General features: G+C 36.8%; 1 protein-coding gene and 2 long non-coding RNA genes across 4 annotated transcripts; all 3 read right to left on the bottom strand.

Moving 5' to 3' along the window:
• Positions 1–6,946: 6,946 nt before the first annotated feature.
• Positions 6,947–7,593, bottom strand: LOC147496668 (uncharacterized). The gene is made up of 3 exons (XR_015195030.1): positions 7,332–7,593; positions 7,092–7,250; positions 6,947–7,008 (listed from the first exon to the last, which is right to left on the bottom strand). It is a non-coding gene; the product is annotated as an uncharacterized LOC147496668 (long non-coding RNA).
• A 20,243-nt stretch (positions 7,594–27,836) lies between these two features.
• Positions 27,837–34,714, bottom strand: LOC147496666 (uncharacterized). Of its 2 annotated transcripts, none has more exons than XR_015195468.1 (3): positions 34,547–34,714; positions 34,352–34,431; positions 27,837–27,859 (listed from the first exon to the last, which is right to left on the bottom strand). It is a non-coding gene; the product is annotated as an uncharacterized LOC147496666 (long non-coding RNA). The 2 variants fall into 2 exon arrangements; XR_015195469.1 differs by having other exon boundaries at positions 27,837–27,854.
• On the bottom strand, positions 28,170–30,602 carry LOC147496667 (uncharacterized). The gene is made up of 6 exons (XM_086560780.1): positions 30,407–30,602; positions 29,474–30,233; positions 29,104–29,385; positions 28,910–29,015; positions 28,656–28,832; positions 28,170–28,625 (listed from the first exon to the last, which is right to left on the bottom strand). Exons 1-6 carry the CDS (start codon positions 30,600–30,602, stop codon positions 28,170–28,172), a joined length of 1,977 nt encoding a protein of 658 aa, XP_086416906.1.
• Positions 34,715–72,089: the final 37,375 nt, after the last annotated feature.

Genomic DNA, 72,089 nt, shown 5'->3' with positions numbered 1-72,089 from the left:
ACTAGAAAATCTGGCAGTTGAAGATGGTATTTTGGACAAATTTTCTCTCGCCGTCCAAAGGGCTACTCATAACAAAGACTTCAAACAACCAGAGTTTGATCAATATGATGATGTCGAGGGTTGCCCTATGCTTCATGTGATTAATTTCACAAACAAACTGGTTTTATCGGGAGGTGATGATGCTTTAAAATGCAAACTTTTCCCTTCTACATTAAAAGGGGAAGCGTTGGTATGGTTTAGCTTAATTACCTCCGCTTCTATCGTCGATTCAAGGACTTAACCGAAAAGTTTTCAAGGCGTTTTCATCATAATCTCAAACGTCCAAATGGAGTCCGAAGTTCTTTTCAACATCAAGCAACGTGAGGAAACTCTCCGTGGTTTTATCGCGCGTTTCCGCTAAGTGCGAAGCTGAGATTTCGAGCAATCCGATCTAATGGTGGTTTACGCTTTTAAAGAAGCTATCTTGTTTGATAAAGATGGGTTATACAACTCTCTTGTTCGGGATATTCCATTTTCCCGACGTGCATTATACCAGCGAGTTCAACAATTTATCAATGTTGAAGACGACACGGCTGCTCGAACTTCTCGTGACAAAGATAATAAAGGAAAGGATTTCAATGATCAGCGAAATAAATAAAAGAATCCGACTTTTGATCAACAGCAACCCAGTTAGAAGCCCCCGTATAAGAAAGAAGACTCCACGAGCAGGACCGGAAAGCCTTTTACTGATTTTGAATTAACTCTGCTTAATACCAAATATGCGATAGTTTACGACAAAATCAAGGATAAGAGCCTGCTCACTTCCCCGTTTCCCTTGCGCGACAACACTAAAACAACTCACGATAAATCGTTATGGTGCAAATTTCATAATGATTATGGTCATGAGACGGAGAATTGTCGGTCTTTGCAGGGAAGAATTGAAAAGCTTGTGCAGAATGGGAAACTTGATCAATATGTGCAGAAGAAAGTAACAACTCAAGCTTTAACTATCACTAATCACAATGTCATTAAGGTTGGACATGCCATCATTGATTCATTGTCCAATACTCAGTGGAAAACTGCTCGTCGTTCTAAAGTCAAATATCATCTAATTTGTGCGGTTAGCGGGATCAATTTTGTGGAAGGTTTTCGCACGGAGACTATTGAAGATGAACCATTATGTTTCACTGACCAAGATCTAATGGGCGTGCATGTTCCTCATTATGATGCTGTCGTGATAACTGGGTATATCAGCTGTATGCGTGTACAACATATAATGATCGACACTGGTAGTTCAGCTAGCGTCATGTTTTCTGGGTGTTATCGCAGTATTCCTTTTATTGATAACTTGGTCACCCCTGAAAATGCGCCTAGCGTTAGTTTTGATGGTACCGATACTCATTGCGTTGGAAAGGTGTCTCTCCGGTCACTCTTATGCAGAAGGAAGTCAATATTGATTTTTTATTGATGGATTGTAAATCCCCTTACAATGTCATCCTTGGTCGAGATTGGATTCATTATATGGAAGCTGTCGTCTCAACATATCATCAAGCCATCAAGTTCCCATTTAATAAAAAAGTATGTAAGGTGTGCAGTGATCAACTGGCATCTCTAATTTTCCATGACAATGTTCTCGATGATTATAAGAAGTCTGAAGTTGTTGGACGAACTATTCTGAGTTCCAATGTCGTCAAATAGCAATTACAGCATCCGGGACCTTCGGTTTACTCGCCAATAGAAATGTTGAAGGACCGACGATCGATCCACTTTTAGAAGTTCAAATTGGCCAACTCCCCTGAAGAGACTACTTTTATTTCAATTTGAACTTCCGTAAGAGGAGAGACAAGAGCTTATTTTGTTATTGCGGAAGAATAATCATGTGTTTGCTTGGCGAATAGAGCAAATGCCTGGTATAGATCCTTCGGTGGCTTGTCATAAACTCGACATTGATCCTAATGCAAAACCAGTTTGACAAAAGCCCCGAAGGATGGCCCCCGATAGAAAGATGAAAGTGAAAGACGAAATCGACCGTCTCTTGTCTGTTAACTTTATAAGGCCTGTGACTTATCCAACATGGATGTCAAATGTTGTCATAGTGCCTAAAAAGAACGGCAAATTACGTGTTTGTATCGATTTCACAAATCTCAATAAGGCTTGTCCGGTTTATCCGTATCCATTGCCTCGTATATCTGAAATGGTCGATGCAACATCTGGTTTTCAGCGTTTGTCTTTTTTGGATGATTATTCTGGTTATCATCAGATTCCGTTATTCATTGATGACCAAGAGTTCACTGCATTCATTACAGACCAAGGCATTTACTGTTACCAGGTAATGCCCTTCGGTCTGAAAAACGCTGGAGCTACATATCAAAAGCTAGTCAACACTATTTTTTCTGACCTACTTGGAAAGACAGTCGAAGCATACATCGACGACATGTTTGTCAAATCTACAGAAGCACCTGATCATCTTACTGATTTGCAAGCTATTTTTGATAGACTCTCCAATGTCAACATGCATTTGAATCCGGCTAAGTGTTCTTTCGGTTTATCATCTGGTAAATTCTTAAGATACATGATGACTAGACGCGGAATTGAAGCAAATCCAGATCAGATTCAAGCTGTCCTTGAAATGCCTTCTCCGACGTCAAAGAAAGAAATTCAACGACTTACAGGACGCTTGGCTGCCCTAAATCGCTTTATCTCTCGGTATTCTGATCGATGCCGTCCTTTTTTCCAAACATTGAAAGACGTATCAATTTGGATGGAGGACTGTGAACTTGCATTTCGTCATTTGAAAGCATACTTAGTCCAACCTCTAGTTCTTGCCACCAAAGCAACGGGGCATCCTATAGGTTCAGTATTTAGCCGCCATCGATCATGCCGTAAGTGCCGTCTTATTTGTCAGCGGTGGCGATGGTCGCCCTATATTCTTTGTTAGCAAGACTCTTACAACTGGCTGAAACAAGATATTCTCGAGTGGAGAAAATTGCATTGGCTTTGGTTCATCGCCCGACGCGTCTTAAACCTTATTTCCGAGGACGAAGTCGTCAAAGTTTATATGGAATATCCACTGCGAAAGCTTTTTCGCAATGCTCGTGAATCAAAGTAAGCCCGCGCAGAATGGGAAAGTTACCTTAGCACTTATAGCATTGTGTTTGAAACTCGCACAGCTGAGAAAGGACAAGCTTTGGCTTCGCTAATGGCTGATTTTCCAATTGAGGATATTCTTATGTCTGACGCATTACTAGACGAAGAGAATGTCGTCGACAACACGCCATTACCTCTCCGGGGGGCGATGATTTGCCAAACTTATCAGATGTATCTGCTGATTGTTGGATTGTTTACACTGATGGTTCGCATAATAAGTATGGCTCCGGTATTGGGTGTATAATCTTGCAACCGAATGGAGAAAAAATTGAGAAGTTAGTGCGTTTGGGTTTTGACGCTTCAAATAATGAGGCCGAGTACGAAGCTGTCATTTGCGGATTGCGTACTGTTATTCACTTGGGGGCGACTAAACTACAATTATTCACAAATTCTAAGTTAGTTGCTAGCTAGTTTGGTGGATCGTATGCAGCTCGTGACGATAGAATGACAGCTTATGTGGACTTAATTCATCGGATTGCTCGAAATTTTGATTATATCAGTATTGTGCAGCGTCCGCGTTATGACGTGCGACATGCGGATTCTCTCGCTTATTTATCCGCAACAGTTAAGTCAGATAAGCCTCGCCAGATTACCATTGAATTTCAAAAGGAACCGAGTATCGATCTGTCCATCGAGGATGTGCGCGATATGTACATCACTTTCGAGTTGTTTTTCATCAAGACATTTTCTCGAGGAATCACGTCATGCCAATTTGATATCTCCTGTGCTGACTTGGAAGCACAAGCGTGATCTTGATAATCAAGCTATCATTGCAGAGAAAACGCTTGATCCACAACTTATGCTATCAGATGACCACAATGATCCTGCCAATGATATTGTCACCGGTCCGTACCAACGCGATCGACATCATGAAGCTAACAATGCTCGAGAGGTTCCTGATATAGAGCTAAGTTTTCCACTTACACCTTGTGATGAAGATGATTGGCGTCTTCCTTATATCACATATTTACATGATCACATCTTGCCTCCAGATCATAAAGTGGGTGATCGTGTCAAACACGATGCTTGGAAATATTGTCTCATATCGACTTCGAACAGTCTGTTGCAACTTTATCGCAAAGGCACAAGTCTTAACCCTATGCTTCGTTGTCTCAGCAAAGCTGAAGGTTTGCTCGTCCTGGCGGAAATTCATTCAGGCCTATGTATGAACCACTCCCGGGGGCGAAGTCTCGCTCATAGAGCAATGACACAAGGATACTGGTGGCCGTACATGCAAAAGGATGCTAAGTGTTTATCTGAGAAGTGTGTTCCTTGTCATAAATATGCTAATATGGGAAATCTTCCAGCAACGGAACTTCATCCAATCTTGAGCCCTTGGCCGTTTGCAAAGTGGGGTCTTGACATCGTCGGTCCTCTTCCGAAATCTCTTGGCAGTGTTGTTTCTTTTACTCGTCATGAACCGATTATTTTACCAAGTGGGCTGAAGCTATGCCCTTAGCCCAGATCCATGCTTCAGATCTTAAAAAATTCTTATGGCGAGACATTGTTTGGCGTTTCGGTATTCCAACATCATTGACTTCCGACAATGGCAAACAATTTGATGCTGAAGAAATTCGATAATTTTGTTCTGACTTGAAGATTAATCACAATTTCTTGGCACCATACCATCCTCAAGCTAATGGACAAGCTGAAGCTACTAACAAATCCATTCTTGCAATGCTCAAGCGACCACTTCAACAGGCCAAAAGAAATTGGGTTAAGGAACTTTCTGCGGTTATGTGGGCTTATCGAACCACACCTAAGTATTCAACTGGATTTTCTCCGTTTAATCTTGCTTACGGTACGAAAGCGGTCTTGCCTACAGAGTTGATGACACCAACCACATGAACTTCTAACGTGGAATTGGAGTCGAATGATCAAGCACTTGCTCAAGCCAAAGCCTTGATAGATAAGACAAGAGATGTTGGTCTTCAACAGTTAATTCGTTATCAAGCTGATATGAAACGTAAATATGATAAGAAAGTTCGACTTAAAGTGTTTGAGAAAGATGACTGGGTACTCTGTCGAAAGATGAGGTGGATAGATTCCGGTAAATTTGGAGAAAATTGGACAGGTCCATACATCATAGATCGCTCTGCCACCAAAGGATCTTATTTTCTCCGAGATTTAGATGGGAATGTTCTCGTTAAGCCGTGGAATGCGTTTCATCTGCGCAAGTTCTATAAGTAGATTTTTGTTTTGTTTTTCCGTTATCCTGGAGAAATAAAATAATACAATATTTAGTTTGTTTCCAGTTCAGGCATGTATTTTCCGTTGTTATCTTTGTATTTTTTAAGACTCGGTAATCAATAAAGAAGCAGTTCTTTCACTTCAGTTCCAATGGTATAATTTTGGTTTTAGCGAACCTTATAATCGCTACAACAAAATCTGGCGAAATTACAACGTTTAATTTTGTCAGTCTAAGTTGAACGCTTTTACGCTCGCTTAGTCGTTAATATCGCTCCGACAAAAAATGGCAAAATTACCACGTTTACTTTTGTCAGTCTAAGTTGAACGCTTTTACGCTCGCTTAGTCGTTACTATCGCTACAACAAAATCTGGCGAAATTACCACGTTTAATTTCGTCAGTCTAAGTCGAACGCTTTTACGCTCGCTTAGTCATTAATATCGCTCCGACAAAAAATGGCGAAATTACCACGTTTAATTTTGTCAATCTAAGTTGAACGCTTTTATGCCCGCTTAGTCGTTACTATCGCTACAACAAAATCTGGCGAAATTACCACGTTTAATTTCGACAGTCTAAGTCGAACGCTTTTACGCTCGCTTAGTCGTTAATATCGCTCCGACAAAAAATGGCAAAATTACCACGTTTAATTTCGTCAATCTAAGTTGAACGCTTTTACGCTCGCTTAATCGTTACTATCGCTCCGATAAAATCTGGCAAAATTACCACGTTTAATTTCGAGAGTCTAAGTTGAACGCTGTTACGCTCGCTTAGTCGTATTATCGCTACGACAAAATCTGACGAACGTACCACATTTAATTTCGTTAGTCTAAATTGAACGATTTTATGCTCGCTTAGTCGGTTACTCACACTATGTTAACATCTGATGACGTTACCCCGTTTCGTTTCGGCAGTTCTGCATCGGAGCATTTTTTCGCTTCAATCTAATTTTGCAAGCTTAAAGTTAGCATTGGGGGCGTTTCATTCTATTTCCTGTCATCTATATAATTCAACAACATTGTCAGTTTTCCACAGGTATGGTATCTGACATCACAATGATATTCAATTGCCAACACATACTTTATTTATTCAAAAAGAATTTTTAGCTCTATGGTATTACAAACGCAAAATCACATGATCATTGGTTTGGGCAAATCCAATGGTTCCTTACAAACTTTTCGCATATACAACTCATACAAATCTTTGTAATTCATCTTCTCACGTTCTAGTTCATCTCCCATTTCTATTAAAGTCTCTGTCAATTGTCTTACGGACGATTCACAATGTGCCATTTGCACGTGATCTTGGCCGAGCCGCTCGTTTAAATCTGTCATTCGCTTGTTATTTTTCTCTGCCTCTTTTTGCGCACGTTTAAGTTCCTGATCTTTGGTCGCCACGAGTGCCTTTAATTCTATCACATATGCTTTTAAGTGTTTGTGTTCTTCCATTATCTCACAGGCTTTCCCAAAGTCTTCGTACGATCTCTGCTCGGCTTCTTCCGTCCGCTCGGTTAAGTTTTTGTTTTCGTTTTCTAACTCTCTGTTGGTTCCACTTAACGCTTTGTTTGCCTCTTCCAATTTTCGGTTGAGTATTTTCACATTCTCTATTTCTTCTATGGCATTGACTTCATTCGAGATGATACTTTTCTTCGCAACTTTTTCATGAATTTCTTTGGCCCGTACTACCGCCGTTTTAACCTGCGACGAAAAATATTTGTTTTCATCAATTTTTCAGACTTAAACACAAGTTTGCAATAACTGATAAAAAAATACTTTCATACCTGGTTCATAGTATCGAAAATCATTGACACTGCTCTGTCATATTCTCCGATGTTCTCCGTATTCTGGTCACAGTTTTGATATTTTTTGAGCCCCTCCATTGGCGTGGTCTCTGGCGATACCTTCGCTTCGTCGTCCAGACTTGAACATCTTTGCTTCATCTACCAATTTCATCGGTTTAGTGTTGGACATAAATTTCTTTACCATCCTAACGTAATAGTAAAAGTCAACGGTCCACTTACTGTTAACAGATTCTGTGGTTTTCCTCCATGAGTAGTATTACCCCGGACAGTACTTGCCAGTGATGGTTGGATTCTTTGCTCCTGCATTTTGTTTTGCCGTTTGTTTTCTTTCACCGACTTTGTGTTCTTCGCTGCACTATCTTTTGTAGGTATCACGGTTTCGTTCTTTTCCCCACCATTCTTTTCCTGTATATACCAAACCAGAGCGAGAGATTACATCTCCCCACACTTTTACATATATATGTTTTCTACGGTACATACCTTTTCCTCTTTGTGTTGAGAATGTACTTTATTTCATCTGGGCTGTTTTGTGCATTGTAGTCTCGTCCCTCAAGCCATCATACATTGTAACGTTGGTGGTCTCTCTTGGTCTCCGTTTGCCCGTTTTCTTGTGGAACATCTTCTTTTGTACAATTCGCTATTTGTGTTTGGCAAGCTCAGCACTAATTCTCGCTGTGTTAATTCCGTTCCATCTTCTTTTTCACTATCGCTATCACTGCCAAATATTGCATTTCTGAGAATCTTATTCTTCTTTGCCATTTCACTATGTGTCTCCTTGGACCTATCGAGCTGTTGCTCAATACCCCCATAGTGTTGGAAATCAACAATATCATCGAAATAGCTCAGATCTACCAATTTTTCGTCAGAACATTCATGAAAGAAGAAACGAAGGTTGTTCTCCACTTCCTTGTCCAATTCAATGTCTGGTAGTGTACTTGCATTTTCTGTTAGACACAAAATAACTCGTGTTAGTCAACAGTTTACTCGTAGTACAATTTTCAATACTTATGTTTTGGCTTACCTCGAAATTTGTTCGGCACTTTAAACTCTGTCGGATTCCACTTCCCTCGCAAGCGGTACATAAATCTATCCCATCCGGTGTATACTTTTGGGAACCCTTTAAAAGTTCTGTTTGAATCCTTGAATTCAACTTCAAATTTTATGTACCCTTTCGTCAGTATGGCTTTCGGTCGTATCAACGCAAAGATTTCTTGAGCCCCAAACCTTCTGTTAAATTCATTTTGCAAATGGTGCGCTCTCGTAAAGATTAACCAGAACGATATTGGTAGTTGTCCCGGTGCAATTTGCCACCACTCCAATAATTGCGAAATTTCTTTGTTCAACAGAATTGTATTCCTGCAATTTAATTGTGTGTAAGCCATTACTACTTCATCTTCTTCGACTTTCGTTTCAAATTCGTACACTTCTTCCATCTCGAATTTCTCGAGTCCTAGTATTTTCTGTATTTCCTTAAAGCGACCATCGACGCGGTTTCGTGTAGTCAGCCAGTATCATCACCTTCTTTCCACCTCACCAAGTCTGCGATCGTCATCGAGTTTTCTTCTCGAGTATTTTTCGCTTGTATAGTACGGTAGTTTCTACCTGAAAAAAAAAAAAAAAAAAAAAAAAAGGGTCAGATAGCTTAAAAACCGGGTTCACTAAGTCTACAATGGTGAACCAGGCCAAATAAATGGGACACAGGTATGGTGCCCCTCCTTAGAGGGCGCTGCACCATATCATGTTTTGTTACTATCGGTTTTAAATCTTTGTATACAGGCGCCTTCATCTCTACAGCAGCTCGTGAAGAGAGCCCGAACTAGCTTACCTTCATGACCGACAAAGAATGATAAGATATCACCAGCACCCTCCACAATGAAACTCCTAACAGAGCTTGTATGAAGTGTTGATCGAGATTCCTCTTCAGCCGCATTTGGATAGAAAACACCATCGTGAGAAACTGGCGTGCTATAAGATTTTACAAACTTGTGTCTTTTCTTGATATTAATCCGAAACCACCCTTCTTTTCACACAAAAACCAAACTGCCATACTTACTTCATCATATTCTTTTGCATAGTTGAAGAAAACGAGAAGAAGATGTTCACCAAACTATACGTGTCACTGAGATCAGGAAGTTGGATGTTTTCCTTAGTGATAGAAAGGTAATGATCAGCGATACACGTATACAACGATGACCAGGTACACACAGTTATTTTAGTTATTAATGGATTTCACAACGACAACATAGAACAACAGTAGTAGTCCAAAAGTAGTGTGAGCAGGAATCGCCAGATATTAATCCGAAATATCCACAGATGATAGACCAAAAAGCTTAACGTTATTGAATTTTTAATCAACTTTTGCGGTATTCGCGAGGGAAAAATCGATGCAGAAGAGCTGATGGTGAGAGAACATACTTGGCTAGTCAAAGCAAAGACGGAACAAGCTTCAAAACTTCTCTTGCCTACGTCTGTTCTGTTTGGATGAGAGTAAAGTGTTTTTTGTGGATTGGGATATGCGGCCCCAGCACTTATATAGGATTACGAGCGGGTTTTCCAGTGCTAGTGGGATCCTTCTCCAACTCCAACTTTATCTATACTCTCAATTCTTATCTCATCCGAACACTTTGAGTCCAATTCATATTTAACTACCTTTTATTATTATTATTACTAAAATGCCCCTACGTTTAATTTTTAACGGTATAATCCAAGTATCGCTATTCCGTTGGCACGCATCGTCGAATTCAAATTTCGTATTATTACGTGACGCGTTCGGTACAGTTTTCGCCAATCGATTTTTTTTTTGCAAGTTTATTTCTGTGCATATTTTATTTTATTTTTTTTTTCTGTGCATTTTCGGCCATATTTTATTTAACTACATTGCGTCCCGTATACGTTAGTTTGACATTATTTCGTTACCGCTAATTCACGATTTTTTTTTCGACAATCAATTTTCCAATTATTTCTTTTCGCACGACACTTCGTTATACATTCCGCTCATTTTTCTTTCTTCTTTGCCATATGAACTTTGTTCGCATGCCAAAAGAGGGTGATGTTCGACCCCCACCTACGCGGGCAAACGCCCATTGGTAGGAGTCTCCACTTTATTCGTTTAATCGACAGGGCTAAAGCCTAATTCGCAATATCATGGATCAATGTACAGGCCCATTAACTCATGTGGCTAAGGTTGAACCTTAGCCACATGGCTTGGCACTAATGTACGTTGATTTATGTCCAGATTCGTTTCTTATCAAAGAGATAATTATCAGTTGAAAGTTATAGTATATCACAATTACTCAAGCTACAAGATTACTTGAGCTACAAGGACTCTCTACTCTACCTATATAAATACCAAACTATTTTTCATTCAGAACTACGTTCTTGAGAATTGATCACACTGATAATTTGGGTACGTAGGCAACCGCAAGGTACAATCTCATCATTCCCCCGATCACCATCATTTTTCTAATTACTTTTCTACGTTCTTCGTCTTTTTCATCAACACTTGGTGTTTTGATCATATTTGGTCGAAACACTTACTAATTTAACTATTAATATTTTCAAACTAATGACCAGGCCACTTAAGAATTGAGGAAGGTTGTCCGTGTGTGCACATTCCTTAATTAGATAATCGTAATTCTTTAAGTTTTCTAACACCGTATAGTATGAAAAATTAATTTTGAATTACTGAAGTTGTTGGGCATACGAGTACTATACTGTACTTGTGAGGTAATATTGTACATACTATAAAAAAAAAAATATTCTAATTAAACTAGGGCGTAGACACACTACGAATTAGGCAAATGATGGCGCGGGTCACGCCTATGGTGTAGGGCGTGCGACACGTTCTATAAGGGCAAAATTGGAGCACGGGCGCGCTCAAGTAAAAACAGGAGGTTCAATTTTTTAGGGTCAGGTCACAGGGTTGTAAGGAGTTGGAATCTCAACTCGTATGCACTCAGATAGTAGCATAAATAATATTTTGAAAAACTACGAATAGTAAAACAAGTTAGGTTTTTTGTGAATAGTGAAAACATTTTTTCAATCTAATTAAGTGATATGTAAACAAACAAGTTGGCAAGCGGCGCCATTTGATAACTATGTTTTAATTAATGTAAAAATAGTGTTTCTACAATACTAAATCATACATATCAAGTTAATAATCATACTCTCTAAACATGTTGATATAGGAGAGTAATCGTATTCAATCCACTCTTGTTTGCACGTACTTGAATACTTATCTAGACTAACTAAACTACTTCACTAATGAGAGTAATATGATATGAAAATAGTAAATTTAAGGTATTAAAATAGTGATTTAAAGATGAGAGAAAGATATAGAGAGGGGTAATCCACCACACGATTCGATTGGCTATTAGTTTAGTCATCGAATCGCTTTTCTTGATCCTTAGTGAACACTAAGTCATCTCTGATCATGACTTCACTAGCATGAGAGATTAGTACCCCACAAATCTTTTTAATGGGGTTTCTAATCTCTAGTTCACCGTTATGAGTTCTATCTCTAGAATCTCACAACGAAGAACTTGAAACACTAATTACAAAATAATAACTATTCTAACTACCAATCATCCTCACGTGGCTTCATAAACCCAATCTATTGGAGGTTTAGCTTTGTGTCATCGGATTGAAACTAACTACACAATAGAATAAAGACATGAAAAGTAATGAGAATGATGGAATTTAACTAAAGCTTTTATTGAAGAAGATGGAGTTTAATGGAGGCTACAAGAATAAACCATAATTACTTAACCCTAAACTATTATATTCTAAACTATACTAAACTACTGAGGGAGTGAGAGAGACCTAATTAAAACTAAATTAATGAGGGAGTAGCCAAGTTAGGTTTAACCTTAATCCTCTTTATGTAGGAGATGATTAAGGTTATATTTTCGTGCATAGGCCTGGAGGCTAGACTTTGGGCCTCTAATGTGAGCCCAAAGTCCATTAAGTTAAGTCTAAAATGGCCAATTATGTTGGAAATTACTTTAGTACCCTTTTCATCTACTTCTATAGCTTTTATTGGGTCAAGGCTAGGTCCATTAGAAATCTTATTTTGAGCCGGTCGTTTTGACATAAAGTATGTCCAATTCTGAGGCCCGAGTCCAAAGATACACCATTTTGAAGTTATAATGGTTTTTTGTCCTTTTTCTACACGAAATAACTTTGACTTTCCCAGCTTTGACTAGGCTTGAAAAGGCTTTTTCTTCTGGATTCTTGGGCTTTAAACATAGAACTCTTCTAGCAATCATCTTGACTTGTTTTCCATGCAAAATGGCATCTTTAAGCACATAAACAACTTCAAGACCTGAAATATACAAAAACATGTAAATAATACTGACTCTTATTTATTATAAATATAATTGGCCTAAGTAGAATACTATTAAGGAGTTTAAACTAAATTTTTGGATTCTTATCACATACCCAGACCCAATTTGGGGTCTGTACTTATGTTGAGCACTATGCAAAGTCCCGTACACCCCCACCCAATATAATTCACCAAGAACCGAGAAACCAGTACTAACCAGTTTCAGCTTTCGTGTCTTTCTTCTCTTTTTAACAACTCTCTAGCTGCATTCACCAAATTATCACCGAATTTTGTATTGATATTTGTAAAAAAATTCGAATATTTGTAGAATTTTGAATAAAATTTAAAATTAAGATAGCTAGTGAGAACAATTTACATGAGACTTTGGTATGAAATTTGTTAACCCTAAACCCTAAACTAGTTGTTGATTCACAATTACACAAAATAAAATGGAAAATAACAAATTTAGATTTAAAACTAAATATTATTTGAAATTCGCAAATGTTTGATTATAATAATTTTTATTCATTTTGTTTATGTAAACCATAACTTTGAGTTTTAAATGTGGGGAGAGAAGGATTATAAGAGGTTGCCAACAGATTAACTTGATGTATCCACAAAACATGTTTTTTAGGTCAATGACAAACTTGTAATAAAAATAAAAAAAATTAGTCTGCCCAACATGAAATGGAAGGTGGCCGTAGCGGAAACCTTAGATAATATGCACTTCAGTAGTGAAACTTAGAAAAAGTTAATATTTGTCAGTCCAACGGATTGAAGCACAACAATAATGTTGCAGAACTCCGATGCATGAAAATTATATGGACATTGACTGCTACGGCACTGGTAAAAATGAGCTCCAAAGTCGCAATTGAGAATTGACCATGTTCATCGATACCGCATATATTGTATATAGCAAATCTATTGGTGATACATCTTTAATTTTTTGGGTTTTTTTTTTAAACAAAACTAGCTAGTCTTTTTGCACGTGTGATCGCCATTATTAGTATGATGGGTAAGAAGTATTGTTTTATTGTTTTTGGTGGGATTTACTATGGGGCATATCTATTAAAGATGTGATCAAATGGAAAGAATTAAAATAGGTATAAAGAAAAAAAGCGAAAAAAGTGATGAAGGGCACAAACGGCTTAATCGGTGGCTCCTCACGCCTCTTTAAGAAGTAGAATAGATATATGTAGCATACACCATTGCAGATCAGTTATTTAGACTCCAACACTGGGAAAATAAGTTGTCGATTGAGAATCGACATGTTCATTTAAATAAAAGATTGGGCTTGAAACAAATGGTTCTGTATTAATTATTGATAAAAGACATAGACTTTTGTAATTATGTCAAAAGCCCACCCGATTAACTTTTTGGTAATATTAGAAATTTGTCTCTCATCCCATCTTCCCCAAATAGAAATCTAAATAGATCGGAAAAAAAAAACCCCTAGTTCCCCCAAATTGAACTAAAAAGCCCAATATGGAAATTTGAAATGGAGAAATTAATTAATGATGATTTAGCTAATTTTGTGCAATAAAAATTAAGATATACTCAAAACAAAAGACAACCAACTACTACAAAAGTGAGAAACTAAATTTAAAATCTTTATATATATGTTTAATTTCAGTTTTATTTTGTGCTTTGGTTGAATGAACATGTTTCTTGCTTATATGAACATAAAGCTTAGCTGATGATGCTTGTTGTTTGATTTTACATGTTGTTTTCAACTGTCAATTCCCACTACAACATGGATGTTGCACTGTCAATTATCAATGTAAAAACCACTGTCACATCTACCGCAACATGGATGCTCGTTGCACTATTAATTACATTGATATCAAATAATTGAGATTACATGTACTCATATTCGAATATTAAAGAACTTAATGGATATACACAATAGAAAATTCACTTATTACTTTTGATTCAAATGTACTCTAAGTATATATTGTCGTTATGAAGTTAACATAAAAAAAATAGATCTTCATCTCAAAAGGGTTGAGTGCTTGGGAGAAGAATCCCAAGAGGATGGTGGTTCAAATCCACCAAGATTCTTTTATATATATAATATAACATTATTTTTGTAATATCATTTATCAGGTGTACACTGGATGCTAAATGTTAAATTAATTATTTTTGTGTTTGGTGAAATTTATATATGGTTAGAATATCAGTCCAAATATGGAGAAGTGTTCTCTCAAAGAGATGGGTCCTGAAAAGGTAAGTCTCATGCATAGTTCTTATCTAATATCCCAATGCAGTATAGATGTTGCAATGTCAGCTCCCACTACAACATGGATGTTACACTCCGAACTCCCACTGCAACATCAACATTGCACTGGCAACTCTACTACAACATGGATGTTGTGCATGCACTATCTATTACGACTGCAACAACCATTGTCAACTCCCACAATAACATAGATGTTGCACTAGAAACTCTACTGCAACATGGATGTTACACTGTCAACTCTACAGGTCGTCTACTACTACCAAGTCAGTGTTCATTAAAGAAAGTCTCGTGCTTCAGATATGAGTTGTTGTGGAACGTAAAACCTATGCCATTTATGGTAAAGAAGTATATATAATTTACAATCACAAAACCATTGGTTTATTAACTCACTTGGCAATGGGTACCCATTTAACTAGAACCGGAATCGAAACCGCAGAAAAAATCATGGTTTCGGTTCCTAATTTTAGGAACCATTTAAAAATGGGTACTTAAAAAATCGAACCATATAGAACCAGAACCGAATGGTTTTTTAAACAAAAGAACTGGACCATAACAGGAACCAAATGTTATCATACTTTTAACATAAACAATATCTAAATAAAGTATATAAAAATGCAAAACATTCATTTATATATTACTGCATTATATTTTTTAGTGTAATATAATATGTAGTTTTCATGGTATTTAATATTATAAATAATATAAAAATATAGCTTACAACCTTAAATATATGGTTTTACTTAACTTTATTATTGAATAACATAATTAGTTATATCAATATTTAAAAAGTAACTCGTTTGTGCGCTATTTTTGTATTTTTAGCAGTGTTATCAGACCTAGCCCGGCCCGGCAGTTTGACCGGGTGAACCAATGACCCGGTCATCAAATCGGGCTAGGTCACTTAGTGGATCATTTCAGCAATTAACCCAGATTGGGCCCGGTTAACTCATCCGGTTTTCTTTCAAACTGCTTCAACTTGAACGGTTTAGTCTGAACTACCGAGTCATAATTAAAGTTTATTTTGTTAGACCAAGACTCGAACCTTGGTTGCCTAAGAAAGAAAACACTCAGAAACTCTACCTCCACATTGAAGTTCTAGTGGGTAGTATTCCAAAGTTTGTTGAGTGAGGTTCACCATAAATTGTTTAGAGCTTTAATGAATGGGAGTTTGAAGGAAGGAAGGTAGGTTACTTAGCTTTTAGGACTTAGTTTGTTAACTGTAGTTGTATTGAAGAACATTAGAGAAGACTTGTTGATTTGAATGATTGAAAACACTAACTTGAAAGAAATAACTTGATTGAAAGGAAGAACACAACTTGAAAGAAATAACTTGATTGAAATGAAGAACAAACTTGAAAGAAATAACTTGATTGAATTGAAGAACAAAAAGTAAACAACTTGAATGTAAATTACTTGAAAAAATAAAATCCTACATTACTCCTACATGACACTAGAATAAGTCTAGGTGCATTCTCTCATCGTAATTTTGAGTTGTTATATCCCTACTTTTACAAAAGATTGATTTGCCCTCTCCCTCTACAATCAAGACACCTCACCAAGGTTGCTTTATGCTTTTCCTTTTTGCTTTTTCATTTCTTCTTGATCAAGCTACGTTTTAGAGAAAGCCTTCTTTTGTATCATGGGCATCTATCTCTGGTCTTCTGAGTTAAGAACTTGACTTTTGGCTCTCTGGTTTTGAATCTTTTTGACCTTTGACTTTAACTTTGACTTTTTAGCATTTGTTCATAGCAGCTTCAAGTCTTCATAATAAGCGTAAATAAGGCTCCTTTTGGTGCTAAGATGTAGCTTTTATGATAAGTGGTACGAATTGCTCTATAACCTAAAAAAGACAATAAAAGCTATGAGTTGTCTTTTCATTATACGTAAAAGGGACTGTAATACAGTAATATAAGGATAATAAAATGCACATTTGGGAGCTGATCACCACCCCCAAATAGCATTTTGCTTGTCCTCAAGCAAAGATGAGAGAAAAAACTAAGATTACAAATGAGTGATTTATTATTAATTATACTAATCTCGTTTTGAAAAGTGTGATTGCATTGACCATATGCAACAAGCCCTTAAACCACTAGGAATTCCCTAGTGGACGAGCTTTAAGCCTCGTGAGAGTTTTCTAGAGAAGGTACTCACAAACTTCTTCTATCTAGTACAGATGATCTTGTTTCCTTATTTATTTTCAGAAGGCTATACATCTCATTAGCGGGGAATAAGGACAAACTCCTTTGAACTTAGAATAATATATGTACAGTAATTTAATCATCTAAAGATAAATGTGCAAACATGAGCAATGAAATGCAAAAGCAGAGTTTTTTCTGAATCTTTTGGAGAGCGTCCTTAAGGTAGGTTCTCACAGGGATGTGTTAAGACATAAACTCTTTAATAGATTCACTCAAGTTTCGTTCTCTCAAATGCAGCATACATTTATATTCCTCACATACACGAATGTCGTCCAAAGAAAACCGGGGTCGATTGATCACACTTACCACTTACTATCACACCATCATATTCATAATTGAGCTAGATGTATTTTATTAGGCGTTACAGGGCAAGGGTGATGGTTTAGAAATAAAAGGGAAGGGAAAAACAAAAATCTGATAAGTTGAAAAATTGGGTCTTCAAGATACTTGTAACTAGAGAAGAACCTTGTTTTGTTCATTGATTCCGAATTGTGATTCATTTTTTAGCTCTTTGGTTTTTTGACTCCATATGATTTAGAAATTTTGGGAGTTCTAACTTTGCTTTTGTTTTTTTTTGCTTTTGTTTCTGATACCGTCTCCTTTTGATTTTGAACTTTTGGGAGATTTAATTTTTGACTCCTTTGATTTTTTTTTTTTTGGAGTTTTGGTTTTTTATGGGTCTTTCTTTTCTTCTTTTTCTTTTCGAAGCAACTAACTGATCTATTTTTGTACAAGGTCTTCTCTTCTCTTTTTCTAATGTCCATCTAATTCTCAACTCGTTAGCTGGGTAAGCTTTTTATTGTGTGTTTTAACAGGTTAGGGATTTATGGTGAAGAATAAAAAAGCTTTTTGGAATTGGTGAAGGCTCAAGAGGGGTAACTAGAGGAAAACCATCTTTTTGGGTTTTTAACGTTTATTTGGCTATATCGATCCAAAAAGGGCCTACATTCTCTCCTAGGATATGGCATGGTGATCAAGCAAGTGGACGTGTGGTCTTCTATCCGGACATCCTTTGTGTCTATCTGTACATCCTTTGTGTCATCACTCAATAATCATTCAGATGAGGCTTCTGGCTAGATTCTCAGAGGATATGGAACTTAATTGTTCTAACCTTGGTCTCGGAAACTCACTACTATATACAATCAAATGCTTATGTATGTCATTCATGAAAAGATGTAGAAACTATTGTACGTATATTAGTCTTAGTTCGAAGAACGAATCCTTACTTTATTGCTATAATGAGACTTCTAAACTTTTTAATCATCATAGAAAAAGGAAACAAGACTTTTAATACTAAACAAAAAAATATTTTTGGTCTTTTTCGAAAAAAAAATTTAGAAAGGAAGAAATATACTACTATATCTAATAGGGTTATTTTGGGTTAGTTAGACTTACTGAATTGCAAGATTCAACGGACTCTGAGATGATTTTTTTTTAGGATGAAGAAATCGACCGTTGGATCTTACAAATTGGGGTAACACTCCCTCAAAGTATGAAGAGATAAGGAAAGAGATTACCATAGAAACATGAGCAAAAACGGTGATACACCTGTATTCTGTTCTTCATGATGAAAATACGCCACCCCCAAATAAGTTTGGGGTGTGAATTGTTTGATATATAACGAGAAATACATGGTTTATTATAGTAGGGATAATTATTCTACTATGAATTTTTTTGTTTTTTATATTTTTGAAAAACATATATAATGCAGAAGATCTAACATGCATGCATGATTATTATTATACTACGATTGAATAAATAAAAAGTGTGAAACGTAAGTGTGTAAACAACTATCTAAACGGGCATATAGAGTGTATTTGTGTGTGTGTGCGTGTATTTGTGTGTGTGTTTTAAAGAGTAATTGTTTTTCTTAATCAAAATGTATCTCTAACCATATAGAGGGTTTGACAAGATGATAAAATTATACGTGAATCCGGTATCATTTTGGTTACTCTAGGCATATAATTTTCATTTTTATATCCTCAGGCCGGTTTTGAAAACTATGTAGAGATGTTATAAAGATACTCGTACCCAAAACTGTGATTTTTAAAGCTAAGTTTGAAAACAAACCATAACAGGTGGTATTAGGCAACTTTCGTGTCGGTTCTTTATTGAACCCGATCCAGTCAAACTATGGCTTCAGTTATGTGTGTTGGGGGATTTACTGCACAAGATGTAATAGGAGGGTTTATCTGATTGGGCACTTAGTAGGTGGTGGAACTAGGTCTCTTTGGTGGATTTTGGTAGTTTTGGTTAAAATGGGATGGAACCAATGCTCTAATCTGATTGTTGTAGGTACATTGTCCTTGTGTGAATGTATTTGGTGGTTTGACATGATTAGTGAACCCTGAAGGTGGTTGGGTTTGTGGATTAGTACTCCATGTATAATTTGGGTGTTGCCTCCATGGTGCATTTAGTACATTGAAAGCACGGATTTCTTCTGGGTGAAGTGATGATATGTTGTTGAGCAAGAGACAATTGGTATCTATGTGGTTTAAGCTGAGACAAAAAGTGCATGGTGATATGGGTGACCCTTAATAATACATAACTGATCCTCAAACCTCCCTGTGAAGAATGGAGATTGCGTACTTCTAAGGGTTGGTCTATATGGAATCCATTGCCTATTTTATTTATTTTTGTTTTTTTTTTTGAGAAATCATATAACTATTGATGTATCGGGAACCTTTCACAATGAGAATGGAGAAAAACAACTATTTTAACAAAGAAATGTAAAATAAAGGAAAAGAAAATTGTATACTCGCTCCATAGGATCACACTTACTCAAACAACGAGTGAAAAATATTTTACAAACACTACTAAAAAAAGACCTTTTTATGACAATTTTTAGTTGTCATGAAATACATATCATGACACTTTCTGATTGAAAAACTAGCCGTCATTACTGAGGGTGTCATAAAAAGTCAACCAAAACCGTCATTAAATTTATGACGGTTCATAGAAGGACGTCTTAAAAGGTCCTCTCATTATGACATATATTAGTCTTTAAAACGTCATAGTAGGTACATTTTATTATGACACCTCATATGTAACCGTCAATAAATTAACAATATTTTCTAACAGTTCACGTCAGAACTATCATGAAATGCCCATTGACTATTGTGGAACCGACATGAAATACCCATTGACTATTGTGGAACCGTCATGAAATGCCCATTGACTACTGTAGAACCGTCATTTTATGGGAAAAAAAATACGTCAACAAATAGTTTACACTGTGACAGTTCTTCTAAAACCGTCATTTTTTTTTATATTATATATATTATTATTATATTTTTCCAGTAAAAAAATACTTCATGATAACCTGTAATTCAATTCCTAACCTGTAAACTTGTTTCACCAATAAAACAACTATAAAATTCTCAAAAATAAAATTAGAACATCTACAGTAACTTCAACCCATATATTTTCAAACCATTTGAAAATACTTATTCCTTACATCAATTTATCATTTATCCAACATCACTGAAAAATGCTAAATACATTTATTTGATAGCACATTCAACCAAACAAAAAATCATTCTAATCAACTCCATCATCAACAAATTAAGCATTATCCATCGATCGATCGAACGTTGTCAAACCTAAGAAACAAATAAAGTAAAGAAACATTATTAGTATATTTGCTACCAAAAGCTCAAGCCACTGACCAAAAACATATTATTTTATATAGGCATGAAGATAACAATGCGATGGGACCTAGTTCTCACAATGGAAGAAAAAATAAATAAAAATACAAACAATGCAAATGGGTTGTGGTTCAAGATATACACTACTACATTTAAAGTCATCCCATATCTCAAAGCAGCAAACAAAATAAAAACAAAATACTATTATCGCAATACAAACACATACTTTTGGCTTGGCAAGATAAATCGTTCGATGAAGTCAATAAACTCCATACGAATTTCAATAAGCTCAGCAGTGGTATAGGTGATAGTGTTGGCCAACTCCATTAGCTACACGAGTACGTAAAGTCAACAAAGAATTTAGTATATATGATATACGTTTACAAGAAAGAATTGCATAGATATTTTAGAATATATTAACAAGAAAGATTTGCTAACCTTTGTCTTAATTGATTGACTAGGATCCATCATAAAATGTCTCATGAAATGCAAGACATAATATCCACACTCGTATCCTCCTGGTTGAATTGGGCACTACACGAAAACATAAACAAATTGTCAAAACACATTCAATACACTAAGTAAATCTTTCACATTCAAGTACTGTATATTTACCTTGACATAGTCCCACTCTGGTTGCACTCTTTTTCCTTCACTTAATGCTAATGTTTTCATCCCACTAAAAAAACGAACTTTACAATTAAGTTACAAGTTGTTTGCATATATGACATACAAAATAAAAATAAGATTCATCAACTCACGTGTTCACCATGCATCTTAGCTTTATATCAGGGACACCTCCAGTTGAATCAAGAAAATATACTTTTTTTGCACTTACGTCAATAATTACCGAAACCCAATGAATCCTATACAACCATATATAGGAGTTAAGAAAGTACAAAAAATAAAAATAAAATGAGGATGCATATATGTTAAAGAACATGACCAACAAGCATACCCCAAATTGTACGGAAGAAAAATAACTTGGTCACTTTGTCTTGCCATTAATCTATTTGAGACCAGATGATTCATCTCTTTTTTGTCTGCATATAAGTTGAAATTACCAGGATAACAGAATCCAAACCTCTGTCGAGAACTTTCGTATTTCTCATACAAATATCTAAAAGAAAATCATACTACCATTAGTACGACATGTATGCATAAATTAAACAACTCATCTCTTAAAAAATAAATCCAAGATTCCACTCACCTGATATATACTACAATGCAATTGGCATTTAACATTTGCTTATGACAAATATCCATTATTTCATCTTTTACAATATAAAACTGTAGTTCACGCTCAAAAATCCTCGTGTCCATTTCACTTATATGATTTCCCTTCATTATATTGCCCACCAAAACCGCAAATTCTTCAAATATAATTTTGTCATGCTCATCACATTGAACCTCATTTTTCTATAAAATAAAAATAAATAAACAATCAATAATAAATACAAATAGGTGCTAATTTATATAAATATTGGTAGAAAAATATAATAGAATACATTTTACCTTATTATCAAGTATGACAAAGTCACGAGGCCAAGCCACGTGGTAACCGACTGCACCACCTACCCTGGTAATGTCATCATCAAGAATTGGTCTTGGTAGACGGGCAATCGCTGAAATTGCACGTATTATTTGTAGACGCACATAGCCTTCACCCATTCTATCATTATGGATCTTGTCATCCGGTCCAAACCCCTCAATTATACAAGCATTAGTAACAATATTGCTTTTAGACCCCAATGCAAGTTTACACTTTAAAACAACCACATTAAAATAATTGTAAATTTAAAATTCTAGTGAGTACCATGATTAATTATTTTAGAAATTAGAGATTTGACCTTCTCATTTCCTGATTTAGGTTTAGAGATTGGCATAACACTTTTGGCTTTATTAGCACCATTATCATTGCCTTTTGATCCGGCTTTAGCACCATTATCATTGTCTTTTGATCCCACAGCCTAACAAACATTATAAAGACAATTTCAATAGATATTTGTAAACTATAATTAACTATCACTTTTATTTAATATCAAAATGACAAGTACCTGCTTGTTTCCTAGCATAGGTTTTGAGATAGCCAAATTGTCAAATACCACAAAGTCACTTGGCCAAGCCACGTGGTAGCCAATTGCACCTCCTACGGTGGTAATATCATCATCCGGAATCGGTCTTGGCAGAAGAGAATTTGCCAAAATTGCACGTATGATTTGTACACGTACATAGCATTCTCCCATTCTATCATTATGGATCTTGTCATCCGGTCTAAACCCCTCAATTATACAAGCATCAGCAACAACATTGCTTTTGACCCCAAAGCAAGTTTACACTTTAAAACAACCACAAACATTAAAATAATTGTAAATTTAAAATTCTAGTGAGTACCATGAATAATTATTTTAGAAATTAGAGATTTTACCTTCTCATTTCCTGATTTAGGTTTAGAAATTGGCATAACACTTTTGGCTTTATTAGCACCATTATCATTGCCTTTTGATCCGACTTTAGCACCATTATCATTGTCTTTTGATCCCACAGCCTAACAAACATTATAAGGACACTTTCAATAGATATTTGTAAACTATAACTATTACTTTTAGTTAATATCAAAATGACAAATACCTGCTTGTTTCCTAACATAGGTTTTGAGATAGCCAAATTGTCAAATACCACAAAGCCACTTGGCCAAGCCACGTGGTAGCCAACTGCACCTCCTACAGGGTAATATCATCATCCGGAATCGGTCTTGGCAGAAGAGAATTTGCCAAAATTGCACGTATGATTTGTACACGTACATAGCCTTCTCCCATTTTAACATTATGGATATTGTCATCTAGTCCCAACCCCTCAATTAGAATAGCATCCGCAACAATATTGTTTTTGGACCCCAAAGCCAGCTTACACTTTTGAAACAACAGAACAATTGAGCATAACATTATTGGTAGGTTTAAAAATTTCAAAAATTAAAAAACATTTACCTTCTTATTTCCTGATGACGGAATAGATATTGGCATATCACTTTTGAGTTTATCACCGTTGTAAAAACATTTACCTTCCTATGCCTCTCTAACTCATTAAAAAAAAAAACTATTACCTGCTTGCTGCCCGACTTATGTTGAAAGACTGCCACTTTTCTATTAAGCTTAGCAACACTACTGTTCTTCAAGCCCACATCCTAAGAGACATAACAGTGAATTTAAAATCAACAATCTTTTAAGTAACATTTAAAGATTGCACGTTAAATAACATATACCTGCTCATTTCCTAATTTTAGTTTAAAGACTGCCTCGTCGCTTTTGGATTTAGCACCACTAATTGCCTACGCACATATTGAACAAGTTAATTCAAAACTGAAAAAGTATTTACATTCTGTAGCCATTTATTTAAAGTAATACCTTTCTCGACTTCTTTCTCGAATTCACACCCAATGCTCTCTCAAGACATTTATTAATTGTCTTGTTGTTAGTGCAAGAAGATAATATATCATCATTTGGACTTTCCATTCACTTTTTACTATTATTCTTGGAACCATTGGAGGCAACTTTCTCTATGTGTTACGAGCTAATCACTCCTTGTAAGGTCTCCAACTCTCTCACTCTTTCCTTTAATGCCTGGTTTTCTTCTTCTTTCTTACGGATCGTGGACTCCATCTCTTCTCTATGTGCTTTTGATCCCCGTTTAGGGAGATTAAAGTAAGTAGTTGGAGTGACATATTTCCCTCCTGCTCTAACCCTGCCACAATGTTCTGGAGTCCCCAATGCCTTTGTAAGAACATCATCGCTTCCTTGGGTTACTAACTTCCCTTCATCCTCTTCCTTTTTTAGCTTTCTCTCTTCTTAAGCAAGATAGATCATACTTTTACTGAGAAAGAAAATATCAACCCATCATTCTCAATATGTGTTTTCTTAGTGAGTGTAGCTAACTTGTGAACTGGCCATGCCTAATTGGGACTGTTGACGACTTGTCATGGGTCGATGGTGGGATGCCGGTGCTTTTTTTGGACACATCAAGTATTCTTGGGTGGACATGAATGGTATGGACATGGTCTGTTTAAGTTTGATATTGATTTGTAAAGGACTGAATAGGGTCTGACATGGGCTGGAACAGGCCTGTGGGGTGCTGAACATAGCCTGAAAGTGCCTGAAATTGGCATAGAGAGGGAAATGAAGAACACTTGTTATTGAGCAGATAGAGGTAATTTCAGTAATGGGATTTTAATCTAGTTGCACAATATCATGAACACTGGATAATGTCATTAACAAGTTTATCTTAACATTGTCTTTCTCTTTCCCCATTCATCTGAAAAGGATAATAAAGTAGTTGGAATGTTGACAAAAGTTTACAAATAAAGTGATGAACCAAAAGAAAGAAGTAATGAACCAGCACAAAAAGGACTTGCGTAAAAGTAAAATGAGAGAAAATTAGACTATAATAGTGCACCCTATGTTGTTAATTCTCATCAGAATATGTTGTCGCTAGTATTCTTTAAGAAATAAAGGATCTTTTGAAAGGAATATCATTAGATTATACGTAGCAATAATGGTAGTTAAAGGCTTTTTAAAGTTGGAAACTAAGCAACAAAACTGAATTAGTTCTTCCTTTAGTTCAGTTCTTCAATGATTCAAGTTGCATAGATTAGCAAGCAGCAGGAAGGTTTCAATGGTTCAAATGCACCAAGGACTACATCTGACTGGAATCACAGAAGTTCTCAATTTCATAGTTTATCCTATGAATTGATATATAAGAATTTACGCCCGACATTGTAAAAGCAAGTGATAAACTAGGCATATAACCATTACAAAAGAAAATTACCCGATAACAAAAGCAACACGAAAAACTTATTTGATGATAGTCACCTTTTTTCGTTTTCTTTATCAAAAGGTCCCACTATCATTCACTACCACCCCACTAACCCCATCACCACCATCAATTAACACAATCAAATTTATTGAGGGACTGAGTGGTATTATAAAGCAAGATTTCAATCAGACACAAGAGAGTAGTAGTTTTTGTCTTTATCGATTGAAACCAACAACACAACCATTACTTTTTATGATTGAAAACCCTTTAAGCTTCTTAATTGTGATGATGGAGAGATTTCCGAGACAGACTCTTCGGTTTTCTCATTCTCTTTTTCTTTTTCCTTTTTATTCTTTGAACTAAAGGTTAACCAATCCATACATATTGTCTTTCAGGGAATGGGCACCGAACCCATCAAAGAGGCGGGATCAATAACATGTGGTTACAAAATCTTTCCATACAAAGCATCAAGATTCATCTATGGAATCTCTATAAATGAAGACAATGAACCACACCCGACTTGATTTTTTGGTCCCTTTCGGACTTCGGTTAAGTAGGCAATTCCTTCCAAGAAGTGCAGCCAATTCTTTCTCAAACTCACATCTAGTTCATATAAAGGGATATGAATCGACTCACACCTCTATAATGGATAACAGTATTAAAACTCTTTTAAAGTTCATTTCTACAACATACAATGATTGAAACCTCCAAAATTCCTACATAGCACCAACTGTTGGGCTCTAAAGGTAAGGCATTCAGGCATAATTTGATGCTAATCCCTACACCTCATGGGTGTCGGTACGAGTGATCAACATCGCAAGTCGATTAAGTAAGTCAGTCGATGCCATGCCTAGCTCCTACTAGTATTGAAGACAATATCTGCAATCTCTCTTTTTTTTTATACCTCCATAATGATCACAAAAATTGGTAAGTTCAATGCTCTGATCATAAACACAAGGATCTGTTCCTCTAGACATGCTCTAATTCGTCTAAACTTGATAACTAAACTAGGGGTTTGCCTATTTCATCAAGCTCGATTAACCATTTCTGGTCAGGCCATTTTCAATCAAACAACCTAATGAAAAGGAGCTGTTTAAGGAGATTATACTAATCACCAATCCAAACACAATACATGCTATCTCCAAATCTCACCTAACATGTTTATGCAACCTACACACTAACGACTTGTACTCAGGCGACCTACTGTCCTACACACTAAGGACTTGTTGTCAAGGGACCTAGAAGACGTCCAAAGACACTAGCAATAAATGTAATATTGAATTAAAGCAAAGCTCATAACAGTTGAGCATTCTAATATATAGCCAACATGGTCTTCATTATCCCTATAGTTGCACTATCCAATTGATATGGAATAGTACCTTGTCCTACATCAGGAGATGACCTACAACTGACATAATACAGATTGAACAAGGTCTGACATGGCCTGAAATTGGCTTGTGGGATGCTGAACACAGAGCTGGTGATATTTAGACTTCAGGTGGACTGTAACATTAGTACTTTACTCTATTACCCGTGCTAGCATAGCTCAAAACTTACAATTTTTTCTGCCACCTTCCTTGTATCATCGTTAAAGTATTCGCCATTCTTGTTCTGCTAAGCTAAAAGCCAAAAGCTAGCTCTATCATCCTCATCAAATGATTCTCCCAACTCTTCTTGCTATAATGAGATATACAAAAAAAAAATCAATTTAGTTATGAAGTATTTGATATGGCTTACTATGTACATTAAGATTTAAAAAAGTTGTACAAGTCCTTACCATCTTATCTATCAAGCCAGCATATCCAAGCCTATTAACTCGGTGATTATACTTACCCTTTGCCCTTCGTGCAGATTGTAACTTACTTTTCTCCTAATGGATAAAAAAAAAGTTATTAATTTAAATAGAACAATATACCTATTTAAATGTCTCACACATACCTGGAACTCTTCTGTTAATCTCGACTTCACAAATGCATCCCAGTCAGCTTTTTTAATTAGCTTATACTTTGCAGGTGGTTTGAAAGTGCCTCGGGATCATCTTTAAATGGCATAATATATTTGACAGTCAACATATTCTTGAAGGTCCTCCATCTAACTCCAAACGATTTCAAAACTGACTTCCTATACCTTATATCTATATCAAATCTTATCTGGGTCACGAATAAATAAACCGAATCAAGTTACAAGCAAGATAAGAAACGACAAGAAAATAAAAATTCAACATTCAAAATAAATTACTAGTATGCCAGCCCATAATAGTTTTAAAAGTTCTGGTGGTGCTTTCGTCCACTTTTGAAAAGCACTTAGGGGAATCAGACTCCTCGCAAGAGCACCTTCCCAACCAGAAAGCTTATTACAAACTTTTCGACCTATAGGCCTACCTTTCCCATCAAAGTGAACTCTTATGATGATACCATCCCAATCACCAGAAAAATAGTGCATTCTGATTTAGCCTCTCCTTTTACTTTGGTACTTATAGGTGTTTCGCCTTGAATGGACAACCTCTTGGGATCCATGGCTAGTAGGCTAAGCTTAAAAATATAATAATGGGCATTAATTAGTATTATATGAGATGAACAAGAATATGCACAGAAGGAAAAACAAATATATATATATAAACACCTAGTAATTGCAATTTGTTTGAATAATACCTAGCATAGATGAAGTCTACTCATGAAATAAGTAAAGCTCCAAATGGAAAAACAGAAAAAGTAACTAATAGAAATAACTAAATACAAGATTCACTATGGCTTAAAAAAATCTTGATCAATTGACAACTTATAGAGAATCTTACAATAAAAAAATCCCAGAAACAAAAGAGAAGAAAATAAAACAAAATGACTAGGTTTTAGATGATTCATTCTCAACCCATATTCCCTCATAGTCTTCACGTGTGTAAACTAACCGAGATTCATCAATCAAATCAAAAGAATCATCACTTGGAAATACTTCAGGATGAACCTTGTCTCCTGTGTCCCCATCAAACACGTCATTACCAATATCGCCAACATTATAACATCTTTTAGGAGCTGCCAGAGCAACTGACCACTTATGATCAAGTTGGTCAGGAACAAAAAAGACTTGTTTGGCTTGAGAAGCTAAGATAAACGAATCAGATTTATGCCCAACTCTACCAAGATCAACTAATGTGAAACCCAAATCATCTTTCTTGATACCATTCCTACTATCAACCCAATCACACCTGAACACTGGAACGTGAAAATTAAAATAATCAAGCAGCCATATTTCAACAATAACTCCATAAAAGGACATATCAGAAAAGGCTGGTTTCTTATCCTTCGCACTTGCAACTTGCATTGCTGCGACCACCAAGCTCACACCACTGTTTTGAGTGACACGTGAAGCATCCCGATTTTTTGTGGAAAACCGATAACCATTGATGATATAGCTCTCATAATTTAATATATGCATCCGAGGCCCTTGAGATATCCACATTAAGGTATCCGAGACTTTGTTATTGGTGATGCATCGCTCTTGTGAAACCTGTGTTCTTTTAAGGGTTAGTAACAATTAAATGGAGTTTACAGAAGAAATGGTACTTTAGAATTGCTTAATTGTACCCTTTCTTTAAGCCAATCACTAAAGGTATGATTGTGTTCTTCTTGTAACCATGTTGGTTTCTTTGACTGACGGGGGTGGATTTTCTTCAGGTAGTCCATGTGCTCCCTATTTAGTTACCAAAAGCAATCTCACATTTAGCTATAGAAATTCTAAACCAATGGAAGAATGGATATAAACTATCAACATATGTTACCCTATGTAAGGCTCAACAACTCCTGTGTTGTGCAACACATAAAGATGCGCTTGCTCCAAGGCAGTACTATCAACTTCAGCAGCAGAACCCCCTACAGGGGTAACTCCCTCCACCAGCATATCATCAGGAGTGATTCTACAATTGGGAGGAACTCTAATTGCATCCAAGTCAGATAAGAATTCATTGCAAAACTCAATTGCTTCCTCTGCAATATAATTTTCAGCAATGCAACCTTCTGGACGATTGCGGTTTCGTACATAACCCTTCAACACCACCATGTACCTAAGACATTTCAATGGGAAAATGGTACAATGATGTTTACTATGTCATACAAACCAAGGATAAAGGAAAGCTCAGTAAGTTGGTTTACCTCTCAAATGGGTACATCCATCGGAAGAAAACTGGACCACAAAGCTTCACCTCTCTAACAAGATGAATCATGAGATGAACCATGATGTCAAAGAATGACGGGGGAAAGTATTTTTCCAGCATACATACGGTGACAACAACATCTCTTTGAATTTGACTCAGTTGCTGCACATCTATTACTTTTGCACAAAGTGCACTGAAGAAGAAGCACAACCTGACAATTGCATATCTCACATGCTTTGGCAAGACAGATCGTATAGCCATAGGAAGCAACTGCTGCATCAAAACGTGGCAATCGTGCGACTTCAGCCCTTGTAATTTTAGATCATCCATTGAAACACGGGGCTTGAAATTAGAAGAGTATCCTTCGGGAACTTTCAACTCATGCAATGTTTGGCAAACTCTTCTTTTTTCATCCCTAGATAATGTAAAACAAGCTGGGGGTAGGAAAGTTTTACTTTTACCTATCTTTGGTGCCAACTCCGCCCTTCCCATCTCCTCAAGATCAAGACGACTGTTAACAATATCCTTTGTTTTGAAAGGAATGTTAAGGAATGTACCAATAATGTTGTCACAAACATTATTCTCAATATGCATGACATCCAAGTTGTGTCTAACAGGCAAATACTCCCAATAGTCCAGTTCAAAAAATATTGATGACTTTTTCCAACATTTCAAAATATGATCGACTCCAGTATCAACCCTTGCTGATGTGGTTGGCGTCTTTGCCTTTTTCTCTGCACCCTGTCGCTTCCTTTTACCTATTGACTTCTTCAATTTTTCGTTTCGTAACTTTTTTCCGCCCTTTCGGTTTTGCTAAATTCTTCGCAATTACATTCTTAACTTTTTTCCCCAAGAAATATTAAGCGGTTTAACCTTTTCTTTTACTTTCTCACGGTTAATAGTTAAGTTTGTGATCGAAACTCTTGTTTACCATTAAACATCTTCTTACGCTTTTCGTAAGGGTGGTTCTTTGGGAGGAATCTTCCGGTGGACATGTATACAATCTTCTTAGAATGCTTCAGTCTGAGCAAAGGTGTATTCTCACCGCATATTGGACAAGCATAATATCCTTTAACGCAACAGCCAGATAGGTTACCAAGTGCGGGAAAATCATTTATTGTCCACATTAGCATAGCTCTCAATGTAAAGGATTCATGTCGGTAAGCATCATAAGCATCGACCCCAGTATTTCATAAAAATTTTAAGTCGTCAATCAAAGGCCTCAAGTACACATCAATATCGTTCCCTGGTTGTCGTGGACCTGTAATCAACAATGTAAGCATCATAAACTTTCTCTTCACGCACAACCATGGTGGAAGGTTGTAAGTGATCAACATAACTGGCCAACAACTATACCTACTACTCATAGAACCGTGTGGATTGACACCATCTGCGGAGAGTGCGAGACGCAGATTTCATGAATCTGCTGCAAACTCTGGCCACATGCAATCTACAGTCTTCCATGCTGGGGAATCTACTGGGTGACACAATTTGTCATCAACTTCTCTTGCATCAGCATGCCATGTCAAATCCTTTGTTGTTTGCACAGATTGAAACATCTTTTTGAACGTTGGGATGGGTGGAAAATACCACAAAACTTTTGCAGGCACACCTTTACTTGTCTCGTTCATATTTTTATTCTCCTTATATCTTGACGCTCCACAAGTAGGACACACGGTAAGATCCTTATACGTGTCACCTCTGTACAGGATGCAGTCGTTAGGACATGCATGTATCTTTTCATACTTCATTCCATAGACGGACAATGTCTTCTTGACCTTATTCAGTGAGGACGGTAGTAAATGACCTTCCGGAAGCACCTCTCCAAACAATTTCAGTAACTCTGAAAAAGTCTTGTCTGACCACCCACCTTTGGCTTTTAGATTGAATAGTTTAACCACCATTGATAACTTGGTAAACTTTGTACACCCTTCATATAATGGTTTCTCAGCATCTTGGAGCAATTGTTCAAACTCTACAGGATCACCGGTGAATTGGTCACGCCCAAAGATCTAGCAAGTTTTTTGTACTTGCTGCATCTTCTGGAGTTTCCATATTGTGATAATCTTGATGGTCTCTATTTCCATCAACACTAGAAGGGGCTGCATTATGACTTTTCTCCCCGTGATATATCCAGCTAGTATAGTGTTGGTCGATACAGATTCAAAAGGTGGTTTCTAACCTCCTTTTGAGTAAACTCACAAAGATTCACACAGTGTTTGCATGGACATCTTATGAGAATGGTCTCACTCTCTGTTGGATTTGCAAACAGAAGAAAATTCTTAACCCCTACAATATATTCATCTGTTAGCCTATCCTTGGACATCCACAATTTGTCCATTTCGAATAAAGTATAACACAAAAATCCTGAAAACACCCAAATTTTGCACTCTTTTAGTTAAGAAAATAAAAATAAAAATAATCGCTTCAAGATCATTAAATCTGTTAGTGATTTTATTCTTCTCTATTACTATGTATTCTCATAGGCACCATAAAAGTGCTCTAATTTTTGTATCACTACTACTTTCCAGTAGGCATTTGCAGTGGAGCAAATTAATTTACTTACTAACAATCTCAATTTGATTACTAGTTCACTGTAAGTCCGTAACACACTATTCACACTTCTTCTATATATAAAAGGAGACACTGCTCTATGACTCTCTCTCTCTCATTTTTCACGCAATGAGCGTACTCCACTCTAAATGGATTGTTTGACTGCTAAACAAATTATCATTCCAACATATTATTATAATCATTATCTCTAAATGGCGTTTCAGCTTAATAGACTCTTTGTATTCGGTTCTTTACCAGGCAAGTTTTCTACTTCATCTCGTTTACCAATCATGGTAATAATGATTTCTTCTAACTTTTCACACTCTAATTCTATTCATTTTATTATTATTATTATTATTATTATTATTATTATTATTTACACTTAGAGAATTGCTAGCGTCCTCACCCCTTTAAGGGGTAGGACTATCCTACCTTTATATCTGACAAAAGAACTTACTTGTTGACCATTTCTAAAGGTTCTTCTTTTATTAAAACTAAATGAAGTAAAGACCAAAAATCAAGAAGTGAGTTGACTCACTACCTTCTCATCCAAACTAAAAACAAACCGACCCTCACTGAAAGTCCCACCAGAACTGGTCTAGTGATGAACATATCATACCCCTGAATTTTGTCATAACATTCTCTTATATTTTGTACGGGATCTGGTCTGGAGCACTCACTTTCTTTGTTCCATCCCATCATGGTTCCACACTTCCACTATGACCACAATACAAGATATAACTACTTGTGTGATTTGTTCAAATTTCAAATGCTTTAGTGGATTGCTTATGTTGTAAATAACCTTTCTTGGAAGATTTATGAATTTAAAGAGGAACAGATTTGGAAAGTAACTTTTCCACAAGATATGTTGATAATTGTTCATAACTAACCAAGAGAAAATGACTTAATCAATTTAAAGAAGACCAGCTCAAACATCAAAAGAAATTACATCGCCTGTGTCTCTAGAATTCTCTTCTATTTCCCTTTTTCTTGTTTCTTGTTTTTAATTGGACTCAACCCACTTTAAAAAAATGATTTTAAAGAAAGCAACTCAAAACATTTACTGGTCACCTTTTCTTGTTTTAATTAGAGGTAGGATGGTCCTACCCCTTAAAGGGGTGAGGACGCTAGCAATTCTCTTACACTTTTTTGTGGTTTTGCTCGACAGTCACAATGCAGGACACTGCAGAATTATTCAGGGAGTTGTTTACAATATTCTCCATTCAGTAATAGTGTTAACTATAGTAAATGTAGTTCGCACCTTAAGTTTAGAAAAGAAGGGGGCACTTGTATGATCACAACATATAGTCGTCTAGAGAGTACCGTGAGATTCAATTTTGGTTCGCAAGAATGTATTGGTAGGAGGTTCTTTTCAATTAAACCAACCAAGTTAAATGATAGTAATGGAGTGAAGAGTGCTATTGCTAACCTGGTTGGTATATTTCGTAAGCCGGCAAAGGCATTTATTGTTCGTAGCAGAAGTTCTAATGGGCACGTTAGTGGTCCGTCAAAAAAGAGTGCTTGGATGCTACTACCAAATCGGTCTGAGAAAAAAAATTAATGTGGCAAAGCCCAAAGATGGAGAGAAGGAGGCGAAGGTGGAAGTAGCCATTTCGACTCCAACTAAGGGTAGTGGCAATATAAAAAAGACCCAAGCTTAGGGGAAAAAGAAGCAGGTGGCAAATAAGAATAAACTAAAAGAACTTTCTGGTACTACTGTTCCTCTGGTGATGCTAAGATTAGTGGTTCTAAACAAGTGAAGAAGCCCAACCTGACCAAACTTGCTACCCCCACAGGTGATGCAAAGGTTAATGGTTCTAAACAAGCTTTTAACTCAGAGAAGGCTAGTGTGACCAAAATTGCTGGCCAATCTGTTCAGGCTTCAAAAGTAAGTATGAGTGTTAACAGTGTATTTTTTTATGACACATTTCTTACTACTTGATCTGATATATATATATACACACACACACAAATGCGGAAGAATATAAGTTCAAATCAAACTCAATAAGGAGAACTAAGTTCACTTAAAAATATAATGTTAAAACATCCCTCGGAAACTATGGCATGCTTCAGAAGAGTTTTACAAACAAACCAACAAAAAAAAAGCATCAGCAATAAGCATCCAGTTGAGTACCCAAAAAGAATCACTAAAGCAATCCAGATACATGTAAAACAAGATTGCAGCCAAAACAGGTTATGTATAGATAATACCTTTAAAAAAAATTCCAAACACCCTATTTAATGAAATTTTAAATCAAAACAGCATTATAAAACCTTTATAGAATGCTTAACAGGATAACAAAAAATGAAAGTAAAATCTTACTTGCTAATAAGAAATCACTTCCTTGGCAAAAGCAACGCACTCCACTCCAAGTTCGACTCTAAGAGAACACTGCTACGATTCTGAAATGCAAGATGAGTTAAAAGATGCAGACATTTAAATTTATATATAATTGAGATACTATGCTAGGGTTTCCAAAGCGAATCCCTATGAATCAGAGTGAAGGGGAATATTTACCTCTTTCGCGCGGCAACCAATCTCTAATCCCAATTTGACAACTTACGATAATAAACTGTTAGGGTTTAGGAGAATCCGAGAATTAGATTAGAAAGCGCACGTTGTATATTTGTTGAGCGGGGAAATTCTTTCTCCATATCGATTTTATTACCTTCGGTATTAGATATGGATTCACAGTTTTGGTTATTTGCGAAGTTTGGTTATTGAGTTACCAAAAAAAAAAAAAAAAAAGTTTGGTTATTAAGAATTGGGTATACTCATAGTTCGGAATTTCGGAATTCCAACAAATCCAAAATCCGAAATTCATTAAATTTCGACCCCTATCACATTCGAAATTTCGAATATTTCGACTCTTTATTTGGAATTCTGTTTTTTTTTAAACCGAAATTCCAGGCAAAATTCCGAAGTTTCGTTCGGAATCACAAACTATGGGTATACTATTACTGACCCGAGACTTAACCCAATTATTCATATTCACAGTTCACTCGACCAATCGGTTACAATGGTTTCGTTTTTAATTGTTCCCAAATGGTTAGACAATTAATTAAACACCGGTTAGTGCCAGAAGGAAAAAGTTAGACAATTTTTTACTTGATGTTTGTGAGAATGAACTCATAAATTAGACACCAAACTTGACACATTAATAAAAAACGTCAAAGATATTTATGACAGCTAGCGTATAACAGTCAACATTAACATCATGCGTCATAAAATGAACGGTAAGTATACAATTGTTAGTCACTAACTTGACACATTGATAAAAAAACGTCACATATATTTATGACGCATGACCTATAACCGTCAACATTTGACATCAAGCGTCATAAAATTAATGGTGAGTTAGAAATAATGATGGGTTATACGGAAGTCATCAAGGTAGAAAAAAAATAGCCGTCATAAAAAGCCATTTTTTTAGTAGTGAAAGAATATGCGAGATATACGTCGACTAAGGTTCCGACACTTACAACTACACACTCCAAAAGGAGGGCCCAGTTACCTTAAGGATGTACTCCCATGGAACGCATAGAGAAAACATAATATGAATCTTTTATAGTAAGATATTCAAGACTATATGTGGGGTCGTTTTAAGTCAGATTCTCCAAGACTATGCATAAGATGGATGATATGCTGTTAACTATATACTAATTAATAATCTAAACAGTTGGGATCAATATAGAAAAATATATGAAAGCATACACCCCCAAACAAAATGAAATGATGCATTTGGAGTGTAAGATGCAGAATGATAAGAGGATGTTTGTGTAACCTATAACACCCCTATTTTTATTCCTTTTTTAATTAAATATATATAAAGTTAAATAATAATAATAATAATAATAAAATAAGAGAAAAGGAAAGAGAGAAAACGTGGGGAGAGAGAGAAAAGGGGTTTGGTTACAACCGAACCCTCTTTTGCTCCCTCTTTCCTATTCTTGTGGGTTTTCAAAAAAGAAAAAAAAAACGTGCTAAAATAAAAGAAAAAGAGAGAGACCAGGAGAAAGAAAAAAAAACAAAAGATGGGAGAGAGGGAGTGAATACAAAAGTTAGAAAGAAAAAGGGAAGAGAGAGAGAGAGAGAGGTGAATCACATGAGAAAGAATTAAAATAGTTTGAAAGAGAAGATGAACGCGATTTCGTCGAAGCTTGAAGCTTGGGAACTCTGTGTCGATTGAAGATTTGGGAAATTGCTATTAGGTGAGTAATCTTTTCTTTCCTTAACCCATTTTTCATGTATGGTTGATTATTCTTAGAAATTTAGAAATTTTGAGTGATTAGAGAATTGTTGTTCATTGATTAATGTTATATGAATTTGATTTCGTTCGATTTGTATGTATTAGGTGAACTTAGGTAAATTAGAATTTATGTGTATAGTTACTGTGGTTAGAAAGCCATAGATTGATTAGGGAGATTATTGATCAGCTCCCAAATGTGCATTTTATTACCCGTATATTGCTGCATTATAGTCCTTCTTATGCTTAACGAAAAGATAACTCATAGTTTTTACTACCTTTTTCAGGTTAAGGAGTATTTCAGACCACTTGTCATAAAAGCTTCATCTTAGCACCAAAAGGAACCTTAATCACACTTATTATGAAGACCAGTAGCTGCTATGGAAAATTGCTGAAAAAGTCAAAGTCAACCGGTCAACAGTCAAAGTCCTCAAATTAGAAGACCAATGATGGAGGCCCTTATCTCAAATTATGAAGACTTATCCCTAAACCTATCTTGGTCAAGAAGGCACCAAAACGTAAAAGAAAAATCAAAAGCAAAAGTGAAAGGGTGAGGTGTCTAGTTTGTAATGGAGAAGGGCAAATCTGTAAATGGCAAAAGTATGGGTATATAAACAAAAAGCAAGGAAGAGAGAACTCATCCATTGTCTTAAGATCCAAACTATTTGGTTTGTTTATTTTTCTTGTCTTGTTTTTCAGTTCATGTTTTTAATTTCTTGTTGTTTTATTTTATTTCAATCAACTTTTTATTTCACTTTTCTTTATTTCAATCAAACTTGTTACTAGCTTGTTCTTTGTTTTAATCTTCAATCTTATTTGTTGCTTTCATTTCAATGTTTTAATCAATCTTCCTTTCATGTTTTCAAGTCATTTCAATCAAACAATCAAAGCATTCAAGTTCATTAGCTTAGAACCATTCTAATCTTATAAGAGTCTACCTTTCTTCTTCATATTTCCCTCACTCAAACTCTAAACAATTTAGGATGAACCTCAACTCTTAATCTAAACTCTTTTGAATTATACTCACTACAATATTAAAACTTCAAACGGCGTCGCCGTCATGGATTGAAAGAGTGAGAGTAATTGGTTGAGAATCTAAGAAGGGAGCATCATTCTCATCTCTCCATTTCTATTTTTTTTTTCAATTTTTTGTCATTTTATTTTTATTATTTCTCTGTACTGAGATATTTTTTTACAAATCAGGTTGTATGACAACAAAGCTGGAGAGGAGCTGATCAAACAAGGCGAAAGATGACAGCCCTCCACCGGCGCCAGTGGGCGTGGCAAGGGCGACAGCCCGAGCACCTCCACAGAAGTGTGTTCAATTTTTTCATATCCCAGTTCATTTGTGACACAGTTGTACTCGAGCCTAGATTTTGTAATAGTGTAGGAGAAAACAGTGAAACTTGTTTGTAATAGTTAGTGAAAAAAAAAAAAAAAAAAAAAAAAAAAAAAAAAAAAAAAAAAAAACTTACTTTGTGATTGATTTCTTATGATGAACAGGAGTTAAACTTGGTTTATGTTTAATACTTACCAAGGGATTAGAGTTTTAATTGCCTTGGGAAGTTCAAGTGTGTGAGGCAAGTTGTGGATCATAGCTCACACACTATGGATCAATTTGGTAATCAACACTCTAAATCCATTTGACTCTAGTTAATCTAGGTGATTAATCTAAAACTAGTTAATTAGATTAGTATAATTTTAGTTTAGTTTTAAGTTTGAGCCCTTGAAGGCAAAGTTGTATAAATTATCAAAAACCTAACTTGTGGGCTTTTTTAAGTGGGCCTTTATTGTAATTTAAAATAGGGTAAAGCTTGAAAGGTTGGGCCTGATTCTCAGATCAAGCACCAACCGACGTCGTATTCTCCGCAAGCAGCGTGTAAGCATGGCTTGAGAGGTAAATTTTAAACCTCCTCGAAGCCCATGTAAGAGGATACTTGTGTGTTCAAGCATGCTTACATGATTTTTGAAATTTACTTTCCGCACTGCAATTTAAATTCGCGCATAAGGCTGAACCCGAGCCATAACAACCATTGGGAAATTATTACCCAATGTAGGTAAATTGGATGTTGTTTGATTCTTGACAGCCCTATACCAAAAAAATTAATTAAAATCAATCAACTAGAGCCCAAGTAGTCACGCTTCTCCAGAAAAGGACAAAAATGTAGCCACGAGGATTTTGAGTAACCAATTACCAGATTCCGGTGGACCAACAACCTTCCTCACTTCCCTCCCCTAGATTCATCGTGAGTAAGATTCTTGGTAGCACACCACTTGGTGAAGTAACTGCCTACTCTTCTGAGACATGTAATAGAGCCATTCTAGTCTATCACCCAACTGTTCCTCTGATTAGGGCATAGTAAAATATAGACCAAAAGCAAAGTTTTCAAAACTCCATACTTGCAAAAACGAATTTCGATTTCTTGAGTATGCATTGCATCGTTTGCGCATGTTAGGATAGTTTTGGGGTCTTGCTAAAAGTGTATGATATTACGTTCAGGCACTTCTAGTATTAGCAAGAATAAAACTTACTCATGTAGGAGAGTTTGTCGCCCTAGACAATCTCCTGTTTCTAGTCCTCCATCTTTTAAGATGGTTGACGAAGTACTGCAAGCTGAAGAGCCTCTCTCCAACTTCTACACACCGTTGTAAGATGGGCCTCCATTTTGTATATGACTCACACTGCTTACAAGCGATTTTAGGATTCCACCGATCGTGTTCAATCTTCTACCCATCTTCCACGGGTTAGAACACGAGTTACCGTACGAGCATCTACCCCGGATACATGAAGTATGTAATACTTTTCATCATCCGGGCATCACCGACGATCAAGTTAAGCTACGAATGTTTCCTTTCACTCTAGCTGGCAAGAGTCACGCTTGGCTTCTCTCACAGAAGGCCGACTCTTTCGATACATGGGCAAAGGTTGTGTTCTCCTTCATGAAGAAATACTTTCCGCCGAAGAAAACAGAAAAGATAAGAAGCAAGATACAGTTCTTCAGACAAAGTCCGAGTGAGACATTTTCCGAAGCATGGGATAGATTCTCTGACCTACTCCATTCATGTCCTCACCATAAACTAGAAAAATCCGCTCTTGTCCAATGTTTCTTCAAAGGCTTTCTCCCTAAACACAAAGTAACCCTCGACATCATGAGTAATGGTAATTTTTTGGATAGAGGTGCAACTGAAGCTTTAACCTTTCTTGAAAACCAAGCTGAAAAGAGTACCTATTGGGGTGACATAAACAATTTTAGAATAGCCTAACCTAGTACAACTAAGGCTAGTGGTATTTTTGAGGTGAAATCAGATCCAAAAATCAAATACCTAATAGAAACCCTCACAAGAAAGATAGATGCCCTCACAACCGAACAAAAAGACCAAACCCTTCATCCTGTCATGAACGTAAATACCTTACCATGCAATTTCTGTCTAAGCTTAAATCATATAGATGCCACATGTCCCTTGATCACAAACATATCATCACTTCAGCTATAAGAAGTATGTTCTTTCAATGTACCAAATGCACCATGGTGACAACATCCAAACTTCGCATGGACCAACATTCCACAAAACTAAACACCACCAGGTTTCAACAAACCAACAAATACCTTCAGACAAGGACAAGGACAAGATACATATAACAATCAGAACAGAGCATTAGTTCCATCCTAAGTTAACCAGAACTATCAAAAGCCACCTATCAACAACCAAAGAGACCTAGTCCCCGTTACACCATCAACTAGTGTCCAAACAGATAAGCCCACCAAAATAATGTTATCTGTCATGCAACAGCAAACCCATATCCTAGCATCCATGCAACAATCTCTGAACTTGTTAGCCCAAGATAAAACCCAGAAAGGTGTGTTCCCAGGTCAAGTTATCCCTAATCTTAAACCAACAAACACAGCCTTTGAAGCAACAAGTGACGTGAACGAAGCTGGAGCACGAAAAACTCTTTCTTAATCATTCCATCTATGAGGATTGACTCCTCTTGTTCTGATGTATCCATTTCCCATTCCATTCCATCTTTTGCTTTAAGGGGATACATCAATAAGGTAACCGAACCTCTCCACTTGGAGGGTGTGTTTGTAATTATCGGAGCCGTAGTCCACAGTATATCTCACATATTCTTTGTAAAACACTTTTTACTCGTTGTTGGAGTAAGTGTGAACCTGTGGAGCGAGTATACAATTTTTCTTTTCTTTATTTAACACTTCTTTTTCAAAAATGTTTGATTTCTTTGTTTGTGCTATTAATGATAGATTCTCAATACATCAATAGTTAAGTTATTTTTCAAAATGGGCAATGGATTTTACACAGACCAACCTCTAGAACTACGCAATCTAGGGGCGGTTTGAGATCAGCTCTACTTACTAAGGATCGCCTATATCACCGAGCTATTCGCTCAGGTCAGGACATTCCATGTCTTGCGCAATAAATCCCCCAACTCGCGTAGCTCAAGCTCTGTCTGTCTAGATTGGGTTTGCCATAGAGCTGACACGAAAGTTGCCTAAGATTATCTATTTTGTTTTAAAGTAAATAATACCTAGAATCACTGCTTTTGAGTACGAGTTTCTTAAAATATCTCGCCATATATAGTTTTCAAAACCAGAAGATATAAAAATGAAAGTTATTCGTCCGGAGTAACCAAAATGATACTGGATTAATGTATAATTTTATCTTCTTGGTAAAACCTCTATATGGATAGAGATATATTTTGAATAAGAAAACAAACCCAAAAAAAAAAAAAAAAAAAAAACGAGGCGTCTCCAAACGAAAATTAAACAAATAGAGTAACCCAAAGTTACTATTCTCTATTTAATTCTATCTTTTTGCCTCCACCTCTCTATTTTGTCTCGAGAATCTGACGTTAAAAGACTCAAAAATTTCCTTTCTTTAAAATCTTTCCCCTTTCGTTTAAATCTTTTCCCCTTCTAAATCTCTCTCGTTTCTGAAAAACTTTTCAAAAATGTCTTCTGTAACAAACAAAAACCCTCCACCCAGCAAGACTAGATGGATCAGTTTCAATGATCATGTGCAAGCACTTCCTAGAGAATTGCAGCTTAAGATATGGACACATATACCGAAAATCATTCCTGATTTAAATAAGAGTTCATACGCACGTAAGAGACGAGCGAAGAGAGAAGGCTGATGCTCGAATTGTCAAACACCAACTTGCCCCGGTCTTCAACCTCATAATAATTATGTTTACAAAGTCTACATGTGTCGTCCCCCAGTGCATTACGCTTAGTCTAAGAGAGTAATCCAACCGTCTGGTTGGGATTGACTCAAGTTTTCAAAAACTTCCAAGTCTTGGGGATCTGACTTAAAATGACCCACCTTTTTAAAATTTCTGTCAAACTTATTCAAAACCCAAAAAAATTAATTAAAATTTTCTTTATGTTATCTATACATATTTTCCTATAGTTCTTGTACAGTTTTTTTCCATTATTTGGTTCCCATCTACAGTTGGATGTGAGTGTATCCTATATCGTTACGTTACATTTTCAATGCTGATCGTTTTGGTACCTCACGGGTCAAGATCGGACGACTAACGAAGCATGGATCGGCTCTTGAAGTTGGCAAGGCACTGAGGACAAGATCGAAATTTCCTGATTCTTTTGGGCTTGGGCCAAAATTTCAAACTTATAAAAGAGGCACGTGCCATCAAACCCTTAACCCCACACGATCGCCCACTAATAAGAGCCCAAAACTGTAGTTTTAACCCCTTAATAATATTACATTTAGACCAATTATGTTTATAATAAATAAGAGTTAGTATTGCTTACGTGCTTTGGTGTATTTCAGGTCTTGGAGTCAAATATGTGAAGAAATATGTCACTTTTGTAAAAGAAAGGAGCAATGGTTGGTTGCTAAGAAGTTCTATGATTAAAGCCCAAGTTTCAAGGAGAAAAAGCCTTTTTAAATCCCAGTCAAAGCTGAAAAGTCAAAGTCAACGCGGGCAGATATAGAGTAGAAAAGTCAATAAAACTTCCGCAAGCTGTATCTTTGGACATACCTCGGAAGTTGGCCTACTATATTTCAAAACAACCGGCTTGGAAAGAGATTTCTAATGGTCTAGGCCTTGATCCAATCAGAGGAGTAAAAGTGGACGAAAAGGCTGTTGCAGTAATTTCCAACAGAGATACCCTTTTTGGACTTAAGTAATTAGGTTTTGGCCTTTATTTAATGGCCCAAAACATAGCTCCAAAGCCCATGCACGAAATTATAAACCTAACCCTCTCCTATATAAAGAGGGTTAAGGCTAAACAAAACTCAGCTACTCCCCTCTGATAAGCACCCAAAACTGTAATATTAAACCCCGAGAGACAAAACATTTTGGTCGATTATGTGTTTAATAATCATGTAATAATTATATTTTCGTACTTTTGTAGGTTTTCGCAGTTAACAAGAATATAATGATAAAACATGCAACTAAGTATGGGAATACTGGAATATCTAATGTCTTCCCACTCAGCCCAGTGAAACCCAACTAGAGCCGAAGTTTCCAAAAGAACAAAACCAGTGCAGAATGGGTCCACATATAAAGAAGCAGCAAACTTCCGAAGCTCACATCTTATAAATCTGGATGCAACGACGTTGGCTAGTGAACTGCCAGAGTGACCAGGGCGACAAACTCTACACAAGGACAGAAAGTTGTAAAAATGCCAAAATCGGCGCCGCCACTGGACACACCACGTGGACCCACTCTGCAGGCCCAAAAAGCATGACGAGTCAGCATGGGCAGGTAGCAAGTGATGGTCACAATTTGGTGCCACCTTATAATAGGAGAAGACACGTACCAATTCAAAGCAGGTGGTTTGAATTGAATTTGGCTGAAGACAAAACATTAATAAGGAAAAGACAAAAGACAAAGCATCAAATTAATTCACATGCAGATAAAACTTTGTTATTCGAAGTTTTGAATGTCTCAATTAAGAAACGGACAAAACCCAATTAAATCCTTCACAAGGGTCTCTAGCCTATATATATGAGGGGGGGGGAGGGGGTCTTCATTATTCGGCCTTCAGCATTTTATGCTTTAGCATTTGTTCATTAGTTTGTTAAGCTTAAGTTATCGTCTGTAATTTCATTCCAGCACTTTACATTCCGTCATTTTCTCTTCCAGCAATTTCAATACTGTAAATTATTTCTTCTTAATTAAAGTCATTTCTTTTCAAGTTTAATTCCTGTCCTGCATTTACTTATTTATTGTATACAGCAAGTTTAATTATTCCTCCAATGACCATGAGCTAATCCCCCCCCTCAGGGGGAGGGTTATGCTGCTCGTGTGAGAATCCGGATTGACTTTTTAATATTCTAGAATCACTACTTAGGAATTAGGTGTAGATTAGACATCCGGTCCTAAAATGACTGAGATTGTACAAATTTGGAGTGTTGATGCTCCAGAACAGTCTCGCAAGAGACCCAAAATGTCTCGCGCGCCTCTCTCGTGTCAGACAGCTCTCCAATTTGTCCAACTGATGTAGAATCGAACCAGGAGATGAAATATAAGTTCAACTCCTTATGCTAGTGTGATGCGACTCAGAGATATGCACGTTTCGCTAGGGATCGATACTTGATAAGAGCCCAAAACTGTAGTTTTAACCCTTTAACAGTCATACTTTTGAACCAATTATGTGAGTAATAATTAAGAGTTAACACTGATTACGTGTTTTTATGCATTTCAGGCTTCAAAGTCCATTATGTGCAGAAATGTGCCATTTTAGTGAGATAAATGAGAAAAGGTCAGTTACTAAGGAGTTCCGTGATTAAAGGCCAAGATTCAAGAAGATAAGCCTTCCTAAAGCCCGGTCAAAAGCTGAAAAGTCGACGCAATTGAAAGCAAAGACACAAGTCGTGAGAACTTCCGAAAAGCCGTATCTTTGGACTCAGACCTCGGAATTGGGCCTACCTTATGTCAAAACGACCGGCTCGGAAAGAGCTTTCCAATGGTCTAAGCCTTGACCCAATCAGAGGAGCAGAAGTGGACGAAAAGTCTGTGGAAGCCAACTTTGGCTGAAGAGGCCTTTTGAATTTGAAGAATTGGGTTTTGGGCACGATTCTGGGCCCAAAACATGGCTCCAAGCCCATGCACGATTTTTGGATCTGAAAGTATAAAAACCAAAGTTGAGCTCTTTGTTAATGGTAGCTAGTTAGACCTAAAATAATATAGATAATTCTAGATCTGTTTTCATTAATTAAATTAAGCTTTAGTTCCATTTTCAATTCTTGTTTTAGATTAAGTCTTTGAATCATTGTTCTTGATTGATTAGATAAATAAACTAGTTGTTTCTCTCAATTTCGAATTGTGTTATTTCAATTTATAGATCTGATTTTAATTCTTGTTGATTATCATTCCGTAGTTTAAATAGATTGAACCATTGTTAGTTAATTTAGTTAAGTTAGAATTTTAATATGATGTGTAGTTATAATGAAATGGGAAATGATGGTTTGATGACTCAAGGCTAAAACCTCCATTAGAGGGGTTGATGAAGCCTTGATGAAAACTTAGTGGTATAGTGTAGAAATATTGTAGAATCTATTCCAATCTAGAAGGTCGTGATTCGCCATGAGAATGGGTGGACGACCTCACATGCTAGTTAGTACTCGGTAGAAATGCCATGAACACTAGGGATTAGAACTCGAAATTTTTGCCATAAGAACGTAAGAATCGAGATACAACAATCTATGCTAGGTTATTAAGTTGGATTCGAGGTGGATTCAATTCCCCTCTAATCCTTTATCTAGATTAAAAAATAATCATATTTCTATAGCATTCGTAGTTAAATTCAAGTAATCAAATTCAGTAAGTATCGTAGTATATCACCTTCGTAAAGCTCTCATTGACTTAAGACCGACTAATTAGATTAGAAAACAATTACATGCTAGAGCACTAGGAGTGGAACGAATTCGTTACTCCACTCTATTTCGATAGACTTGAGAGTAGGAAACTTTGATAAATAGTATCATCAAGATTAGTTTTAGTTTTACTTACGTTTTGAGTTCATCGTTCATTTCGTAGGTAAGACTATTCAAATGTTAGCATTTATCAATACTCGATGTCGTCTTGAGTTTGTCTATGAACTCGAGACGGATTAGAGCTGTAGTGATGTGGTAGTATAAACTATTGAAAAATGATTCTTGCATGAGTATGAATTAACCCTCTCCCTATTTCTCTATCTTTGTTTATTTACATTGAAATCACCGTTAGCAATTTACATTACCGTTAATTTAATTAAACCAACTAAAAAACCTAAAATCATACTCACTAAAAGTTGTAATTCCAGTTGTGAACCTTGTCGAGCCCTAATGTTTGGATGATCCCTTACTCGACCTATCCTACCAAACCCACGTGAGTAAGGTAACTTGACTAAACGAACGACTTTTACGGACTTTGGACTTTGGAATGTGGACCTCGGACTTAAGAATAAAACCAAAAACGTGTTAATTAAGCGTATATCAAATGGCGCCGCTACACGCCGAAGGACTTTGGACTTAACTTAATAACTGGAATACATCAAACATAAACCCCCTCCCCTACCCCCTCATCTTTTTTAATTTCCATTTCTTTTACGATGCTAACGTGTTACGTAACTGTTTGCCCTAACTTTTTCTACTAACAGATATCTGTGAACTAGATCTTGTTTATTTTTATTAGCACAGTCTAAGTATTCCGTAGGAACTTGAAGTACTGAACTGACAAAAGAGTCTCGGACAAGACTAAATTAGTAGCGCGCAAGACTAACCTGGAGTATGAACACTCCGGTTTTCAAGTACAGGCCATTTTCCTTCTCAGTACTATTTTGGACTCTCTAGTCCTGTTTATCCCCCATCCAGTAAGTTCACGAGCTCGGGAGTTAATTCAATCGTTGTACGAGAAATCGCGGGACGCCAGGTTTCAAATTCTTAAACTCCTCAAACTTTGTCGAGGATATTATTTTGTAGTTTGATATAACCTATTTTACCTAGCATGTTTGTGTGTTGGCATGAGAACTCTTTGCATGTAAATGTGGTTTGTCATTACATCTTCACGTTAATACGATTAATATGATTCGAATATATTTGGATATATGCATAATTTCAAACCACCTGCTTAGAATATTTTTGAATGTGTATGTTACATCAATTCACGTACGCGGTATTCATTTGCATGAGTTCGTTCTCGACATCCCCCTAGCTCACATATAGTTGCACGTATCGGTAGCTATAGATTATTGCATGCGTAGGACATAATTCTATTCATATATAAATAATATAGAATTGCATGTGTAAATTTCCTGTGTAAAACTAGTATGTGTTAATTGTATGTTTAGTTTCTATTTTGGCATCTATCGTTTTAATTGCATGTTTCATAATCACATCTCCATAATACATTAATTACGTAAACACAAAATACAAAAAAAAATAAAAATAAAAATAAAATAAAATAAAATAATAAAATAATAATTAAAATTTTATCATAATTATCTTAATAATACCCCGCATAATACACCATCATAAATCATTATCCTATTCCATCAGTGTCTAGGAAACTTGAAAAATTGAGGTTGCCCTAATTAAAAGGAACGTACAAAGACGAACAACCTCCCCTTAATTTCTCGGGTGACTGGGCTTTGGAATATTCACACGTTGTCCTAGCTCACATGGTCAAGTTAGCAACAGCTCAGGAAGACGTGTTTCACCTCCCTCCTTCCTTAAATCTTAATCCTCCAGTCATAATTCGTTCCTTATGAGCCTTGAATTAAAATTTGTATTTGTATGAGACTATAGTCTGGTACCAATAAGGAATTAGAACTTACATATCGTCATCGGAAATACAATAAACAACTGCTTAAATTATCTCCTAGACATAGTTTTTCCTCCGTAAACCAATCTCGTCAAGTATCTCCGTTGCCATTATCTCCCCTAATTATGGCCCAAGAAAATCCCACAGTTGAGAAACCCCTTTCGGATTTCTATATTGCCTTACAAGAAGGACCTGCTTCCTGCATTAAACTCAATGCGATTGTAGGTGATTTTCGCATTCCGCCAAACATTTTGGTTTGTTACCTGTTTACCATGGTTTAGACCATGAAAAACCGTACAATCATCTTCGTCGAATGCAACAAGTAGTCACCACTTTCCACCATCCGACCATAACCAACGAACAAGTCTTGCTTAGGTTGTTTCCCTTCACCTTAGCTGATAAAGCTTCAATTTGGCTTGCAGGACAAGCACCGCAATCCATTGACACATAGGTCAAACTCATACAAGCATTCATGATAAAGTTCTATACTCAGAAGAAAACTACAAAAATGCTTCAGAAGATTCAATTCTTTTGCCAACACCCTTAGGAATCCTTTTCGGAAGCATGGAGCAGATTTACTGATCTGCTTCTCGAATGTCTCCATCATCAACTAGACACCGCTGTATTAGTCCGTTCATTCTTTAATGGTCTCTCTGACCATCGAAAGGAAACATTAGATATCATGAACGGTGGTTGTTTCATGAACAAAGGCGCTACGGAAGCATACACTTTTCTTGAGAAACAGGCTTTATGAAGCACCCATTGGGGAAACACTGATTCTTCTAGATCTTCTAAAGACACTCCTACCAAAGTTACGTCTATATTCGAGGTCAAACCCGATACGGAATTAAAAACTCTGATCGAGTCCTTAAACAAAAAGGTCGATGCTCTTTCGGTTCAAGTAAATGATCAGAAACCCAAACAGGTCATGGTTGCCAACGCTTCCCCATTTCCTCTTTGCTTAAGTCCTAAGCACGTCGATTCTTATTGTCCTGTGGTATATAAGTGCCCTCCCCAATCTTCTGAAGAGGCTTGTGCTTTTAACATCCCTAATGCACCTTGGCAACAATATCCGAATTTGGCTTGGGCACCCCCTGCCTAACAACAAGCTCCTCCGGGTGTCAACAACGCTTTTGTACGACCACCCGCAAACTACAATTCCTACCGTCAAGGAAATCCTCCGCAATTCCAGCAAGGGAAAAGTAATTTTTCCAACAACGCAAATATAGGGTACCAAAACAACCGCAACCTTGTTCCCGCTAATCAAGGATATGGCTACCAAAATCAACCCGTAAACAATAACCGTGAACTTGTTCCTACTACTCCACTGGTACAATCCACTGTCGATAAAACAGCTGAAACTTTTCTGACTTATATGAATCAACATAATCAAATCTTAGCATCTATCCAATAGTCTCTTCAGCTGTTTGCACAAGATAAAAGTCAAAAGGGCGTGTTCCCTGGCCAAGCAGTTCCAAACCCTAAGTCCACCAACACTGCCTTTGAACTTAACAATGCACAGGGATCTAGTAATTCCAGCCAGGGTAAGGTAAATGCCATTACCACTCATCGTTCTGGCCGAACCATTGACAATCACATACGTATGCCAGACTAAGAATCGACGGAAGCCACGGCTGACGTCCTTCCAACTCCTACCTCGCAACCTATAATGAACGAAGTTGTTCCTTCCAAATCTACACCCACGTAACTAGGGAAAGACGCCACTGATCCTTATGCGTGATTCCGCCCAAAAGCTCCGTTCCTTGCCCGTTTAGCAAAGAACAAACGTGACGAACATTTAGATGAGATCCGTGAAACTTTCAAAAATTTGACCATAAATTTACCTTTTCTAGATGCGCTTAAGCATTTGCCCAAGCATGCCAAGTTTTTGAAGGACATGTGCACCACCAAACGAAGTACAAATGTTCCTTAACAAGCGTTCCTCATTGAGCAGTTTCCCTCGATTACTACTACCAATGGTGTGGTTAAATACAAAGACCCTGGTCAACCAACTGTACCATGCACGTTGGGTGACAAGTATACCGCTACCACACTTTTAGACCTAAAAGCCAGTGTTAACCTACTTCCCTACTATTTATTTAAGCAATTAGGTCTTCATGAATTAAAACCTACCAATATGACTCTACAACTCGCAGATCGCTCCATCAAGTACCCATAGGGCATAGTAGAAAACATCATAGTCAAGGTCCAAGATTTTTACTACCCCGTTGATTTTGTCATTCTAGATACCGAAGTGGCCTATGACTCTATTCCTATCATCTTGGGCCGTCCATTTCTTGCAACTGCTAACGCTCTCATAAATTGTCGGGACGGTTCAATGACATTGTCTTCTAGGAACCTTTCTGTCGAACTCAACGTGTTCAAATTAATGAAACAATTTCCCGATCCTATAATGGAGGGTGAAATTAGCTTGGTTGATAGTCTCGCACACGATTATTTCACAAACTCTTTTCCCGAAGATGAGGTACACCAATTTCTTTCTTTTGATAATCCTAAGTGTGATGATGACTCATACATTAAGGATATCCACACATTATTAGAGTCAGTACCACTATTTGACCCTACTACTACGTTGCCATCTGATTCAGAAGAACCGGACTCACTCTTTTCCATTGAAGAGACGACCCCTCACGAATCCTTGATCCCCACTCCTCCAACTCCAGATTTAAAACCACTAACCTTTGATTTGAAATACATGCATCTCGATCCCGATAGTAGTCACCCTATAATAATTTCTTCTCAATTGACTACTAACGAAGAAGCACGTTCGATTTGTGTCATTCGTGAACACCGCTCCGCTATTGGATGGTCCTTAGATGATATCAAAGGAATAGACCCTAGTGTATGCACGCATCGCATACATCTGGATGACGGCTCAAAGACATCGCGAGAACCACAACGTCGCCTTAACCTCGCCATGAAAGAGGTGGTGAGAGAGGAAGTTTTACGTTTACTTGATGCAGGTATCATATATCCTATCTCTGATAGTGACTGGGTTAGTCCTGTCTACGTTGTTCCCAAAAAGTCCGGCATTCAAGTTGTACAAAATGAAAATGGTGAATGCATCTCCACTCGCATTCCATTAAAATAGAGAATTTGCATTGACTATCGCAAACTTAATGCCAGAACACGTAAAGATCACTTCCCTCTCCCATTCATTGACCAGATGCTAGAACGTTTAGCCGATCATGCTAATTACTATTTTCTTGATGGATATTCCGGCTACTTCCAAATTGTCATCGATCTGGCCGATCAAGAAAAGATAACTTTCACATGTCCCTTTGGAACCTTTGCATACAGACGAATGCCTTTTGGTCATTGCAATGCCCCAGGCACCTTCCAACGCTGCATGCTTCACATTTTCAGTGATATGGTGGAACGTTATATGGAAGTCTTCAAGGAGGACTTTTCCATTTATGGAAATTCCTTTGACGACTGCCTATCCAACCTTTCTAAAGTGTTAACGCGTTACGAAGAGAAAAATCTGGTATTTAATTGGGAGAAGTGTCATTTCATGGTTACCAAAGGCCTTGTTTTAGGTCATATTATTTCGAAAGACGGGATAGAGGCTGATAAAGCTAAAATTGTTAAAATTGCTTCGATACCTTTCCCATGCACAATTCGTGATATCCGTGCCTTTTTAGGACACGCTGGGTTTTACAGGAGATTCATTCAGAATTTTTCTAAAGTTGCTCGACCCTTAACCAATCTCCTGCTTAAGGATGCGGTATTCAACTTCAATTACAATTGCAAACAAGATTTTGAAACTCTAAAAACCACCCTAACTACCGCTCCTATCATTCAACCCCCTGATTGGTCTCAACCATTCAAACTGATGTGTGACGCTAGCGACTTTGCTATTGGCGTTGTACTAGGCCAACGACGTGATGACAAACCCATTGTCATTTACTACACTAGTAAAACTTTTAATAACACTCAACGTAATTACCCAACAACTGAGAAAGAGTTTCTAGTTATTGTCTATGTTTTGGATAAGTTTCGCCCTTATCTAGTTGGATCATCCACTATTGTATATACTGACCATGCTGCACTTCGGTACTTACTCGCGAAAAAGGACGTGAAACAGCGATTGTTCCGCTGGATCCTTCTCTTGCAAGAATTCACCCTGGAAATCAAAGACAAGAAAGGAACCGAAAATGTTGTGGCCGACCATTTATCAAGGCTGGTTAGTGACATTTATAGTGATTCTGAAGCCATCTATGATTCCTTCCCAGACGAATATTTGTACTCCATTTTCTCCTCTCCATGGTACGCGGATATCGTTAACTACCTAGTTACTGAGCAAGTTCCTTCCTCTTGGTCACGTCCCAATCGTAAAAGTTCTTATCCATTGTAAAATATTATTTCTGGGATGACCCCTACCTCTTTAAGTATTGTTCCGACCAACTCATTTGTCATTTGCATTCTCGGTGGGAGCACACCGACGTATTATCCTTTTGCCATGAACAATCTTACGGAGGTCATTTCAGTGGAAAGAAAACTGTGTCCAAGGTGTTACAATGTGGTTTTTACTGGCCTACCCTTTTTCGCGATGCAGACGAACATTGCATAGCCTGCATTCGTTGTCAGCACCTAGGTCGAATTACAAAACGCAATATGATGCCCCTAAATCCTAGCTTGATTGTGGAAATTTTTGTTGTTTGGGGCATTGATTATATGGGACCCAGCCCTATTTCTCAAGGTTTTCTCGACATTCTAGTCACTGTGGACTATGTGTCCAAATAGATTGAGGCACTCGCATGTCGTTCAAATGACCATAAGACTGTCGTAAAATTTGTAAAAGAAAATATTTTATCTCGTGTTGGTGTCCCCAAAGCTATCATCAGTGATGCACATTTTTGTAATAAATTTTTTGGGTTTTTAATGAAGAAATATGGAGTTACTCACAAAGTTGCTACTCCATATCACCTACAAACGAGTGGCCAAGTGGGAGTCTCCAACAGAGAGATAAAGTCCATTCTAGAGAAAATTGTCAATCCATCAAAAAAGACTAGTCTCTCCGCTTATCCGATGCCTTGTGGGCATACCGAATAGCATTTAAGACACCTATAGGGATGTGTCCTTACCGCATTGTTTTTGGAAAACCTTGTCATCTGCCAGTTGAACTTGAGCATCGTTCCCTTTGGGCCATCAAAAGCCTAAATTACAATATCAACGAGGTAGGCGAGAAGCGAAAACTATAATTAAATGAGCTTGAGGAGATTCGGAGTGATGCTTATGATCTCTCAAAATCCTACAAAGTTAATATGAAAAGAGTGCACGACAAGCACATTTTGCGTAAGGATTTCAAAATTGGCCAAAAAGTTTTACTGTACAACTCCAGATTACACATTTTTCCTGGTAAATTGAAAACACGATGGTCTGGTCCTTTCATTGTGTCAGCTGTGACACATTATAGGGCAATCTCTTTGCTTAATCCACAAGATAACAGCGAATTTCAAGTCAATGGACAACGCCTAAAACATTACCACAATTACGCGGCTCCCGGATGTTGAGCGGACTCTTCTTCAGGATCTGGTCTACATAGACTAGATGCTTTCGTTTGGTGTACTCAATCTTGTTTCTATAGAGGGTACGCCATTTTGGTAGCTGGGTCATCTTCTATTTTATGATCTAAAAAGATTTTTTGAAGTGTGTGGTTGCAAGCGCCGGAACCTTAGTCCACGAAAACTCTATTTCAGAAATGAGTATAAATGTCTTCTGCAACAGGAGCAAACGGGCCTGTCGGTAAATGATGGGTACCTAAAATTTCACTTCCTTCCTTCTCTTCCCTTTTCTACTCTCTGCCTAGCGAACTTCAGCTAATCATTTGGTGTAAGTCTCACTCATCACGAATAGGGAATGGTCGTAGTACTTTGCTTTCGAACGACGCGAAGGAAAGGGTGGTGTATGCATTGTCAAACACCCTTCTGTCAAGGTCTTGACTTCCTATCCGATACTAGCCAGTTTAAGGTATACTTTTGTCTGACACCAGCTGCGCAGGGCGGATAATCTTCGTCGCCGCGTCGTTTCTCTCACGGGTTGGGAATCATCTTGAGAATCTAACGTTAAAAGACTCACAAACATCTTGAGAATCTGACATTAAAATACTCGATTCGTCTTGAGGATCTGTCTTTAAAAGACTCACCTTGTAGATATGTATATGTTGTTGCCTTTTATAAACAAATTCCCCATGCATTAAGTTGTGCACATAGAGATTAGTGTTCAACCTCGGATGTTGCATACTTAGAATACAAACGGGCAATGGATTCCACCAGACCACTAGAATTGGTTACTTTGAGTTCCCTTTGGGGCTGTTTGAGGATAGCCGTATGTAATAAGGGCAATATTATTAGACCGTAGTGCGCACGGTCCAGGATGGTACCGTCCTGCCCCTAACCCCATAATACATAAAGGTAAAGCCACAGTCTGGCAGGATTGGGTTCACTCTAGAGCTGACATGACAATTGCCTATGAATTTAGATGGTTACTATTTTGGACATCTGGTGTTTTTCACATAAATCTCCTTTGTATATAAATAAAAACTATGTTTCTAAATAAAACACCCTCCTTATTTTCAAAAACTCTTGTGACCTTTGAGAATGACTCATATAATTGGATAGAATTTTTTCGTGCCAATCATTTCGATAGCTCATTCATCCAATTCGGAGTCCGAACGAGTCGTGGGAGAGCGTTTAGATGTTTTTAGGCTTAAATTGGGTTTTAGGCTTTATTTGGGCTTGGGAAATTTTTTGGGCCCAACCAAATCTCGAATTCTCGATTCATTTAAACCCAGACAAACCCCACCACACGCATCACCCTTACACCCTTCGTCTTCCCCAAAATCCGGATCTTATCCCCTCTCGATTAAGTCTCGCACGAGACAGGCCCATGTTATATCCAGGTCTCGCGCGTGACTCCTACTGCTCCAACTCCAATTCCCTTCCGTCAGCAGGTCCCATTTCTCTCCCTCATCATAAATCAATAGCCAGCCTCTTCCTAAGAGCACTAATGGCCGGAAACAGATGAATTTGTTTGGAGAAAAATTTTGGAACTTTATTCAAAAATGGGATGTTTGCTCCATTCTTTGATAATGAAATTCACTCTAGAGGATGGGAGTACTTATTATATGCTAATGGCGGGCTATATTCTAAGGATTTGGTGATGAAATTTTACGACAATGGGACCTTTAATGGCTACCATTTTTGGGTTATCGTCGACGGTGTGGGCCACGAAGTCACACCCGTTTTGATCTCTGGGATCACAGGCATTCCTCTGGTCGACCACATGTTGACTCAGCAGCAATCTGTGTACCCACAGACTTATGACCTAATACTTGACACGCTAATCAAGCGTGAGTACAACATAGATGGGAAATGCGCGTATCAGTGCTCGGTTCGACGGAACCAGCTGGCTGTGACTAAATGGCTAGGACTGAACGTCATTGGCACCTCGAAGCCCTCGGACATCAACAAGACTTTCCTCCACCTTCTCTGGATCCTCTAGGAGCGAAAGGGTAACTTCTGCATAGTTACCTTTCTTTTTTATATTATTACGCATGCCACCTCGAATCGACCCCCTCTTTGTTCTTGTAACGCAAGTTATGATTAATTTGGGTTTCATGTCTGCCACCCCACTACTCCCTATACCACTATATGAGAATATGCTTGTCCTTAATAAATGCATACTGGCCCCTTGGGAACCCACAGCACCAATGGTTGCTGAGCACGCTAACGTAGGCCCATCTCACCCACCCTACTTTGATAAGACTACTATGAGTAAGATGAGCCACCTTATGGATGCCTTACGTGCTATGAATAGTGGCATGAGAGACATGTACACTCACCAGGTATCGATGAAACATGCCTTGGGCGAGTTAAGGACGGATATGACCACTCGCCACGGGTTAAGGGTGGGCAATGGGCCGGGTCAGGCTAGCCCGGCCCTAAACATTTAAAGCCTTTCAGTTATTAGGGCCGGGCCAGCCTGGCCCTAAAGTCCCCATAGGGCCGGGTCATAAGTCTAAATTTCAAGCCCCGACCCTACCCTAAGCCCCTCTTTACAGCTTTTAGGGCGGTCGGGCGGGCCTATATATTTTCTTCTTTTTACTGCATCAGTTTTAAAACTCATTTATATTACAAAAAAATTTCAAAGATTTGCAAACTCAAAGTTTCACCACTTTGAAATTTGAATAACAACCAATCTAGTAATAATTCTTGATAAGTCCAACAATTTAAAATGCATATCCACAATCTAATAAACTGAAGTACATAGAGACTCGTATTTATATTTCAAAATTATAGTTAAAATACACACGACACATTTTGGAATGAGCTTTCACTGACATAAATCCGTTATTTCTTGTACTCAAATCTCACCAAAATTACATTTAACATTGAAGAACACAAAGACAAATAAGAGTATGGAATGAGTTTTTACTAACGTCAACCTATTTTTCATTAGGCTAGTGCCCAGTGATCATTATTGTTCTTGGCGACTAGGTTAGACGGGTAGTTGTGAGGTGTACGTGAGTTGTGAGATAGAAACAATTAGGTTTACAAGTTTTTATGATATAAGACAAGTTATTAGAAGTACCCATACGGTAAGTGATAATTTACAAAGGACAGTGTTATTTTAATTGAAAATATGTAACAAGAAGTTGGATAGTTTTAGTTGTGTATTTTATAGTTAAATTATAACTAGGGCTTGGTTAGGGTCGGGCCTATATTTCAGAACCTTAGCCCTGACCCTGCCTTAGAAGGCATTAGGGCCGGGTTGGCCCTGCCCTAAACTCTGTGAGGGCTTTAGTTGTGAGGGCTTTATAGGGCTTAGGGTCGGGTAGGTCAAGGCCGGGTTAGGGTCGTTAGGGCCAAATTCCCACCCCTACCACGGGTAGCTGACAGACAGCATGGGCGAATTTCAACAGGAAATGCATGCTTCCATGAATGCATTTCAGGACAAAATGACTACTCGCCAGAACAAGTTCCAGCGAATGTTCATGACAAACCAGCATCAGTTTCAGGCCCAGGTGATGGATACTCTGGGTGATAACCAGGAGCAGTTAGCCTTCCCAGGAGCTCGTCCTGCACGCCGTCGCAGGACTCCTGGTTTTTCTTCTGCAGCCCCTGAGGATTCTCCTGCAGTCCCCGAGGATTCTCAGTAGACAATTTATTTTTACCATTCTTGTATATTAATTATGTCGGATATTTTATTTATGTGTTTGCATTTTTATTCTCGAACTTAGGACGTCTGTTAATTCCTACATTCTCCAAAATTTCTGCCTTGTTAAATAATATATTAGTTATCTCCAATATTATATTATATAGGTAGAAACATATATAATAATATTAGTAATAATATATAATATATATATATATATATATATATATATATATATATATATATATATTTTAGACGTCACACTTAACGGCAAATTTTACCGTAAACTAACGTTTTACAAAACGGTCAGAAAACAGGTCATGAAAATGCACCAAAAACGGTTAGAAAACGGTCATGAAATCGCATCTAAAAACGGTCAGAAAATGGCTCAATTTTCTTCTATAAATAAGTTCAACACATTCTTCACATTTCAATCCTTTCATCTTCTCCCTCTCCACTTCTTATTCTAAAAATCATTTTTTGATCGCTCAAAGTTTCAAGATTCATGGATGCACTAGAAAAGTTTGAGCAGCAGCAGATTGAATATGCTACTCAAGTCTTCATGCTCGGTTATTTTATTATAGTAATGTTGTTAATATGGCATATAGTTCTATCTAATATTTAGATTTGTATTTTATTTCCCGTATCATTATGATGTGTTTCCACACCTTTGTACGTTCTTACATCTTATTGTAATATTATGTTTACATCTTCCTTTGCCTTCTACTTACGCTATTTATTTACGTCAAAAAAAAAAAAATGGGCACTCCTTGTAGTCGCATGCCCCATTCTTCCCATCCACACTACATCTTTTGCGCCAAAATTTAGAAGATACACGTGGTCTAACTACCCTGTGACACCTCGATCCATAGTTTCTACATCTTCGGATTGGTGCTTATTTATAACAAGGATAGACACCTCTAAACACCAACTTCCCTTTTTCCACTGAATTTTCTTCACCACTCCATCTTTAATGGCCCTCACTCGAATTTTCGTGCCCGAGCAAAATTTTATGGAAAATTTCCAAAACGGTCTTTTTCATCCATTTTTTGACACAAAAATTTTACATCGAGGATGGTACCCTCTTTTACATCATAAGCAAGCATTTTTTTTTCCAGAGAATTGGTCATTTTGTTCTATAAACACGGTTATTTCCAAAATGGGCAATTCTTTGTCCATGCAAATGGATGTGAGCGTGAATTGACTATGGAAATTATCTCCGAGGTACTTCAAATTCCCATTACAAACCAAGGGGTACACCTTCAGGATTCACCATTCGACAATATCAGGCATCTGATGTTTGCAACTATCCTTCACGGTGAATACAACAGGAAAAACCGTGTTGTTTATCAGTGATCCTTGCAAAAGAACCAATTATCTGTGATCCAATGGCTAGCTAATAATGTGCTCGGCACATCTAAAACTTCTGAAATAACAAAACCCCTCATCCATCTACTCTGGGTCTTGCATACTAACTGTAATGATTTTTGCATTATTAAATTTCTCTGGAACGCTAACGCACGTGCCAGGAAAAAGGCAGCTCCTTTGCCAACCATTGTTACACTTATCATGATGCATTGGGGTTTTTCTAGTACTTCTCTTAATAGACCTCTCAGAACAACTAACATTCTTACCATTCACTCAGTTTGCAAAGAACCATGTCAATACAGAAACCGAAGAAGCTTGTTCCGCTGACAACATCTTCACTGAAAATGCATTAAGCAATGTATTTAATCCTATGGAAGGACTTCATTTAATTTAACAAGGATTGATGACATTATACAAATGTCAGAACATTATCATCACCAGTCTCCTTGAATTTCACGACCTACGGACAATACAGGAAGAGGAACAAGCACAATTCTTGCACAGTCACAACATGTTCTCGGCAAATCACACTCTCATAATGGAGAACCACGCCGAGATTTACCAGACACAGAGTGAAATTATGCAACGAGTTGTTGCCAGGATTGACGGCATCGAAGATCTTATAAATGGATTCCTCTCACAAAAGGATCCTCGTCGTTACTTGGGCCCATGACACAATTTAAATTTTGCAATTTTATGTTCTTTGTCATTTTCTTTTTAGTTTTTAAATATAGTGAAATTTCCCTATGGTAATTTGTTTTTACTTAATTATTCTCATCATATTCTAATATTTGTTTATCTTTGTCTAACAGGTAGCATCTTTCTTCACACATCTTCTATAATGGCAGCTCCAAAGATGATTCCAGAACAATCTTTCCATTAGTTGCTGAATTCTCTTGCATATGGACATCTTTTCAGAGACTTCATCACTTTCGAGTCGGTTGGAACTCCCTTATTCTACACCCGGGCGGACATACTCCCAGGTTTGGCAACTTATTTTTACGATCATATGGAAGATTTACTCATTGCATGGGGTTTCCCTTTGAACGGATTTACAATCCGTATTGGTAACACCCGACACTCTTTTTACGAGCCAACATTTGCTATGCCTCTAGACCTTCCTCCTTTTCAGCCAGATATCCCCATCCAATACATGATAGAAAACAACTTTAACGACTATTCTTAGGAAAAAAAATTCGGCCGTTATGGCGATGGCCGATGGCTAGACTTCACTATTCCACTAGCCAGTATGACCATGAATGTTGGAACTGCCATATTATTTATTCTTCTGAACATCATGGGGGATTGGCATTTTTCCACTGCATCAAAGTCAGCTTGTAAGACGTTCCATGCACTGGCCCAGCAACATACCGCCTTCGACATCACAAACCTAGTAATTGAGAACCTTAAGAGGGCTCGGTCTTTCCGGCAGCACTATGCACCCAGCCAGTTACAGCATGCAGGATAGTGAGGACATACTTCCCATAGTTTGCGGCCACTTTTCAGGATTGGGTAAAGGTCGACTCTATGTGTCCAACAAACAAGATAATTCGTTCTTTGCGATTTCGGACATGGCGGTGCCCTGCAAGGTATCTAAAGAAAGTTCGTTTCCTTCCCTGATGATGATAAAATGATAGCTCATCTGGACACTGCAAAGAAAAAGAAGTGGACCGAAGTCTGGAAAGCTCTGATAGATTGGCGTGATGCAAAGGAATGACATTTCTACAGAGACGAAGCAAGGATGGACCATCCCCCAGTTCGTAGTTGGGGCAATGTAAATTGATGCATGTACATATTTGTTTTATGTTTTGATGTGAGATAAATAAATAACCTAACAGTGTGCTTTCACTTTTATGATGTATAATATATAGTGTGTTACAATAAATTTCTGTGGAAGATGTCAGCTATATTTTGGCTCAAAGCCTCTCAGGTATACTCTTTATTCCTCTTAACACTTTGAGGACACAGCGTCTGACTGTTTGGGGGTGGTGAGAACCTTTCGCCAAAATTAAGCATGCATAGTTGTATATAGTTTACTTTATGTCTAAATAAACATATTTAGTGACAAATTCTTGTTTCCTTTTCTGTGATGAAAAATATTTAGAAATCTCACCCTAGCATTAGAATTAGGACTTGTTCTTAGAAACTTAATTTAATATGTATGCAATAGTTTTTACATCTTTTCATGAGCATTTATGCACTGACTTTCATTAAATGTACACAGCAGTAAGTTTCTGGGACCCACAGTTAGACAACTTAGTTTCCATATCCTGTAAGAATCTAACCAAAAAGCCTCAAAATGTGTGATATGTGAGTAATGATACAGAGGAGTAGTTTTTCCGAATAGAGAAGTTCACACGTCTACTTACTTGATCACTACCCAAATCTTAGGCAAGAATTTAGGCCTTCTTTGGATCGATATAGCCAAAAATTCATACCTGTAAAAATTTTAACCACTAGTCGCGCCACTGAACCTTTCATTAACCCTTTTCTATTTCACCAAAAATTCATTACCCATCTATTAACCACAAATAAATAAGCCTAGCTAGATGATGAGTATGAGAAATAGGATGAAGTGCGGAAAAATGAAGAGAAAAACTTGTCACAAATCGAGAATCGGTTACTGCTTTAAGAAAAGAAAAAAAGAAAAATAGAAATATGTTTCCAAAAAATCAAAAGAAATATCAAAGTTAGAATTCCCCCCAAAATCAAATCAAAAGGGAATACAAAAGCGTGAAAAAGCCAAATATAGAAACCCATGTTAGAAGTAGGAAAGAAAATAAGGATTTCTCTAGTATAAATATCTCGAAGACCTTATTCTCTCATACTTATCATTTTTTGAATTTTCTATTCCATTTTCTTCTACACTACCTCCTAAGCCCCATAACACCTAATAAAGACCTCTAGCTCAATTAGGAGTAGGATAGTGTGATAATAAGTAGTAGTTGTGACTTCTCACCCTTGGCTCCTCTGATTGTCATTGAGTATGTGAGGAAACGTGTGCCCACTCCACACTGGAGATAGCAAAACTTGAGTGGAAAAATAAGAGAAAAATTGTGTTTCGACACATATCGGTGAGAACCTACTTAAGGACGCTATCCAAAGGATCCAGAAACGGCCCAGATCGTACATTTCATTATAAATTCACTGCATGCATGCTCATACGTAGATGTTTTGATTATTGTATGTATATTAACTTGAATTTCGAAAGAATTAAATCCTTGTTTCCCCCGCTAGTGAGATGTCTAGATATCTGAGATTAATTAAGGAAACAGGCATTTGTTACTGAGTCGTTGTAGTATAAATGAAGTTTGTGAGTATCTTCTCTGGAAAACTCTCATGAGGTTATAACTCGTCCACTAGGGAATTCCTAGTAGTTCAAGGTCTTGTTGCATACGGTCAATGCAACCGCACTCTGCGAAATGAGATTTAGCTTAGGATAAGACCTTTTCAGCCACTTATCATTTTAATGTCTCTTCTTTGCTTGAGGACAAGCAAAGTGCTGTTTGGGGGTGGTGTGATAAGCACCCAAAACTGTAATATTAAACCCTGAGAGACATAGCATTTTGGTCGATTATGTGTTTAATAATCATATAATAATTATATTTTCGTACTTTTGCAGGTTTCCGCCGTTAACATGAATATAATGATAAAACATGCATCGAAGTACAGGAATACTGGAATATCTGAAGTCTTCCCACTTAGCCCAGTGAAGCTCAACAAAGCCTGACTAGAGCCGAAGTTTCCAAAAGAACAAAACCAGTGCAGAACGGGTCCACATATAAAGAAGCAGCAAACTTCCAAAGCTCACATCTAAAAAATCTGGATACCGACGTTGGCTAGTGAACTACCAGAGTAACCAGGGCGACAAATTCTACGCAAAGACAGAAAGTTGTAAAAATGCCAAAATCGGTGCCGCCACTGGACACACCACGTGGACCCACTCTACAAACCCAAAAAGCATGACGAGTCAGTATAGGCAGGTGGCAAGTGATGGTCACAATTTGGTGCCACCTTGTAATAGGAGAAGACACGAACCAATTCAAAGCAGGTGGTTTGAATTGAATTTGGCTGAAGACAAAACATTAATAAGGAAAATACAAAAGACAAAGCATCAAATTAATTCACATGCAGACAAAACTTTGTTATTCGAAGTTTTGAATGTCTCAATTAAGAAATGGACATAACCCAATTAAATCCTTCACAAGGGTCTCCAACCTATATATATGAGGAGGGGGGGCGGTCTTCATTATTCGGCCTTCAGATTTTATGCTTTAGCATTTGTTCATTAGTTTGTTAAGCTTAAGTTATCGTCTGTAGTTTTATTCCAGCACTTTACATTCCATCATTTTCTCTTCCAGCAATTTCAATACTGTAAGTTATTTTTTCTTAATTAAAGTCATTTCTTTTCAAGTTTAATTCATGTCCTGCATTTACTTATTTATTGTATACAGCAAGTTTAATTATTCCTCCAATGACCATGAGCTAATCCCCCTCCCTCAGGGGGAAGGTTATGTTGCTCGTGTGAGAATCCGGATTGACTCTTTAATATTCTAGAATCACTGCTTAGGAATTAGGTGTAGATTAGACATCTGGTCCTAAAATGACTGAGACTGTACAAATTTGGAGTGCAGATTCTCCATAACAGTCTCGCGAGAGACCCAAAATGTCTCGCACGCGACTCTCTCGTGTCAGATAGCTCTTCAATTTGTCCAGCTGATGTAGAATCTAACCAGGAGCTAAAATGATATTCCAGAGATGAAATACTAGTTCAACTCCTTATGCTAGTACGATGCGACTCAGAGATGTGCGCATTTCGCTAAGGATCGATACTCGACGTCGTCTCGAGTTTGTCTATGAACTTGAGACGGATTAGAGCTGTAGTGATGTGGTAGTATAAACCGTTGAAAAATGATTCTTGCATGAGTATGAATTAACCCGCTCCCTATTTTTCTATCTTTGTTTATTTACGTCGAAATTACCGTTAGCAATTTACATTATTTACATTACCATTAATTTAATTAAACTAACTAAAAAACCTAAAACCCTACTCACTAAAAGTTGTAATTCTAGTTGTGAATCTTGCTGAGCCCTAAGGTTTGGACGATCCCTTACTCGACATATCCTACCAAACCCACGTGAGTATGATAACTTGACTAAACGAACGACATTTACGGACTTTGGACTTTGGACTTTGGTCCTCGGACTTCGGACTGTGGACCTGAGACTTAAGAATAAAACCAAAAATGTACAATTTAACATTTATCACCCTTTTAGTTTAGTTGTAGATTATGGTTCTCTCTCTCTATCTCTCTCATTAGATAATAAATTAGTTTTCTTCTTTAGTTTTAAAATCTAGTTATTGTTTTATTAGCCTAGCCACCATTAATTCAATCAATTCAAATTCCAATACAAGTGTTCTTTAATTATGTCTTCTTCTCTTTATTATTATATTTATGATAGCCTCATGATTCATAGCTAAACCTCTATTAGAGGGGTTTGATTAAAGCTTTGATGAAGACTTGATGTGTTAGTGTAGAATAATTGTAGTAAGATATTCCACTCTAGAGGGTAGTTATTAATTCACCATGAGAATGGGTTTTAATTGCCTCACATGCTAATTATTAGTTGATAAAGATACCATGAATAACTAGGGATAAAAAGACCTAACCTTTATGTGAAAACATAAAGATTAGGGTTGCAACAAAATTTGCACTAGCATATTAAGAATTCATCAAGGTAGAATCAAATCCCCCTAATACTCTTCTTCTCATTCACATCTTCTCATTAAATTGCCATAGTATAATTTAGAACATCTTAATTAGTTATTTTCACCATATTAGTATAATTAAACCATTGCTCTCATTGATATTATAGAATTGTTAAGTTAGAGAAATTGTTACGTTTAAGCAACTAGGAGTTGGAACGAATTCTAACTCCCGTTATTGCATGATAATCGATAGTAGAACTTTGATAACAACTAGTGTAAATTCAAAGTTTTACTTCTTCTTAGCATAATTAGTTAATATTAGGTAAACAATTTGTTTTTACAATTATCAAATGGCGCCGCTGCCATCTTAAACTCATTCAGGACAAGAATTCAATTGGTTAAATCCAAGGGGCAATCATTCTTTACCCACCCACCCTTTTAATTTTTTATCCTTGTTTCTCATATTTTCATTACTGTTCAAGCTTGAAATTCACTATTTTAAACTAAGAGTGCGCCCACCCTCCCTTTTGCCTTGCAAAAAAACGCGCCCGCGCTCCTTTAAGACTGTATACTCATAGTGAAGAATATTGCGGTAAAGGTATTTTTAAATTTCTGAAAATTCTGAAATTTTTCAGGCATAATCTTTAAGGTGTTTTTTATTTACTAGAAAGTTTTCAGATTTTTCCTAGTGGTTTTTTACCTAGTGAACTATTACCATGTTTATACTGCTATATTTCAGCTTTAACACCGTAAGTTTCTGGAAAAACAGACGAGTAGGGTTACTTAGGCAGTTCCAAAAATTCTAAACTTATTACAAAAGTATCTTTTATAAGTCAAGAGTTTTTAGTAAAAATTTGAAGAGTTTTTTATTTGTTTTAACCACCTAACTAGTGGATTGTTTTCAGTGTGTTTCTGCTGTTTTGTAACACTTAATTTCTAGAACAACAGCCGATAAGAAGGGTTTGTAGAACTCCAATTACTCTGAATATTTTACAGGAATACACATTATCTGTCAGGAGTCTCCAGTAAAGGTTTGGTGATTTTTTTCTCTGTTTTGATTAGTTAACCATTCAATTGTTTGTATTATGTCTGAAAACTGTTTCACAAGTTTTGCAGGGCAGTAGAAGAACTTTCATAACTCCGATTGTTCTGAAACTTTTAGGCGACTTACTGGACGTCTTAGCAAAATACTGTAAAATTTTTAAATTTCTTTGAGAGCGCCTATGCCCTATTATACCTATATTCTGAGCGCGCGCACCCTCTTGTTACTGTTCCAAAAAAAACACCCACAGTACTCCGAGCACGCCCGCGCCCTTGTGTACTTTATATTTGAGCGTGCCCTTGCCCCTTTTGAAGAAAGCCTGATTCACAGGTTAGTTACAGGCTCTCTTTTTGTTCAAGTTATTTTTTATTCAGTGTTCCAAACTTCTTCAATACACTGAGATTGCGTATCAAAGACGCTATTCATATGCGTAGCAAGAAGGCATTCAGGTACTCCTGTCAGAGGAGTTTCAATTCTAGTATATTAGGGTTATTTGACTGTTATTCATATTTCTTTCATATTGGACTTAGCCTTACATGAGATTAAGGTCTGGTAAGAAAAAACCATCTAGCGTTATATATCGTAAACGTCAACGCACATGCCTATCTAGAAATTTATAGTTAGAGTTTTGTTTTCATATTAATTGTCCTAGAATATATTTTTAAAACCAATATGGCATATCAATATGTAGACCAATAATCATATGGTTATTATGCAAACCCTTCACCATGTTCATGCTATGGTAGTCCTTACCATTGGGCTTCTCAGTTCCCATCATATCAAGAGTTTGAGCCTACTATAGGATATAATAATAATTATGAGCCTCAATTTTCAAATTTTCATAGTAACCAATACAATCAAGAGTTTTCTAGTCATCCAAACTATACATGGAGTCAACCAGTGTCATTTACTTCTAGTTCCGTGATGAGTGTGTATAATGAACCAAACACTTTTCTGTGCACAATTTGTTTAGATCCAGACCACACACCGCCCATTCATGTCCCATATTTATTCAGTCTCAACCTAACCTATCACAGTACGAGATCAACCAGAGTCACTCAAATGCCATATCCCAAGAAGGACTCATATCATATCCATTCGCCAATAACTATGACTATCAAACACCATACCAACCATAACCACACAACCAAGTTTCCCCTCCGCTAACAACATTCGATGAAATAATGGCCTAAAATGAAATAATACTTTAGAACCTAAAAATGCTAAGCTCACCTATGCCAGACATTTCCACCATACCTGAAATTACCCACCCATCTAGTTCGCCACCCTTCCTAGACCGAATAATTTCCCAAACTATGCTTCAGAACCTAACTATGCTTCAGAATATAGCCCAGATGATTTTCATGATCCCCTCACCTAACAAAGAGCTTTCAACCTTGCCAGAGATCGACACACAAGTAGAACAACCTATTCCCATAACCACACTATTCGACCTAGTTAAGACCTACCCTAAATTTCATGAACCATTACCTTCACATGACCCTCCCATTAACCATTATATTAACTCCACACCCTACCTGGATGAGGAAATTCTTGAAGACAACTCTTCAGGACTTGTGTCGGATAACCATGATGCCATTGAGGAAACTTATATTGTTTTAGAGGATGAAAGTGAGGAAATAGAAATCAACAATTCTAATCTAAGGCATGAACAAGGTAATGTGCAAGAATTAAATGAAATAACTTCTTTATCGCAATGTGAATCTCAATTTAGTTTGGCAGCTGACGATCCACCAACTGATGAACCACCAACCAACCACCATCCACCTGAGTTACCACCTCCTAAAATCCAATCATCTACCACAACTAAGCCATCCATTCACCCACCAATTCAGAGGAACCTCGAATTTGCACTTGATTCAATTGCCTCAGAGACCCTCTATAATTTTTTCAACCCTCACAGTGAAGAGTGTTTGCCTAACACACAATCACATGAGTACATCATTCCTATAGTTGAGAGCCAAGCTTAGACTAAGTGTAGTAAGAAACCTAGTTTGTCTTATTTTTCCTCATTGAAGCCTTATGAAAGACATTAGGATCCATACTTCATTCCTTTCTCACCTAAAGTAATACTAATTCATCTTTTGGGTCATTCTAACTCTTTAAAACAGCTACAACAAGATGGTTTGCATATGTTCTTTGATGGGTTGCATAAGTTTTCATTCATTCTTCTACAAGATTGCTTCCAATTATACAACTTCATTCTGTTTGGGGGTGCATTTAGTATCATATTTTTATGGATAGACCCCTAACTCTTTTGACTATTAGTTTATAGTTGACCACGCATCATCCATTTTGTGCCACCCCAGTTTCTTGCTTGTATGGGGGTGTGCACAGTCTAGGGGAATCTGACTTAAAATGACCCCACATTAAGTCTAGGGGAATCTGACTTTAAAAGACCTATATAATTTTTTGTAAAATAAAACCTTAATGGAGTATAGGCTATAAAATTTTTCAAACTTATAAAGAGTTTTCAAATTTTGTTTGGGGGTGGCGTATTTTGGTATTTCATTTCAAATCTTTTTACCACCCTTTGCCTGTCATGTTTACTCCAGTAGAATTTGTGTTAGTTAATATGAAATAGTTTAATTGTGCTTCATGTTATCATATTATCTTTATAATATTTTTATATATTGCAATGCCAATTTTACTTCTATGGTAAATTCTTTCCTTATCTCTTTACACTTTGAGGACAAAGTGTTCGATTATTTGGGAGTGGGATAGAAACATTTGCAAAAATTAGGCATCGAGTAGGATATATATGTATAATATGCACTTTACTTTTTAATAAAAAAAATATAAATAAAAATATAAATAAAAAGTATTTATATTTTGCACTTAGGAATATTAGTATTGTTTCTTTTTTTGTGATGATAGTAGTCTAAAAGTTTCACTTTAGCTCTTAAATTAGAATAGTTTTTAGAAACTTAGGTTAATATATAGGTAATAATCATTGCATCTTTCCATAAATATATTGCATGAGCATCTATGTTTGTATTGACAGTAAGTTTTGAAATCTAGGTTATAGTACTTATTCTACAAATCCTGTGAGAATATAGCCTAAAAGCCTTATGAGTGAAATATCTGAGTAATGACACAAGGGAGAAATAAATTCCGAATAGAGAAATCATGCATCCACTTGCTTGCTCACTATACCATATCCTAAACGAGAATTTAGGCCCTTTTTGGATCGATATAGCCAAAAATTCAAACCTATATAAAATTATTTTCTGCTAGTCACCCTTCTGAGCCTTTCTTTAGCCTTTTCATAAACCACAAATTCTTTACCCTTTTATAAAAACAAAATAAAAATAAAATCAGCTTACCCATTTTTGAATGAGTTTGAGATTAGAGATGAAATGAATAAAAGAAAAGAGAAATACTTGTGGAAAACCAAGAATTTGTTAGTTGCTTCAAATAAGAAAAGAAAAGAAAGTTTTCATCCAAAGAAAAAATAAATAAATAAATAAAATAAAAAGTTAGAACTCCAAAAACATAATCAAAGGAGTCAAAAGCCAAAAGAAAAAGAAAAAAATGGCTAAAGATGGAAACAAAGTGTAGAAGCAAAGTAAAACAAGGTTTTCTCTAGTTACATATTTTGAAGACTCTATTATATCAGACTTGTCCTTTTGAATATCCATTTCCTTCCTTCTTAACCATCACCTAATTCCCACAAAACCTAATAAAGACCTCTAGCTAAATTAGGAATAGATTAGTGTGATAGTAAGTGGCAGATATGTTTGATCGACTTCGGCTTCCTTGTACGTCATTAAGATTGTAAGGTAAAGTGTGCCCACTGTACACTGGAGTGAGCAAAAGTTGAGTAGAAAAATCAAAGTGTTTTTGTCTTGACATATATGTGAGGACCTACTTAAGGACGCTATTCCAAAGTTTCAGAAATATGTCTGTTATTGCATTTCATAGCATAGTTCATTATATATATGTTTATCCATAGATGATTGATTATTATGCACATATTAGCTTAGGTTTCCAATTGATTATTCTGTATTCATTGCTAGTGAGATGTATAAATATTTGAGAATAAATAAGAAAACAGTAATTTGTATTTCTTAGTCGTTGTAATATAGATGAAGTTTGTGAGTACCTTCTCTGGAAAACTCTCATGTGGCTATAACTCGTCCACTAGGGAATTCCTAGTGGTTTAAGGCATGGCCCAAAATATCGCCGAGATATCCGATATCTCGCCGATATATCTCGGTAAATTGGTACACCGATATCGATATTTCCGACATATATCCACCGAATATTGAACCCCTTTTTTTCCGAGATATATCGGAATTTCCGATATGAAACTTTATATTGCCGATATAATCGATATTTCCGATATAATCGATATATATCGGTTGACTTTTTGACCATTTTTAAATATAAATCCGATATTTCCAATATATTTCCGATATTTCCAATATTATATGTCCGATATATCCGATATTTTAAATAGTTTGGACTGGTCACCAAAAAAACCGATATATCCGATATATCTCGGTTTTTGGGTACACCGATATATTAACCGATATCGAATTTTTGGGCCTTGGTTTAAGGTCTTATTGCATATGGTCAATGCAATCGCACTCGGCGAAACGATATTAGTCAGAACTCCATTTTTGGTCACTTATTTTAATTTCTCATATTTGCTTGAGGACAACCAAAATGTTGTTTGGGGGTGGTTTTGATAAGAGCCCAAAACTGTAGTTTTAACCCCTTAATAATATTACATTTAGACCAATTATGTTTACAATAAAAAAAAGTTAGTACTGTTTACGTACTATTGTGTATTTCAGGTCTTGGAGTCAAATATGTGAAGAAATATGTCACTTTTGCAAAAGAAAGGAGCAAAGGTTGGTTGCTAAAAATTCTATGGTTAAAAACCAAGTTTCAAGGAGAAAAAGCCTTTTTAAAGCCCAGTCAAAGCTGAAAAGTCAAAGTCTACACGGGCAGAAATAAAGTAGAAAAGTCAACAGAACTTCCGCAAGCTATATCTTTGGACTCAGACATCGGAATTTGGCCTACTATATGTCAAAACAACCAAATCGGAAAGAGCTTTCTAATGGTCTAGGACTTGTTCCAATCAGAGGAGTAAATGTAGACAAAAAGGCTATTACAGTCATTTTTAACAGAGAAACCCTTTTTGGACTTAAGTAATTAGGTTTTGGGCTTGATTTAATGGCCCAAAACATAGCTCCAAAGCCTATGCATGAAATTGTAAACCTAACCCTCTCTTATATAAAGAGGGTTAAGGCTAAACAAAACTTGGCTACTCTCCTATTTAGTTTAGTTGTAAATTAGTGTTCTCTCTCTCTATCTCTCCCATTAGATAATAAATTAGTTTTCTTCTTTAGTTTTAAAACATAGTTATTGTTTTATTAGCCTAGCCACCATTAATTCAATTAATTCAAATTCCAATACAAGTGTTCTTTAATTATGTCTTCTTCTCTTTATTATTATGTTTATGATAGCCTCATGATTCATAGCTAAACCTCCATTAGAGGGGTTTGATTAAAGTTTTGATGAAGACTTGATGTGTTACTATAGAATAGTTGTAGTAAGATATTTCACTCTAGAGGGTAGTTATTAATTCACCATGAGAATGGGTTTCAATTGCCTCGCATACTAATTATTAGTTGGTAGAGATGCCATGAATAATTAGGGATAAAAAAAACCTAGCCTTTATCAATTTTTCCCATTTTCAACCCCCATTCCAACTCAAAACCCCAATTTTTTAAATCACTACTCTAAATGGCTCGAATTCTTAAAATCGTACCGGAGCAAAATTTTCAAGATTTCTTCTATTCCGATCTATTTGAAGTGCACTTCAGGCCTGAGATTAGAAGAAGAGGATGGGAACCCTTGGTTTTGTTAAGTTGGAAGATGCGGCTTATTCTCCTCTCTTACTCTTTTATTTTATAATTGCATAATTAGAGGGGAGGATGACCGCATTACGATTGTTAAGGATGGCCGCTTGCTGGAGCTCACCAAGGGGGTGGTGAGTGGTGTTCTGGGGATTCCTCTGAAGGCCTATATTTAGATGAAATAGTCCCCAGACGATAAGACCATCAACGTGATGATGGTAGAGACACTTCTCGAGGGGGTTAAAAACCTTAAGTCTCACTGCGCTTATCAGAGTTCGCTACGAATGAACTAGCTACTAGTATCTTAGTGGACAGCCTACAACCTGCTAGGCTCGGCCAAGCCTTCGGATATAGGTAAGGCAATATGATGCTTCATCTTTTATGGATTCTTCAAGAGTAGAAGAACAGCTTCTGCATCATCTCCTTTATCTTCGAGCAACTCTGCAAACCGAAGAAGACAACTGCCCCTCTACCAGTGCTGGTCACCAAGATCATGCAGCACTGGGGGTTCCAAGCCACAGACGCCCTATTAGTAGAGGTCAAGGATGCTACCACAGGTCCTATCTATGCCCACTACGTCCAGAAGTCATGGCTTCCACCTGAAGCCAGAACCGCTGAGCAAACACGCCTGACTGAGAAGGTGGATTACTTCATTGAAGATGCCAATCGACAGTTCACTCATCCCATGGACGAAATTCACTTCCTCCATGGAGGCCACAAGATTTTGCACTCATATCTCCACAAACTCAGGGTAACATCATAGCGGAACACCGGAATATCAGAGCATAACAGCATACCCTTAGAGAGGAGTAGTTGACCTTCCAGCAGGAGTAGCGACATTTTCAACACAGTATCACTAGCACACTGCAGAGCATCAAAGATGTGCTCCCGCGTAATGATAAACATGTCAGGCCTCGACGTCAGCAAGGAGAAGGATCTTCTAGATGTCGAGACGAGTCACACACGGATTCTGACTAGGATTCCTAGTGTCTGTATAGTTGGATCTATTTATTTTTATGTTTCTTTTTCACGTGTATGACGTAGTATAAGTTTAATTTTATGCTTAATATTATCTTCTTGTTTTATTTTGTTTTGTTTTTCTTGTGGAATTTGGTTTATGAGTAGAAGGTAAAACAGATACATCATGCCAAAATTTTCCATTTTTCTTTCATGCATGTTTTTTTTAAAAATAATAATAATACAAAAACACAAAAAGATTTTATAGTAGAATAAATATCCTTAGTATAATAAACCATGTATTTCTCATTCTATATCAAACAACCCACACTCCAAACTTATTTGGGGGTGGCGTATTTTCATCATTAAGAACAGAATACAGGTATATCGCCGTTTTGCTCATGTTTCTATGGTAATCTCTTTCCTTATCTCTTCATACTTTGAGAACAAGCATAGTTTTATCATAGATTTTGTATAGTAACATTTTGCAAAAACTAGACATTTTCTATATAGTATATATAATAGTATATTTCTTCCTTTCTAAAAAAATTTCAAAACAAGACCAAAAATATTTTTCCGTTTAGTATTAAAAAGTCTTGTTTCCTTTTTCTATGATGAATAAAAAGTTTAGAAGTCTCATTATAGCAATAGAGTAAGGACTTGTTCTTCGTACTTAAACTAATATACATACAATAGTTTCTTCATATTTTCAAGAATGGCATGCATCAACATTTGTTTGTATATAGTAGTGAGTTTCTGAAGCCAAGGTTAGAACAATTAAGTTCCATATCCTGTGAGAATCTAGCCAGAAGCCTCATTTGTATGATTATTGAGTGATAACACAAAGGATGTCCGGATAGAAAGACTACATGTCCAC

This window comes from Coptis chinensis, chromosome 5 (genome assembly GCF_015680905.1).
Source record: "Coptis chinensis isolate HL-2020 chromosome 5, ASM1568090v1, whole genome shotgun sequence".
Lineage (NCBI taxonomy): Eukaryota > Viridiplantae > Streptophyta > Magnoliopsida > Ranunculales > Ranunculaceae > Coptis > Coptis chinensis.
Note: the sequence above shows the minus strand (reverse complement) of the source record. Positions and strands in the feature narration are given on the sequence as shown.

Coding starts and splice junctions, on each gene's coding strand:
- LOC147496667 (XM_086560780.1), bottom strand. CDS start 30,602: ATGTGGACAATAAATGATTTTCCCGCACTTGGTAACCTATCTGGCTGT. Junction 29,386..29,473: donor TGGATGTACCCATTTGAGAG/GTAAACCAACTT, acceptor GAAATGTCTTAG/GTACATGGTGGTGTTGAAGG. Junction 28,626..28,655: donor ACAGTGGTGTGAGCTTGGTG/GTCGCAGCAATG, acceptor GCAAGTGCGAAG/GATAAGAAACCAGCCTTTTC.